Raw genomic sequence first — 72,089 nt, 5'->3', positions numbered from 1 at the left:
CGCTTGGGGGGAAAGGCTTTTGTACGAATTTTTTGGAATCTAAGCCCTTCAATATCAGTGGTGGCCCCGGATCTGATCAACCCTAGAGTTATACGTTTCCATCTTTTTGTCGTTTGCTTTGATCCTCCTTTCTCCTGATTCTATTCATTTGGCCAGTTCTTCGAACATCTTAGCAATTTCGGGATTAGTCCCGGACTCTTGCTCATTTTACCTTACTATAGCTGGTTCCGTTATGTGGGTGAATTCTCGGGGTGGGGGCTCCGGCCTGCTCGGTATCTGGGTTTGACTCTGCAACTGAGCTATTGCTGCCTGTTGAGCTTGCAACATTTCGAAAATCATACGCAAGCTGATGTCGTTTTCCTCGACGTTATGGGTGTCTCGAGCCGCAGATCGGGTGCAACCATGAATGCTATTTTCAGGTTCAAAATGTAGGTTTGCCTCAATGGCTACATGCGAATTAACGTCTAATGGCACTTCGACTCTGTCACGCCCCAAAACTGAAGAGACGTGGCCGGCACCCGGTACCATACTCGACCCGAGCGTACCACTCTGTAACTATGAACTCTAGAGGGGTAACCCTCAACCTAGGTCGATGAGGCCATATTCTGAATCATCTGAAAATATCGTCTCTCTCATCTGAGGGGTAAACATACCCAAAAACTCATATATATTTAAATATATATATCTATATATAAATGTGCAGGCTGACGAGGCCGCCATGAATATCTACTGATATACAAACTATACAGGACTTGTCTACAAGCCTCTAGAGATAGTTGAACTGTATCATGGTCGGGACAGGGCCTCGACCTACCCATCAAACCTGTATATATAAAACAGACTCCAAGGTCTAGACCTGGTAACTCCGAAAGACGTGGAGCTTACCGATCAGGCTGAACTCGGGAAACACCTACTGAGGAGGTCTACCCGTCTGTCTGTCTGAACCTGCACGCATGAAATGCAGCGTCCCCAGCAAAGGGACGTTAGTACAAATAATGTACTGAGTATGCAAGGCAACAGAATAATTGAAAGCTAAAACTGAACTGATGCTATAATAACTGAATGTAACTGGGAGTCAAAAATAATATGAAGATATGCTTACCTGTTGATACTGGCTCAACTCTCTCCATATAGTATGTAAAATAGTTGTCCGGTCCTATAAGGCACGGTATGTGTAACTGCCCTGCCGTAGTAGGCTCGCTCATAGGTGCTCGTCCATACTAGGCTCTGTATCTCGGCCATTCTGGGCTCGCTCATAGGCGCTCGGCCACAGTAGGCTCTGTATATAACTTACCATCTGATCAAAGGTTGCCCAATAGGGGTCTGCCCACCGATTATAGCTCGATGGTGGTAAAAATACTGTAACACTGTATATATATACACTTTATGCTCTATTGGCTGAAATAAGCCAATACTAAACTGAATATGAAGTCTCGATAAGGGAGAATACTATAACTTCTGAGACTAGGATAATGTGAATAAATTCAGGAATACAAACTTCTCTTTATGCTTCATCATCAAACTCATGTAGTTACAAGATCATGCCAAAATGAAGAAAGGTTTAGCCTTAAAATACCTTATCACAATTTTTTCAATCACCAAGTTGAACTCACCTCTTCGCACCTTAATCTACAAGAATGATAATAATACTATCGTTAAGTTACGAAAGGTACAACTATCGCACAACGAACAACAAACTTATTTTGTATTAAAACGGGCAGCATCTCCCCTATAATCCTTACTTCCTCCAAATTCAAGATAACACCAACAATACAAGAACAGAACAATAACAACATATATATACCATTTTTTAGCCCTATATACGCCATCAAATACTACAAAATAGCCCAACACACCCCAATCTCTTCATACACAAAACGACCACCGTAGTAGTGTCAAACGACTCGGAAATGTTATGACGAACGACCAGCCAACCACCCTACATTTATATGGTGTTTCTACACCCCCTTCCTCCTCCAAAACTCCAAAAAACAGTAGTAAAACACGCAGCCCAACAGCAACACAAAATAGTCCATAAAACAGTCCGCTACAAGTGAATAACTCGAACTCACGGCTTCCGATCACCGTCCCGTGAGTTCTTACAAGTATAGAACGACTTACCATGAATTTACAGCAGAAGAAAATGGATGAAAGAGATCAGTAAACTCACCTTATTTGTTGGATAACTCAGCTCCTATCTTGGTTCTTCAAACTCTAGGTTTTACCTCCAATTAGAACTTGAAAGGGAGAGAAAATCAATTAGGGTTTGTGGGAAATATTTGGGAGGATTCTTTGCAGAGCTTATGTCTGGTTATTATGCTCTATTTTAAGTCTAATATATGAAGAAAATAGGCCTTTAGAAGGCCTCTTTGGACGACCTGAAATGGCCTATTTTTGGGCTCTCATTTAAGCAAGTAGGTGGCACACCTACTTGTCACCTAGCAGCTTGCGCAATATCGTAACAATGACCATATCTCTTTACTTCGATGTCGTATTGACAAACGGTTTAATGCGTTGGAAAATAGACTCATAGATCGTTAATTTGATTGGTAGAACACCCCATAACTCTAAGTATATTGGGAGAAAATTGCAGTTACATTGGACCCAAAGTTTCAGTAAAACTTATGAATGTAACTTGTGATGACTTTCATCGACTTTTGTTCCACAACTCGCTTGACTTCAAAACATAACACACGGATGTCATACGACTAATATAAATCATAACATAATCTCCTTATCATGTTAAGCACCCTAGTCTCACCCCAAAGGTACATGTTATAACATTCCCAACTTGTCGACTTTCGACGAAACATTATTTTCTTCAATTGCTTTAGCTTCTGAACCGTCCAACCCTCTTTGTACTTGTTGTTCATGATCTTAAATATTTGTAACCTCAGAGGTAACATGATTATCTTACTTTATATACTTTTAAAATATGATTTCATTTCTGAGCTTACATCAATTGACTTACGACGTACTCGTACGTATGAAAATATGGGTTGTAACATCATTCCCCCCTTTGGAACATTCGTCCTCGAATGTTGACTGGTGCACTTATCAGTCTCATAACCTATAGCTCTCATAAATACTTTATTGCTGGCCTTTCCATCTAGGCAACATTTCTATGAATAAATCCATAGGCCAGGGCATTCCCCACTTTAGGCCTCTTTCTGACACCACGACTTTTGGTCTGAATCCTTCCAACCTCGTAATTATTGCGATATTCTGTCATGCAGCCTGTACGACTTTGTCCTTGTATGTGCGCCTATGCGACTCTTCTGTTCCTTTTCCTCCAGCTTTTAGCCAATCTCTAGGCCTCACTTTGGGAACATATATAGAACTATGACAAGTTGTTCCTCCCGGTATATATAGGTGTAGTTAAGTTCTTTGCTCGGTACTTTGTCAAACTTACGACTATTGCGATATCTTGTTCGTAGCCTTATAAATATATCCTTATGGCTTTACTACATCTAGGTAGGTTATACTACACCATCACACTTACTTCATTTTATTATTGTCGAGGTTTGCTACCCAACTCCAGGTTACCCTCTCGCTGCTTATCCTATATGTATAAATCTAAGTCCTTTAGTTCTTCCTCATTACTGTTCATCTTAAGAATGATGGCCTAATATCATCTCATACTTTGGAACTTTTATCTGCCTATTGTTGATTCATCTTAATGTTGATCTATAATCTACCACTGATAAATTGAAACCTCTTAGGTAATACATTGTCCTTAGGGATCACGTCTCATCAGAGAACATCTGAAGTTATTTGCTCGATCCACCTAGGGGCGATACTATACTTCAATAACCGTATTTCATCGCATCCCAACGTGATTCATCTTATGAGGGGTATTCTAATCTCATGCAATTCATGAAATCCCTTCTTTTTGAATCATTAACCAATCAATGGCCTTAACGTTATCCTCTTATCTATCACAATTATACCCTTATTCTACTACCAGGGCAACATTTCATCTCTTCAAATTGCTTATAGTCTTAGACTCCTCTAAGTTCATTCAGGCTATATTGAGTTTGTTTTTTATAACTTACGGAAACCATCAGCTCTCTTATTTTGATGGGCTTAATTCTGAGGCCTTACCTATTCTTGTCAGCTTCTCAATTACCTCTGCTTATCCTTACTCATGTCCGCCTAAAACCCTGTTGCTCTACCATACTTTATCTTGTGACCTACACATATTTATTTATAGTACTCACAACCTTCCTTTAACTTTCTAGCATCATACATTTCATTATGTTATTCTGGAACTTCAAGCGAGACATCAAACCGTCTCTAACTCTTCTTTAATCTCTTAACCAGACCTCTCGGTACTTGGAAACTATAGGCTAGAAGATATGCCACTGACAACACCACTATCATTTGTGGATACTGAATCACGGTGCTTTTAGCCCTCTATCTGATGTATGGACTATTCACAACCTCCTACACTTGTGCATCTCGTACTGTCTTAACCTTTACCTTACTTAGCTTTTAATCTCGCATTGTATCTTCTGTCTCTTTCATAACCTCTCTTCCACATAGGTAGAATTCACATCCACAACTTGAAGCTCTACTATAAATTTGCAGCTCTAGTGCGTACACAATCTGGTGGGAGCTTCATACTTACTCCTTATGAGACTAGTACTTTTTTTTTTAATCTGGCTTTATAGATACGACATCGAATTTCCTATGCTGGGTTTCACTTCGTTTATCTTGCATAATCTACTGATTTATCTGAACCTCTTGTCTAGCCATGACTAGGCTCTTCCTGAATTCCTGAATGAACTACTAACTACTCGTCAGTCCATGCTCATATTTACCTTCTGGGTAACCACTCTTGGGTTATGTCTTCTACCTTAACTTAACTTTTGCACTGGCTCCTAATGCATCAAGTGTTCATTCGCTCTTATTTATCAATAACATCTAGTGTGGGAACCCTTACTGCCTCCCCTCGGTGTCGTGCTTGCATAATGTTCTGGACTCGTATCATGTCTGTAGGATCTGAATAAATGCAATATCATTCCTTTCACCATTTACTGCATTCTTCCTTTACTATTCCATAGTTACCTAAACCACTTAACTCTGACTTAATACCATATTACACCATCTTCCCCCCTTTAGGGGAGTATTAACATGTAATGCTATGAAAACTTACTTATAAATATTTTACCTCTTCATCTTCGACATATTTTCACGTCTTTATTGACTCTTACTTGCCTTGCAGTAACTCTTATGTAACAAGGATAATTAAATATCTTACACACGACGGTATAAGATACCTAGTGTAACTGGAACACTTAGTCCCTTAAGATTAACTTTGCTCAAAGTTCTTGCTTTAGAGAAGCGTCTTCCTGAGTGACCTTTAAAGGTTATTCTCCTGTTGTCTATTGTATCATTGCCGGAATGCGATCTTTGAAATTCACTTGATGTCGACTATCATCACCTCATTCGATCCCTAATTGATATTCAGTTTATCTTGTTCACTAGCCCATGCTAATTTCTATTACTCCGGGGGTCTAAATTGTTTTGTCTTGGTAATCACGTTGGACGCACCAACTCATTTCTCGAAATTAGAATATGACTTTTGGCCTATACTCTTTTTTTTTCACTTGACTATAGACTCTATCATCATATCATATTTTGATTTACCATTATCACCCATTTATCACATCTTACTCATAATACTTCATTTCTCTCTTCTTATTCTCTTGCTAATACTTCTGTTTATCGCATTATTCTGAAAACTTCAACAAAACATTGTTTCACTTTTAGCTCCCCTGGCTCAATCCACCATTTCGGGTTACTCTAACCCAAGCTGGATCTTGATATCCCATCCTTCTCTTAAACTATATATGTTAGCTCCCATAGGGCATAACCGAGATGTGTGTGGCCAATTGTACATACCTCTATTTTTGTTGAAGGTAACTTAGAATTCTTTTATTTCTTTGCCTGACGTGGAAATTCGGACAGTCTTAATTAACTAGCTACCTCGTACCCTTCTTCACCATGCTTCTGTTACATGTTGAAACATATAGTTTTACCTTATGATACTCCCATGGCCTGCTATTCACGGGGTATATTAGATATTCCTGTCTTAGGGTAAATGGGAAATTCGCACATATGGTAAGAACAATCTAATAGGGTCTCAAACAGGGCCACGTAGTCAAGAATTCTCTCTCTACTAATGCGTTTACCTGTTGTTGTATTAGACCTTTAGCTAGCTATAATTATTCTAATTGAAAGCATCGCTATATCATTAGCAAACATAAGCTTTGGCTCGAACTCTTATGACTCAGCTCTATAACACGATTTGGATTTGAATGAAGGGTAACAGACTCCTAAATGCCTTGTAGCCTCCTACTTATAAGTGTGGTGCACAACACACCGATAAACAAGACTCTACTAGACACGGCTTGTAGACTCCCTAGGATAGAACTGCTCTGATACCAAGTTTGTCATGCCCCAAACCTGAAGAGACGTGGCTAGCACCCGGTACCATACTCGACCCGAGCGTACCACTCTGTAACTATGAACTCTAGAGGGGTAACCCTCAACCTAGGTCGATGAGGCCATATTCTGAATCATCTGAAAATATCGTCTCTCTCATCTGAGGGGTAAACATACCCAAAAACTCATATATATTTAAATATATATATATATATATATATCTATATATAAATGTGCAGGCTGACGAGGCCGCCATGAATATCTACTGATATACAAACTATACAGGACTTGTCTACAAGCCTCTAGAGATAGTTGAACTGTATCATAGTCGGGACAGGGCCTCGACCTACCCATCAAACCTGTATATATAAAACAGACTCCAAGGTCTAGACCTGGTAACTCCGAAAGATGTGGAGCTTACCGATCAGGCTGAACTCGGGAAACACCTACTGAGGAGGTCTACCCGTCTGTCTGTCTGAACCTGCACGCATGAAATGCAGCGTCCCCAGCAAAGGGACGTCAGTACAAATAATGTACTGAGTATGCAAGGCAACAGAATAATTGAAAGCTAAAACTGAATTGATGATATAATAACTGAATGTAACTGGGAGTCAAAAATAATATGAAGATATGCTTACCTGTTGATACTGGCTCAACTCTCTCCATATAGTATGTAAAATAGTTGTCCGACCCTATAAGGCTCGGTATGTGTAACTGCCCTGCCGTAGTAGGCTCGCTCATAGGTGCTCGGCCATACTAGGCTCTGTATCTCGGCCATTCTGGGCTCGCTCATAGGCGCTCGGCCACAGTAGGCTCTGTATATAACTTACCATCTGATCAGAGGTTGCCCAATAGGGGCCTGCCCACCGATTATAGCTCGATGGTGGTAAAAATACTGTAACACTGTATATATATATATACACTTTATGCTCTATTGGCTGAAATAAGCCAATACTAAACTGAATATGAAGTCTCGATAAGGGAGAATATTATAACTTCTGAGAGTAGGATAATGTGAATAAATTCAGGAATACAAACTTCTCTTTATGCTTCGTCATCAAACTCATGTAGTTACGAGATCATGCCAAAATGAAGAAAGGTTTAGCCTTAATATACCTTATCACAATTTTTCCAATCACCAAGTTGAACTCACCTCTTTGCACCTTAATCTACAAGAATGATAATAATACTATCGTTAAGTTACGAAAGGTACAACTATCGCACAACGAACGACAAATTTATTTTGTATTAAAACGGGCAGCATCTCCCCTATAATCCTTACTTCCTCCAAATTCAAGATAACACCAACAATACAAGAACAGAACAATAACAACATATATTTATATACCATTTTTTAGCCCTATATACGCCATCAAATACTACAAAATAGCCCAACACACCCCAATCTCTTCATACACAAAACGACCACCGTAGTAGTGTCAAACGACTCGGAAATGTTATGACGAACGACCAGCCAACCACCCTACATTTATATGGTGTTTCTACACCCCCTTCCTCCTCCAAAACTCCACAAAACAGTAGTAAAACACGCAGCCCAACAGCAACACAAAATAGTCCATAAAACAGTCCGCTACAAGTGAATAACTCGAACTCACGGCTTCCGATCACCGTCCCGTGAGTTCTTACAAGTATAGAACGACTTACCATGAATTTACAGCAGAAAAAAATGGATGAAAGAGATCAGTAAACTCACCTTATTTGTTGGATAACTCAGCTCCTATCTTGGTTCTTCAAACTCTAGGTTTTACCTCCAATTAGAACTTGAAAGGGAGAGAAAATCAATTAGGGTTTGTGGGAAATATTTGGGAGGATTCTTTGCAGAGCTTATGTCTAGTTATTATGCTCTATTTTAAGTCTAATATATGAAGAAAATAGGCCTTTAAAAGGCCTCTTTGGACGACCTGAAATGGCCCATTTTTGGGCTCTCATTTAAGCAAGTAGGTGGCACACCTACTTGTCACCTATCAGCTTGCGCAATATCGTAACAATGACCATATCTCTTTACTTCGATGTCGTATTGACAAACGGTTTAATGCGTTGGAAAATAGACTTATAGATCTTTAATTTGATGGGTAGAACACCCCATAACTCTAAGTATATTGGGAGAAAATTGCAGTTACATTGGACCCAAAGTTTCAGTAAAACTTATGAATGTAACTTGTGATGACTTTCATCGACTTTTGTTCCACAACTCGCTTGACTTCAAAACATAACACACGGATGTCATACGACTAATATAAATCATAACATAATCTCCTTATCATGTTAAGCACCCTAGTCTCACCCCAAAGGTACATGTTATAACATTCCCAACTTGTCGACTTTCGACGAAACATTATTTTCTTCAATTGCTTTAGCTTCTGAACCGTCCAACCCTCTTTGTACTTGTTGTTCATGATCTTAAATATTTGTAACCTCAGAGGTAACATGATTATCTTACTTTATATACTTTTAAAATATGATTTCATTTCTGAGCTTACATCAATTGACTTACGACGTACTCGTACGTACGAAAACATGGGTTGTAACAAAAGTCGAGCTCCAACGGCGTCGACAATCGACCTTTTGGTACTGGGTGACAAGTTGTTGTTCTCACCTTGGAGACCAGCTTCGTTGTTTATAGGTAAGGCCATTTAATTGATAGCTCGTAGTTGCTAATCCGAAATCAAAGACACTTCCGAAAACAAGCGTAAAATGGAGTGTTTTGCAGATTAGTATCAAATAACCATTGTTATCTTTAGCCCCACGGTGGGTGCCAATTGTTTACCCGAAAATCGGATAGAGTTGATTTTGTATGTAGTTCTAAGGGTATGTAATGTAATTTGACACAAATCGTAAAGTGAAATGAAAATATCCAATCTAGACCATAAAGGGTAAAAGATAAACACAGTTGAAAGGTGGATAATGAATGAGCAAATAAGATGAAATGATGAAGCTCAAAAGATTACTCTTTCAATATGAGAAACAATATTTTTGTTACAATGTCTTGATGGCCCTTACAGAAACAATAATCATCCCTTTTATAGTGGAGGGATCCTACTTTAGATATAACTAAAAATATATAGTGAAAAACCCATGATAAATCAGTTTTTTCTTAATTCTCGCCGAGATTCTCTCCCCTAGTGCGGTTGCAACGACTCTTGTCTATGGGCTCGATATTGACTCGAGCTCGATATCGACTCGGGTTCTCTATCTTGATTCGAGCTCGATTCTGACTCGGAGCCCGGTATCGATTCATGGTCGGTGTTGGTCGATCTCTGACTCTTAAGCTTGATAACTTCGTTTCGTATCACAGTTCGATTTGGATTCGAGCTCGACTTTGATCAGTCCCTGGAACAATAAAGCTTGGTTACCTGACTTCGGACCTTAACCTGATATTATAAAGACGCTCTTCGATCCGTTGTATTACCATCTCGACTAGTGCGTACGAAGGACTAACTGGTTTTGGCCGTATACAGGGCGGATTACTCAATTTTCTCATCGGGTAAACCGTTAACCCGTTAAGAATTTTTATATTTACACATTTACCCCTATGTACATAAAGTACTATTGAAACCCTACATAGCTAAATCACTAATTTTTATTTTCTAATTCTCAATTGTCTGCAGCCACCAGAGGCAGAGAAGTCGTTAGTCTCATCTCTCTCTTGAACTGAGAAGTCAAAAAATCAAAATTTGAATGATTAATACGTGTATGTCTGTATAAGTAGTCTTGATGGTATTAAAAATTTGGTTAATACGTGTATGATAGTATGAGTAGTCTTGAAGAATTTTCAATTCAAAAATACTGATCTTAGATGGTATTAACTGTTTGGTATTGATTGAATGGTTGTTCAAAAATTTCTATTTGGTTTAGCCGATAAGCTGTCTGATAACTGTCCGATAATTGTTAATCCGATACCAATCCGCTCGTTGTCCTATTGGATGACTAGCAGATTACTACATTTATTATCCGATAACCGTTAAGCCGAACCGTTAAGCGTAATTATTCGCCCGATAAACACCCCTATTACTGGTTGGACAAGCCTTTTTTTTTGTAGGTATATATAATATCCTTTTGCTTTTAGCAATTTTATTGCATATTTAGTAGGGCCAAATGCAAATTCCATGCACGTCGTCAAATCACTTTTATATTGAAGCATGAAGGGAAAAAGTAAAATGAACGACTTCCCATTATGGCATTCCACGGCCCATTTAATTTTCATCGAATGACTAGACAAGTTATGAGTTTTCATCCTCAAAAGTCATAACGTTAAAGGATATAGTATTTCCACACTCAAATTATTTGAATGGTATTCAAATTTTCACAACAACAATTTGTGCCTGCTACAAGTATTGTTACAATTATCTAAGCTAATAATAATACTAATTCCTTTTAGCATAGTAGAGCTTTGGTAGTTGGGACAGCAAAAAAGTATGAAGACTGAGAAAGGGGTCAGATTTGGCATCAATGCAATAAAATGGCAAAAAGAAAAATGGGTAACAGATCTGGTGCAGTGATTGTGGAGATGTTTTTGAATGAGGAAATGAGTGATGACTGATGAGTCCTGAAATAAAGAAACAACTTTATAGCATTTCACTATCACATTTAATCCAATCATTACTAGGTCATTCATGTATATTCAAATTAAGGGGAAAAATGCAGATTTAGTCCAAAACTTTTGCCAAAATTTCGATTTGGTCCTCAACGTTCGATCTCTTGCTAGCGCATCCTTGAACATTAAGATTATTTCCCAGGAAGGTACTAGTTTCATCAATTGTAAAACTACCAAATTTATGTGACTATTACACACCAAAAATGAATAGTTTAGTTTTTGATAATTAGAAAAAGAAACACTATGGTAACAAGCTCAGAACTACGTTTCTACTGTCATAATTAATTAGCCCATAACCACCTCCTATTGTGTGTTTGTTTGGTACGTAAAAAAATATTTTTTTCAGAGATAATGTCTTAAAAAGAATTATAAAAATGTTAACTATGGTATTACATTGAAAAATTGATGAAATTTTTGAGTGCGAAAGATTAATAAATACTGTTTAAGTGCTGTTGCAGCTTGCAATATGGAATAAGAGTTGACATATTTGTAAAGAATTTTTTCCCGCCCATATATAGAAAATACTTTCATTGAAAATTAATTTTTTATGATCAAAGACTGAGAATATGAGTTCATCTAAAAAAATGTCCCCTTTTTGTACCAAACACAATTAGCTTTTTGTAGTGGCAATAGGGCACTTGTACTAAATAATCACTAATAAGCGCTGAGCTATTAAACAATTCTCTATACTTACGTGATAAGGTATTAGATGTGTTTGATGACAATTTTTTTTTAAAAAATCAGTAAATATACTCTCGCGCAAACTAGAATATTTACCATTTTAAATAACCTGAACTTGACAATGATCAATCATTATATGTCATATACAAATAAAGACATGTATATACTAATTTATGAAAGTAAAAGACATCATAATTTTATATTAAGTGACGACACTGATACGGTAAAAGACATCTACTTTTGACAAATTTATTTTTCTATTTTCAGACTATCTTAGTCGTGAAGCTTTAAAATATCGATATAATGAAATAAGGGGTCATTTGATATACGAAATTAGTGAGCTGATTATATTGACTTGGACTTATCTTTGTGTTTGGTTCATTTTTTAGTAATTCTTGTAAACAAGAATGTTCTATTACCTGTAGTTTACAAACACGATTTTAGTACGTTTTCTTTTCTTCTACTTTTCCAAAGGTAGACGTCTTCACATGCAATTTTCTTTCAAGAAAGTGCCAACCGCATTAGACTCGTAGTTGATTTTGACCAAACTAAACTGGAAGTATGACTTGCCAAACTAAATTAGAAATAAGACTAGTCCAATCTGACAAGAGGACAAAGCAACTACAACCTCCGCAATTGAATTACATATCTCTAGTGATTCTTTTTGATCAGTATGTTTTAAAAATATTATATCACTTTTTATATTTAAATCTTTTATATTTTAAACTTTTCATTTTATCTGTGATAATATGCTTTTATATCATAAAAATATCAAAATGTGTTTAGACTCACAGATTTTAAGGTTAGGATGCATCAAAAATCTTTCTTATTATTTTTAACTCTGCTGCTCTGTCAAATATTATTGTATGAAATGAAAAGAACTGGAGGAAGTAGTAATATTTATCTAGTATTTGCAATCTTCACCGACACTTGTCATTTCTTCTGTATTTCACCCCCTGTCCCGATTTACACCACTTACGTGTTGCGTTTCGTCCAATCACTAACCCATTATTATGAGAGAAATGTCCTTTTGTTAGTAAGCTACTTTATCTTTATCTGGAGTAGGTTAAAAATTCAGATAACATGCTAAGTGACATTTTATCACCTAAAATAAGCATTATTAATCTCGCTAAATTGTTGAAAAGGAAAAGCAACAGCAAATACTTTCCTCTTTATTTCCTTCTTATATTATCTTGCTGGTGCCTATAAACAGACGAAATCACTGCTGGCAAAGATTCCATCTTTGTCCCTCAAATTAAGGGGGGTGGGGGGTGGGGTGGGTGTGACTGGGTGGGTGGGTGGATGCTTCTTGCTCTTTCTCTTTACCGTCCATTCGTTGATCCATCCTTCTCTGTTTCTCCCACTCTATCCTTCACCATGCCTTCTCTTTCTTTATTTCCTAAAATAAATCCCCCCTTTTTTTATTCCATGGGCAATAATCACTAAATCCCAATTTTATTATTTGAAATTATGGGGTGCGCAACCTCAAAGCATGATGACTTACCGGCGGTGGCACTCTGCCGTGAACGTTGCGCCTTTCTAGACGAAGCTATTCACCACCGTTACGCTTTTGCTGAAGCCCATGTAGCTTATCTTCACTCTTTAAAAGCCGTCGGCGTTTCTCTTCACCGGTTCTTCCAACATGATCTCGATCTTTCTACTGCGTCTTCCTCCGATAGTCCTCTTTCTCCTGTTCTCAATCTCCCTTCTCACCGCAAAGCTGGAGTAGACCTTCCAGAACCTTCTTCTTCTTCTTCCCCACCAGCAAAAAAGGCAATTCACAAACATCACGATTCTCACTCTAGTTCCGGTTCACATCTTCATTTCCATTCTGAGTCTGGTTCGGAAGATGATGACTCCGGTTCAGAGTCTTTGCATCACCGCCATACGGAAACCCCTACTCACGTTAATAATCAGTTCGCTTATGCTGATCACGAAACCCTAGGGGGGTTCGGAGCACCGTATCAAGTCGGAGCGGGTGGCGGGTCCGGAGCACCGTATCAAGTCGGAGCGGGTGGCGGGTTCGGAGCACCGTATCAAGTCGGAGCTGGTGGCGGGTTCGGAGCACCATATCAGGTTGGTGCAGGTGGTGGGTATGGTGCACCGTATCAAGTTGGAGGGGGTGGTGGGGTGTATATGCATATGAATTTCATGTGATGCATAGCGACGCCATCGGTGACCTATCAACAACGGCCGATGAGTTCCGAGACTGTTCGTATGGATGAAGGCTCCTCTTCCTATTACCCTTATCCTTATCCGAATAGCAACAACCCTAATTCTAACTACAATTACCCGGAGTATCCCAATTACGGTGACAGTTTTTTTCCCTCGTCGATGCAAAGGCCGTACGGTGTTTCATCTCCGCCGCTGGGGCCGTCTAGAGCTGGGCCTTCGACTTCGAAACCGCCACCGCCTCCGCCATCTCCACCGAGGAGTTCACCTTGGGATTTTCTGAACCCTTTCGAGACTTTTGAGAATAATAATTACCCTACACCTTATACGCCAAGCCGAGACTCGAGAGAGGTGAGGGAAGAAGAGGGTATTCCTGATTTGGAAGACGAGATTTTTGAGCATGAAGTTGTTAAGGAAGTTCATGGACATCAGAAGTTTGTCGACGGCGATGGAGGAGGTGGCGGAGAGAACTATTCAAAGGCAGTGGCAGAGGAGGAAGGGGAGAAGCAAACTGATACAGAGTCGTTATACCGTGGGAGGCCAAGTGGGTCAGTTGAGAATGAGCAGGAGGTGGAGTATGAGGTGCACGTTGTGGATAAGAAAGTGGTAGATGAGGACAGAAGTAAGTCAGGGGGACATGGTGGAAATGTTAGAGCTCGTGCATTTAAGGACGATTCTGATGTTGTGAAAGAGATACAAGTTAAATTTGAGCGAGCTTCTGAATCTGGGAATGAGCTTGCCAAGATACTCGAGGCTGGAAAGCTTCCCCACAATCGTAAGCATGCCTCCTATCAAGGTACTTCAGTGTGATCTTAAGTTTTGGTTATTATGCCTTCCACGTATCGAGGTATTCAATTGTGATGTCACGTTATGATTTTTAGACATGTTAGCACTTTTACCGTAGGTCCTATGCTTTATAGTAGGGGGGTTTAGCCTTAAAACATATATATTTACAAAATATAGAGAACTTATAGTGTGTATTTGCATATAATATTGGCTTGAGATGAGTTTAATTAGGAGTAGCATGATCGGTGAGGATAGTGAGGATTCATATAACTGATCCCAACTTGTGTGGGATTGAGGCATAGTTGTTTTTTTATCAAGTTACAATTTTTTATCCTATTCTCCGCAAAAGAGTTTGTCATTATGCTCTTGAGCCTTGCAGATGATAATATTGGATTGTTTATGAATAAAAGCTAAGTCTTGCTATGTCAAAGTGTACTGGACATGGTAGTAAGTTGATTTGGTTGATGTTTGAGGTTGTTTCAGTTGATTTTAACTTATATTTCATGGGAATTTGTGGAGACAGTTTCTTCCAAGATGTTGCATGCAATTACTCCTTCGTTATCTGTAGTCTCGTCACAAACTTCTACTTCAAAGAGTGCTGAGATTCAGATCGCTGATCCTGCTGCTTCAGATGTGGAAGGAGATGTTACTTCAAGGTACAGGAACCTTTCTTCAACGTTAAATAAGCTGCACCTCTGGGAGAAGAAGCTGTATCAGGAGGTTAAGGTATTGTTTTCTTTTGTAGGTTCACTCTATTTCTTTTCATTGTTTGCTTTATGATGCTTTGGACGACATCTTCTTTTGGAGGGCAGAGTTTACCGGTCTGTTTTGCTTGCTCTCTGAATAGCTCAATTAATTAGAGGATTTAAAATCGTTTCTTCCCCATCTGTGATTATTGTCTCTTTCTGTGTTTTGGTGTGTCTTGCAAGTGGTAATTAAGTGGATACTTGGGATGTGGTACATTAGAATCTTTGTGGACAATCTCAAAATACCTTTGAAAATCCAGATTCCAGAGATATGCTAATGCCATACATCTGTACTTGTTATCACTACTGTTGTTTGCTAATGTTTAATCTTCATCTGTAGTCATGTTGGTCTCACTTTAAGAGAAGTTGCGAACTTCAGTTATGGTTGTTACTATACGTTCTTCTGTGTCTAGTGTTGCTTGTATTTCCTCTTTCTGGGTGATTTGATTCTCTTACAGATTTTGTAGCATGCACCTGCTATTCCCCCGGTTTGTGATGGATAACGTTCCTTGTCATTTTTGGCCGGCCTTAAAGAGTCCTTTGAGTATTTTTTTTTCCTTCTGTTGCAATTGGAATTTATAAATTGCTCCCCTTCGATCGCACCCTCTACCACAAGACAAAGGTCGCTGTAGTGCTACGTGTAATTCATATTGCGTTAAACATATGCACAACTATAGTGCTAGGTGTAATTCATATTGCCTTAAACATATACTGTATACTGACAGTGTGTACTTACCTTGCTTATTCTGGTGCAGTCCGAGGAGAAGATAAGGGTACTTCATGAAAGAAAATCTGAAAAGCTAAAGCGATTAGATCAAAAGGGTGCTGAGGCTCACAAGGTTGACATGACAAGGCAATTGGTTAGAAGTCTTTCCACAAAAATTAGAATCGCGATTCAGGTTGTTGACAAGATCTCTGAGAAGATAAACAAGATTAGGGATGAAGAGTTATGGCCGCAACTGAATGAATTTATTCAGGGGTACGTCTTTTTTCCAAGTCTTCCGGGTAAAACGGATACCTTTTGTTTAATGAGATTTTAAAGAATTCTCTATCTGGTTTGCCTATCATTAGATTGTGTAAATGCACTACATGGAAGAGAAGAATTGTTTCTGATTTGTACTGCTAGGTTTTTGTAATGACATCATTGTATGCCTCCAAGCTACTGCATCATCTAAAGTTTGTATATTGATCTCCATGAATGATTTCAAAAAATTGATTTGGATCCAAATGCGAGGTTCTTGTTTCCAGTATCCTCCCGTAAAGATGAAAGCTTTTAAAGAATTACTTGTGATGAGTTTGTCAAGTACTTCTATTAAGCGTGCTACAAGCATATGGTAACTGCCTAAAACTGCTCTTTGTGCAATTCAAATTGGCTTGTTTATTCCTAGCTTTGAGGGGGTAGACAATGATTTTGTACATTTGAGAAATATCTTCTTAATCCTAGTTTCTTTGGGTGCACCCCATGAGTTTCAACTGGTATTGAAGATTTCTTTCATAGAGAATCATGTCTTTTTGTAGGTTTACTTTTCGAAATACCACTTGTATAAGGGAGGTTTTTGGTGTTCCCAGCTTTATGTAAGTATTATAGCGCACTTCATTCAAAAATATAAATAAAAGAATTGGCTTGTTTATTAGGATGTGGCAGCAATGACCGACATATTCAGCCTTCAAATGCCATTATAGATTGTCTTTATTAGAAAGTTAAGGGTGAATGTAAATGTTTAGCTGCTTGTGATACTCCTAAAGGGGATTCTTGCTTTCGCTAAAACTGGATCCAACTTCTGGAGTTGCAAATGCATCAATCAGACACAGCTGCGCGATTAACTTTTGGGGATTTATCTTGATATAGTGCCTATTTCTAGTACTGTCGGACCAGTCTCAGATTTTTCCGCTGAACTTTTATCTCATTCTAGGACAATTAGTTATCTAATGTAAGTTTCTCGTGTGGATTCTCTATGTAGGTTAAGTAAAATGTGGAAAGGCATGCTTGAGTGTCATCGTAGCCAATGCCAGGCTATTGGAGAAGCCAAACGATTAGATGCCATTGCATCTCACAAACACTTCAGTGATGCACATCTCGAAGCCACTCTGGAGCTTGAACAGGAGCTTTTGCACTGGACTTTGAGATTCTCTTGCTGGGTGAATGCACAGAAAGGTTATGTGAGAGCTCTAAACTCTTGGCTCATGAAATGTCTTCTGTATGTGCCTGAAGAAACACCCGATGGAAGAGTTCCCTTCTCTCCCGGAAGGATTGGTGCTCCCCCAATTTTTGTCATTTGTAATCAGTGGTCACAAACCATTGAAGGAGTTTCTGAGAAAGAGGTCATTGACTGTATGCGAGATTTTGCAACTAATGTCCTTCAGCTCTGGGAGCGAGATAAACTGGAAGTGCGGCAAAGGATGATGGTGAACAAGGACATGGAGAGAAAAGTGAAGAACCTGGAGAGAGAGGACCAGAAGATACAAAAGGAGATTCATGCACTGGGCAAAAGAATAGTACTCGTTTCTGGGGATGAAAGTGGTCTCTCACTAAATAGGCATGTCGTGTACCAGAGTGAAACAAGCAAAAATAGTAGTCTTCAGCTTGGTCTGAGACATATTTTGGAGGCCATGGAAAGGTTTACTGCCAAATCCTTGAAGGTTTACGAGGAGCTTCTGCAACGGATTGAAGAGGATAATCTGGCTTGAATAGCATGAAAAATTGTTGTTGCATTACCTTGAAAAGGTTATACCTTCTTGGTGCCTGTTATTATGCTAATATTAGAGGTTATTCAATTTCCAGGCTGGGGAACAATGTGAGATGGAGCAACAGAGACCTTGTTGGCTTTCTCTGCTCTCGCTGTAGCGTAATCACAGCTCAATCAGTTTCAGCTGGGAAGAGAGATTTATGGCAGCTGTAATGCTGATGATGTGCCTTCGACGTTATTGCAATGGAAACTTTTTGCTGATATTCAGGACAGATATTCTTGAATCTCCTGTTTTAGAAGTCTCCTTGGATCTTGAATATTACAATAACTGATGCAGTATAAAGTATGCTGTTTTTCAGTGGTTGGGCTCCGCGTCAGACTAGCTATGAACCTGAAAGGAGGAGGGGGTTAAATCCCTAGGATAGGCACCAATGTTCAAGTCACTAATCCTGAGCTACTGCAGGCGTAAATTATGAAACATCATGCTTCTGTTAAATGCGAGTATTTGTTAGCGTTGGCATGGTGGTAGTTTGCCCCATTGGCACCACTTAGGCTTCAAGTGCGTCCTATGTGGTGGCCAGACCGGTTCCCGGGGCAGCTTAGGTGGCACCGACTAAATTGAGCCAGGCTGGAGACTTTGTGCTCTGTCCTCCTGGAGCAGCTGTTGATTGGTATTGAGAAACTGATTGTTGGAGATATCTGAGTGATGACAGGTCGTGTTCGGATAGGTGCTTCATTCTTGTGATAGTAACACGAATAAGCAAGTAGATGTGGCATCTAAACTGCAAGCGGAGGCCGTCTGCCTCAATGAAAAGAAGATTGAGACGTTTGTCCGGAAATATGAAACTCAGGAGTTTGGGATATAGTTTGTTCAGGCTGCCTTAAGAGGGAGGTTGAGGAGTTGTTCATTCTGAGGCTTACCGTACTTTGGACATTTCAATTGGATCAAGACTACTGGTTGAAAAGATGCTGTTCGGGTATGCAAGTCATTTGGACTGCTGGTTGCCTGGCACCGGACATTGCCTGAGAATAGAGGCATAATATTCATAAGTTAGTTGTATTCAGATTGTTGTATAGGGGCCATGTTCTTTAAATTCTGATAATAATCTATATCTTGAATTAGGTATGTATAGGGCTGTATAGATAACCCAGATTTATTATATTTCAACTTAAGCTAACTCAGAACCTGCTAACCGTAAGTCGTTTTGGTTGTCCATAACGCAAAGGTTTTCTGGATTTGAGGTGAGGTGTGTTGAATACATCGTTATACCAGAGTTAATAAAATGTTCGTATTTCTGAATATGATAAGATCTGCTGTTTTCCGAAATTTGGTACCACATTTATAAAAAAAATAAAAGTGAGATTGCAGATTAAAAGGTAAAGGGGTACATCACGATTAAGGGATTAGAAAGGCTAACGGAAAAAGTTGCACAGAGAATATATGCCTTCCAGTCAACTTACAACATAGGACCAGTAACAATATAACATTTTGTCATGTTCAAATTTGTTGAGTTTGGTCATCGAGTCATGATTGCCGATTCTATCTTAAAGTCATTGAGACACTCTATCCTTCTCACAAATAACGTCACAGATTAGTTAAGTGCGCAAATCAATTTTTCTTTTGAATTGAACAATCCAACATCTTTTTGGGCCCTCCTCCTTACAACCAACCATAATGTGAGAAAAGTTTCTGAAGCCTCAAACATAACGTTCTGCAGATGTTGCCACATTTCTAACTCTAATAAGACTTCTTATTAGGATCCTTCAAAGAAATGGAAAAAAAAATTGCAGGATGTACAATTGCATCATACAGCAGTAGCAAAACAAGCTAGATTTTTTTAATCCGAGGATCATTGGTCCCACTAATTCGAACTCACACTGGTTAGGGGGTAAAGTGCTCCCTACCATTCTACATTCTCAAGGTTTGAATTCAAGATCCCAAACCATTCACGTTTTCATCATCAGGCAAGTGAAAGCCTTTCTGTTTAAATTGATCTCATGTGTTCCCTTTTTCATCAAACAATTTGGAAAAATATACGGATCTTTGGTGATAGTCTTCTCAGAGGGAATTGGAATCTTGACAACTCTAATAAGTATCATTAAATGTCGCCCTCATGTCCACGTGTGGCACTAGGTGCATCATTGTTTACAACGAGTGATTCAGAAGTAAATTTTCATTCCATAATTTGGTTAATTCGTCGATCCTCTCCGGCAGGCAATTGGACTACATTGACAACGTTGATTCTGTAATATCATATTTAAGACCTGCGTATGTCATTTAATTAGTGGACATGTTGAAAATTCAACAAGGGACTAATTTTAGTATTATTCCGTTGATGGACTCAAAGCATGATTGCAAAAGTTTTGATTTCTGAATTACTGTATATGCACTATGGGCAAGCACGCACAACTGAATTCCAAGGCTATGTGTTTGTTTTTTCGTACTTGTCCCAGGTTGCCTTGTCTGCTTTTGTTCGAAAGAACGGATAGTTGTATCTTTGTTTCCTGTATATATAGAGAAGAAAGTAGTACGTTGTTATCCCAGGTCGCAACTTTCAAGGAGGTATCATGTGTCTCTTAATACTTGTATTCTGAAACTCAGAACATTTACTTATTCCATAATGCATTCAAATTTGATTCCACATTTAAAATTGCAGATCATCCATGTGCAGCAAAAGAGTGAGTAATTGCATTAAGATAGGCTTTTCTTTATTTGAAGAGGCAGGGTCTTAATTGCAATCACGATACATGTAGTCACCTAAGCTGAAGGTAGGAGACAGAGCACAAACATAGCCGTTCCTTTTTTGAATACAGAGTTGTTAATATTCCTTTTGTCTCCAACACGACGATAATATAGTTACCTAACATGTTTACATGCACTCAAATTGCTTAACCCAATCGTGGGGGGAATCATTTTTATAAATAAAAAGAAGAATATGTGGTGTATGTTATGGTGGGAGGAGGCATGGCACAGACATCGCCTAGAATAACTAGTTGGCTTGTTAGATCTTAGATCAAAAGTCAAGTCCTTTTTCTAGCCCCCTAGTTCTATATATATGAAGCAAGGGCCAGAAGAAGGAGCAGAATTTAGAATTGCACCTTCCAATAGTCTTAATTCTCAACTTCAACAAGAAAAAAAAAACGAATGGCTCCCTCGCCTTTGAGATCAAAAATCTCCCTAAAGCATGCTCGTTCTAGTAGTTTTCCCTCCACATCTCACCCTATCGTGTCTCAATTCGATGAGAACTTGTGTAGAGTGAAATCATCTTCAGAGGCTACCTCTTCTTGTCTTTCATCTTTCGCCTGCTGACTAGGTGATCTTGAAAACTTATTTGATTACGCGGAAGATTTGCTTCAACTACCACACTTTCAACAATACATTAATTCACTGGACGCCAATGTATTATTAGAGGGGTACCTCAAGATATTAGACGTTTGTGCCACCATTAAAGATCTCTTATCAAATGAAAGGCAAAATAAACAAGAACTTCTTTCAGCTCTTCGTAGGAGACGGAATATGGATGAAATTTCTGGCTATCTAACCTCTAGAAGGAAGTCCAAAAAGATGATCCAAAAGATCCTTAAAAGTTTGAAGAGTATGATGAATGAAAATACCTGCGCATTAAAAAAGCCTGAACCATTGGCTGTTGTTGGAGAATTGCAGGAGGTCCAGTCAGTCACTCTAGAATTGTTTAAGAGTCCAGAACCTAAATGTGGTTCTTTTTGCCGAGTAGGACGGAAATAAGTGTAAAAACAAAGAGTGACTTATTTATGTATAACGCTCTTTTAAAGAGCGCTATACATTAACAGACGTTTTGGACGTTAAGGTATAGCGCTCTTTAAAAAAGCGCTATACATATAACGCCTTTAATAACAACACTATATGTATAGCACTTTTAACTGACATAACAATAATTCAAATGGGTATAGCGCCCTTTAAAAGAGCGCTATACCTAAAAATATTCACCCCCCGAGCTAGACATTGCCTTATTTAAAGGCGTTAGGATTTTACAAAAATCCATTAAAAAATATTCGTAACTCCTATTAAAAATTTTCTTCTTGTTAAATTCTCAAGCATTTTTTCATAATGTCTGAAGAGCGAAAAGTAAGGGTTTCATTATATTGGGGGATGAGGTTGTGGTAGCGAATAACACTGTGAGCTATAGTTTATCTCAACAGTGTCATGTTAAGTTGCCACTTACAATGGAGTACGATACATTGGTATCGTTGTTATGTAAAAAAATGAGTGTGAGAAAACGTTCGGTGAACCTTAAAGTAACCGGAAGATATATGTATTCCGTCATTCCGCAAGGGTTACTTGTTACACTGAGTTTAACATCGACAATGATGAAACTTTGAGGGATTTTTTGAGGACTCCGGATGAATACCGGGAATTGCTTGTGATAAAACTGTTGGAAATGTACGTCAAGGTCGAAGACGCTCGCAATAATGAGGTTGAGCATAGCAGGGATAACCCTCAGTCGTCGGGTGGTTATTCTGGAGCAGTTTTTGCCGGACAGGTTTTGGCTGAAAGAGTTTGGCCTGATTTAAACTTATCACCACGGGAGAATGAGGAGCGAGGAAATAATTTCTCTCCTGCTTTACATAATCCACAAGACGAGTGGTAAACTTTAATTTTTCTTAGTGTTACGATGTATATTTTTGTTGTATTGAATTTGTATTAACACTCATATATTCCAAAGGGGGTACCGGCCAGATATGACTTTTACAAGTTATGAACTCACGCCCAGTTGGAATATGCGTAATTCTGGTGTGTTGGATCATGGTGGTCCATCCCGGAGTCATCGCCAACAGGATAATGTCCATCAAGGAATGTCAACATATTACGACTTGTAAAGCGAAGTAATACAGCTATATGGAAAGTATTTATTAATTTGAGTAGCTTATTATTTTGTTGTTTGTGCAGTGAAAACGAGCAAGTTGAATCACCTGTCCTGATTCAATTGCCCGAAGATGACATATTAAATCGGGATCTGGCAGATGCACAGAGTGAGGAAGAGAACAGTGATTATGACAACAATGCCGATGATTCCGGAGATGACACACCCTTCCCTCGTGAGGATGGTGATGAGGAGGAAGAGAATGAAGGACCTGATTTGACGAGGGAGTATGCTCCACCCCCGTTAGACCAAGAGTGTACGAGTCCCAAGTGCCGTTTCATTCAAGGAAGATTCCCTACCTTGATCATTTGCCAAGTATGATGGATGTGGATGCTCTCACAAAGGATTTTGATGAAATTGGGATAGCAATGTGGGATGATTCTAGACCAACGGTGTTAGCAAAGGGCATGCTTTTTCCTGATAAAGCGCGCCTAAGCAGAGCGGCGAAAATATACAGCGTAAAAGAGTGTCGTGAGATGACGGTATGGAACTCAAGTCTGGATGTATACAAGGTTGTTTGCCGCAGATGGTTTACGGGTTGTCATTGGATGCTGCGTGCAAGCAAGAAGAACACATGTCTGTGGAAAGTGGGTAAATATATTCCCACCCACAGATGTGAAATTGACACATTCAATGGGAATCACTACAACTTGGATATTGACTTGATTTTTCTTGTCCTTATTCCACACCTTGAAGCATCCATAAGTTATAAAATCAAAGAGTGCATTACATTAGTCCACCAGGAATATGGCCATACCATTACCAAAAGAAAGGCATTTCTCGGGCGCAAACGTGCGTTTGAAATTGTTTATGGTAGCTGGGATACTTCATTTGCAGCTCTACCTAGGTATATGGCCGCACTGCAACACTTGAACCCCGAGACTATTGTTGAATGGAAGCTTGAGCGGAGTCCGGGAAGACCAAAATATATATTCAATTACGTGTTTTGGGCATTTAAACCAGCAATTAATGGTTATTCGCATTGTCGGCTGGTAATATCCATAGATGGCACTCATGTCTATGGAAAGTATGATATCAAGCTATTGATCGCCGTTGCAGTAGATGCTAATGGACAAATATTTCCTCTAGCTTTTGCTATTTGTTCCAATGAAAGCCAAGAGACATGGATGTTGTTTCTTAACCATTTGAAAGAGCACGGTGTCAAACAACGTTCCGGTATTTGTCTAATATTTGATCGGCATGGTGGTATCTTAAGTTCTGTAGAGAATTTTTCTGCATGGCAAGAACCTTATGCCTACCACAGTTACCGTGTGAGACACCTGAAGGCCAATTTCCAGAAGGCACATCCCAACAAGGATCTGCATGATTTGATGTGGATGGCAGCAATAGAACACTAAGAGCATAAATTCCGGAGGCACATGGAATCTATCAGGAAGGAAGACGATAGAGCCTATCGTTGGTTGAATCGACATGAGCTTGACAAGTGGAATTTGCATGCGGATGGTGGAAGAAGATGGGGAATTCTGACTATAAATGTGTCAGAGTCTTTCAACGGGTTATTGAAGTCGGCAAGAGGATTTCCTGTTACTGCCATGGTGCACATGTCGTTCAAGCAGATGGCGGAGAGGTTTGTTGAAAGGGCTGCATTTGCAACGTCATTGATGGAAAGAGGTGTTGAATTTATGCTACTGCCGATGAAGAGATTTGAGAAATACAGGCGACGAGCACATTGGCATTCATTTTTACAGTATGATTACGACAGAAATATTTTTGAAGTTCGCACTGCTATCCATCAAAACTGGGGGAATAATGTACATACCATAAATGAATCTACAAGGTTATGCTCTTGTGGGAAATGGTCCATCTACCACATGCCGTGCTCACATGCCATCAGGTGCTTTCAACATGTTGGTTTAGGGCCAACCAACTACGTTGATAAATAATATAGTGTTGCTGCATACTTAAACACATATAGTGGGCAGTTGCAGCCAGTGGGTGCTGAGCATTATTGGCCGCCGGAACCATTTAAAATAGTGTGTAACAAGGAGTTTTTGCGTCGAATACAGGTGCGGAAGAGAACGCATATACAGAACTAAATGGATGTTAGCAATACCGTTTATGCGCGCAAATATGGTATATTCTCGCAAACAGGACATGACTGTTGAAAATGTCCTTTGGCTAGTTTGGGTGGCAGTGGTAATCCAGCTCCTGGTAGGAGTTCTTCTAATGTGCCCAACTATCAAGGATACACGTAGTAACTGGGTTTCGTAATGTAGTTGTAATAAGTGTATATACTTGTTTATGTTGCAAGATGTATCAAATAAAATTATGTTTCCATTATTGGTAAATCTTATTGATAATGGTCCATTTTTCAGTTGAGTAAATTAATGAATTTCTCCCCCCCGTTCATGTAATCAAAAATAGTATTGGATTAAAAAATGATTTTTTTTTAGTAGACCTTCGAATTTCACGCTAAAATTGTTATTAGAAAACTACACTGTCAGAGGAGAAAGATTTTTGATAAATATGTGAATATATATAGCGCGGTTAAATACTATGTTATGTGTTAGCATAGCGCGGTTAAATACTACGTTATGTGTGTTGTCTTGTAGAACTGAAAAGCTGCCCGCCTGCGAAAAGGCTGTTTTGTATCCGAAAGAATCTTTAACACGCGAAGCATAGCGCGGTTAAATACTACATTATGTGTGTTGTCTTGTCGAACTGAAAAGTTGTCCGCCTGCGAAAAAACTATTTTGTATCCGAAAGAATCTTTAACACGCGAAGCATTGCGCGGTTAAATACTACGTTATGTGTTAGCATAACGCGGTTAAATACTACGTTATGTGTGTTGTCTTGCCTATAAATAGCGGGCGCATTCTAGTTATTTTCTGCGCTTAACAATAAGCAATAGCAAAACTCTCCATAAAAGAAGGGTTTTTATTTTCGCTTTAACAAATGTCTGAATGCCTTTATTTACCAAAGTGCCAGTGAGGCAAAAAATGTATGATGGCGGATTGTTGGGATGATGGTGAAGTTGGGCGCCGATACTGGATGTGTGTGAACAAGTTTTATAGGATTCCCGATGAACCTTTTTGCAATTTTGAGGTATGGATTGATGAACCCTGTAAGCAGGAATGCTACAAATAAACTTTTCAGTATATTCATGATTTGAACAAAAGATACGAACGTGATGAGGTTATGTATACACGAGAAATTGCGGCGTTGAAGGAGAAACTTAAAGAGGTGGAAGAAGAAAAAAATAAGTTATTGGATCAATTTGAGTGGTTGAAGAAAAAAATAGTTGACTAAACAAATCAATGTATGTGTTGAGTGTTGTATTTTATATTTATGCTTTCCATGCCATGTATTTCGTTATGTGAGCCGAATTTAAATTATGTTAAGTTGTTGTGTTTGTATATGTATTGCAGTATTAAAATAACGAAGAACCCGGAAAATATATACATAATGCGCATATAACGAAAACAATAAAAAATGTTGCTATTATTTACATCAAATACAAAAAAAAGAAAGAAAATCAATGTGTTCCACAGCCTGTGTGCTTCAATGCAGCCGCTGGCCTGAGGTGCATCCCATCTCGCCCGGTTATGCTATCAGGATCATCCTCATCACGTCACCTCTATATAGCAGGATGCGCTGCAACATGATCATCAGTAGTGCGGGCAGGATCGGTAGAAGGGGCCGTCGGTCCAGTAGTAACCTACAGAAGAATAAGTCAGCTCAGTATAGGAAAATATATATTAAGTCACAACAATTTAAATTGTCTTACCACGATCTCGTCGGGCTCCTGAATATAATCATCCGTCGCAGCCAGGTCAGCATCGCACAAAGCGGCCTCCATGACGGGCGAGGATGAAGCCTTAATAAGAAAGTTAATAAAGTTATTTATGGAAAATAAATGAGAAAAGAAAAAATAAATTTAAAGTAAATACTAATAAAAACATACCTGCACCTGTGAAAGCTCCCCAGCACCCCTCGATGATGAGCCATAACACAGCCGACGCCCACTATCCATATCTCGGGTCGGCCGATCCTCAGCAGCGGTCGATGGGCCTGGGAAGTATGTATCCCAATCCTCTCCGGTAATGTCCGTACCCGTGGTTAATAATGGACCTGATGGGGTCACCTGCGAAATCCCTGGAGTGAGCTGCAGCCCAAGGATGTATGATGGCATGCTGCTGGGATACTCGTCCGGCTCGTGAAGGTCACCCGGCAGATCAACATAAACATCATCAACAAGGGCCTCAACGTCCCCTTGCTGGGGACCACCTCCTCGCCGCCCACCACGACCCTGTGGGGCAGCCCTGCCTCGTGGGGCACCCCTACCTCGCTGGTACTGCTCTGGCGCCACATAAGCAGGGTCGTGTCCTAAGCGCTGATCCTCTCGGGCTCACTGCAGTGTCCGGGCAGCCACCTCTGCAACCTACCGGCCATAATCGTGCAAAGCGGTCGCTCCCTCGCCGGCATGGTGCTGCATCTGCAATCCCATTCAGTAGACTATATATAGGCCAATAGCCTGCACAATGTATAAAATATAAACTACAGAACACTATGTTACAGTTATATAAGTAATAATACCAGAAAACATACCAGGGCCTCGTGCCGCCGACCGTATGGAATGTACCTACCGCCAGTTCGATGAATGGTATTCCTGATGAAAAGTCAGGTAACGCGGCGGTACCAGGGCATATACTCATGAATAGTATCCGTCCGACTCTGTGAGGGGGGGGGGCTGAATCAGGTCAGCTTACCGGTACCAAGTATCGACCTGCGCCTCTAGCCATGCCACATATGTGTCGTCCACCCTGGAACGATCATCCCGCTGATAATGTGTGGGCTCCTATATAGGCCCTCTCGGTACAAGCTGCGAACGGCCAAAATGGCAAAGTACTCACTCCGTGGCATGATGCTCCACAATATCGAGGCACATCAGCGGGACGGAAGTGCTCCAAATCAGTCGGCCAACCGAGCAATAATCGGGCAGGCCACCTATCAAGTCGTCATTGTATGGCGTCCAGATGAACTATCAAATAACAACAGAAAATGTGAGTATGCGCAACACATGTGAAGCTATACCAAGTAAACTTAGGTATACATTTAACTATATGCCCTCTAGCATATCCAACAAATCCCTACAAAGGGGGAGATTATGCCGAGCCTCGTAGATATGTACGTATCCCCGCCGGTTCTCCCACCTCCTAGCTAGAGGGAGAAACGGAGGTGGTACATCTGGAGGTAATAGTGGTAGAGGTGGCTGCAACTGCAGGAACCGCTCCCAGGCCCAAACCTAACATACAAAGTTGACGTAAAATTTAAGATAAATTTTTACTAGATATTTTATAATGAATAGAGTATTCGAATATGTTGTCACCTGTAGCAGCGGCAAAAATCCACATACGTCATGTTGGGTGCCCATGCTCGCCCGGAACATCTGCCTGAACAAGTAGGCGAGAACAGTAGCACCCCAGCTGTACTGGGGTAAATCATCTAGCCGTTGAAGAAGATGAAGAAATCTCAAGCTGACTAGGTTCCCCGAAGTGTTCGGGAACAAGACCCCTCCAAACATAAGAAGCAACAACAACCTCGTATACCGGTAAATATCCAGATCATCTGTTTCGCCAGTGATGTCGGGGTGCAATATCTCCAAATGCTATCGAATAGCTGTCAAACTCATGCGACTGACCCCTGAGTGTGCTGTCTCATCCTGTGGCCTAAAACCAGTGAGCTGCTACAGCATGTCCAAATACTGCCCACGCGTCATCTCTCTCATGGCCTGAGGCAGTGCAACGGGCAGTCCATCAACGGTCAGCCCATATAAAACCTCCACGTCCTGCAGCGTGATGGTGGCCTTGCCAATGGGCAGGTGGAATGTGTGCGTCTCCGATCGCCACCGCTCTATCAGGGCCATGACCAGAGACCAGTCGAGCTGCAGCCGCCCGATCTCCAAAATCCTGTAGAAGCCTGTAACCCGCAGGCGCTAGACTACACGGGGATGAAGATCTCTGTCCTTCATAAAATCCCGCATGTCGTCCACTCTCCTGACGCGGAGAGTCTGGGCCAGTAACTCTCCTTTCCACACGTGGGCGGACCTATGATCGCCCCGTAACACTAATAGCTCATCGCAGAAAGGTCCAGGATGCATAGGCGGCACGTCCATATCGTCTACTGTAAATTAAACAGCATTAATTGTATGTTTGTTCTGAAAATTAAATAATTAATTTTTATAGTTATACAATATTTAATTGGATAGAGTATAGATCTATGGGTTCCAGACTCGATATTTGAGGCCCAGTAGCACCAAGCTATCCTGAATTCTTGTATGTGTCAATTTTATTATTTTACATGTTAGTTTCAAAATTTTGTATGTTTGTTATGTAAATTAAATAATTAATTTTTATAATTATACAATATTTAATTGGACAGAGTATTAACATATGGGTTCCAGGCTCGATATTTGAGGCCCAGTAGCACCAAGCTATCCTGAATTCTTGTATGTGTCAATTTTATTATTTTACATATTAGTTTCATAATTTTGTATGTTTTTTTTGTAAATTAAATAATTATTTTTTATAATTATACAATATTTAATTGGACAAAGTATTCACATATGGGTTCCAGACTTGATATTTGAGGCCCAGTAGCACCAAGCTATCCTGAATTTTTATGTTGTCAATTTTATTATTTTACATGTTAGTTTCATAATTTTATATGTTTGTTTGTAAATTAAATAATTAATTTTTGTATATTGAATAGAGTTTGTGTTTGATCTATCAGTATAAGATATACCTAAATAACAGGGATACTATGCTAAAAGACTCTATATTTTCCTAAGCTAAAAGAGCACTATATTACTAGTCTTTAAACAAATAAATAATCTAAACTAGATAAAATCAACAAATACATTTTAATCACAAAACATTCACGAAAATACATATAAAACAGTAAAAGTAATTTATTAACATTTTTATTAACAAATAATAATGATTTCTCAATTTTTACATATTTTTTTAGAACACTAATATCTTAGTCCGGATAAAAATAGCATACCAATTTAAACGCAAAAAAAAATACAAAACAACATGGAATACATTCAAAACACCTAATATGCATTATTTATATAAGTTTCGACCTAAACTAAATCGGAATACCTCGATTTATGTTTTTCGAAAAGTTGAAGAATTGAATATTTGAGTCCGAAACAAGCAAACCACAACAATAGGAATGGATGACTAGGATATGGGACCAACAATCTTGTCTATTTATGGGACGGGTGGGGTCCGCTCGAATTTTTTATCGACAAAATGGGGGGGCTGAAGATTTTTGAAAATGGAGGGAGGGATTCGGGTTCTGCGTGGGGGAAAGGGAAGGGACGATACTTATGTGAGTATAGCGCGGTATATAAAAACGCTATACATATAACGTTGTTATTAAAGACGTTATATGTATAGCGCTTTTTTAAAGAGCGCCCAAAACGTCCGATAATGTATAGCGCTCGTCACTCTTTTTTTTTATACTTATTTCCGTTCTGCTTGGCATAAAGAATCACATTTAGGTTCTGGACTCATTGTTTTAGGCCTTTTTGACCTATATCAATGGAATCGGATCTCAATCAAGTAGTTGGTCATTGTTGTCCAAGATTATGCCCTCGAAAAACGAGGAATTAAAAGCCAATGACTTTGACAATGTTGATGCTGCTTTGTGCTCAATTCTCAGTCAAAATAAGACTGGCCAATACGAAGAATTGCAGAATCAGTTGCGAGAGATGGAGGCAACCATTGAGGTTCTTGAAGATGGGCTCGAATGCTTCTTCAGGCGTTTAATCAAAACTAGAGTATCTCTCCTCAATATTTTGAATCACTAGCTAGCCATGAATGGATGTTGCAGCCCAAAGGGCTATCCAAAATTTTTGTATTACTGTAACACTAGTACATTTTATATTATATTATACATCACATTGAATACAAGATCAACTTCATATTTTGCTGCTAAAAATATCTCCCTTTTTTGAGTTTACTTAACGTTTTGCTTTTACGTAGTGAAAACAAGATCAAGTTCAGTTTCTGGTACTGCAACAATCCTTCCCTTTGCTTGATTTAATATATTTAGATGTTATTTAACTGGAATCTAGAGTACTTGGTTAAAATTAAGAAATTTAATCTGCCTTGACTAGTTTTACCTTAGGCCTTCCAGCATAATTGTTTTGTGCATTAAAAATGGTAGACCAAGACTGTCATTTCATGTGTACTGAGTTGTCAAAATTCTTTCTGTTGCAAACTTTTCGACAGCATCAGCAATGTTCGGATGCCTTTCTGTGCAATTAGCAGTTTAAATTGATTTGTGCTTTTCTTTTTGATCAAAAACTTGGCGAAGATTAGTATTTGCAGGGAAAGTTGGCTATTAATTAAATGCCTTGCACTTCTGTGTTTTTTTTTTTTTTTTTTGAGTGTCTGACCAATGTATTGTAATAGAAGTAGACATGCACAAACATCGCCTAAGTGGTAGCTTGAAACAAATAAAAGCCACGTTACTCTTCATCCTGTTTTGGGTTGCTTCCACTGTTTGTATGAAATTTAATAAAGTGCACGAGTGCCATTTATGCCTGCAGTTGTCAAGATTCTTTTTGTCTCAAACTAGTATATGTTTGGCAAAAGAAATAGTAATAAGTGGTTAATTTTTTAAATTTTTTTAGTGTTACCACCATTTCTTATCTGTTTCTTCATAGTGCATCGTGTCCCCATAATTTGCTTGAAATTAAATGAAAAGCACGAGTGCCATTTATGGATACAGAGTTGTCAAGATTCATTTTGTCTGCTGACTGATAAATGGCAAGACTATAGTATATTGTAAATTACATGTAAACCAAGACTGTCATTTAATGTGTACAGAGTTGTCAATCTTTTGTGCGCGTTTGCATTGATATATAGCCAGGCATTTGGTTCCCAAGATCCATGAAAATTGGCATAGACTACTCAATCGTGCAATGATTTAAAAAATACTACTCATGTTTGTGCCAAACACTGCTGGTTTATTGGTAGCTTGATCCAAATCAGAGTCACGTTATACTTCACTCACCCGGCGGATAATTTGCATAAAATTGAACGCAGTGCACGAGTGCCATTTATGGATGCAGAGTTGGCAATATTCCTTGTGTCTCCAACAAGAAGATCACTAATAAAGATATAGTTCCCTAACAGGTTTACATGCACCCAACTTGTGTTAGATTTAGATCAAACTCAAGTCCTATTCTCTAGTCCCCCTACTTCTATATGAAACAAAAGCCAGAAGGAGCAGAAATCAGAATTGCACCTTCCAATAGTTTTCTCTACTTCAACAAGAAAAAAACAAATGGCTCCCTCACCTTTGAGATCGAAAACTATCCTAAAGCATGCACGTTCTAGCAGCTTTCCCTCCACATCTCACCCTATTGTGTCTCAATTCGATGAACACTTGTGTAGAGTGAATACATCTTTAGAGGCTACCTCTTCCTGCCTTTCTTCGTTCACCTGCAAACTAGGTGATCTTGGAAACTTATTTGATTACACAGAAGATTTGCTTCAACTACCACATATTCAACAAGCCATTTCACTGGACGGCGATGAATTATTAGAGGGGTACATCAAGGTATTAGACGTTTGTGCAACCATCAAAGATCTCTTGTCAAATGAAAAGCAAAACAAACAAGACCTTCTTTCTGCTCTTCGTAGAAGGCGGAACACGAATGACATTATTTCTAGCTACTTAACCTCTAGAAAGAAGTCGAAGAAGATGATCCAAAATTCACTCAAAGATTTGAAGGGTATGATGAAGAAAAATGTCCTCGCATCAGAAACATTGGCTGTTGTTAGCATGTTGAAGGAGGTCCAGTCAGTCACCTTAGGCCTATTTAAGTCCTTGTTGTTGCATGTCAATGGAACCGGATCTCAATCAAGTAGTTGGTCATTGTTGTCCAAGATTGTACGCTCTAAAAAAGAGGAAGTAGAAGCCAATGAATTTGACAATGTTGATGCTGCTTTGTGCTCTAAGAATATCGGTACATATGACGAATTGCAGAATCAGTTGCGAGAGATGGAGGCAACCATTGAGGTTCTTGAACAAGGGTTTGAATGCTTTTTCAGGCGCTTAATCAAAACCCGAGTGTCCCTCCTTAATATTTTGAGTCATTAGATAGTCAAGAATAGATGTTACAGCCCAAAGGGCTATACAAAAGTTTTGTACCACAGCACTACTTGTAAATTCATATACATAAAAATGAACACAAAAATTAACTTCACTTTTTGCTGCTACAAATATCTCACTTTATATTATGTCACATACTTCAGCTTTGCCACTACAATGATCTTCACTTTTTAAATTTATGTACTGAAAACAAGCTCAAGTTCAGTTTTTGCCTACTACAGAGATCCTTCCTTAGCTTGAACTAATCTTGGTCAAATTGTTAAAATGTTAAGTTGGTAAAGCTCTATAATAACTCTTTCAAGGTAAAAAGTAAAATGAATGCGTCTTTCCACAGGTCTTCCAAGATAACTGTGAACGTACAAGAGGGGTTGAATTGTTGACTATTTAAAAATTAGTCGACTAACACAAGTATTAGTTGACTGATCACAATACAGAATGAAAGTAAGCAGTAAAGAAGAGTAAATAACACGCAGCGATTTATACTGGTTCGGTACCGTTATGGTATTTACATCCAGTTTCCCTTGGGTCACAAGGGTTCCCTTAAGATCTTTGAAAATGTTATAACACAGATGGCTTTAACGCGTTCACCACTAACGAACAGTATCACACCTTGAGTTCTGAGTAATTGACACAACTCTCTTTTGTGTTCTAGATCTTTCTATCTTTTGAGACACTGATAACTAAAGATTACAGTGTTTGAACTAAGTAGTAGACGGACTTAGAATACAATGTATGTAGTTGTGCAAGTCTTCTTCTTGAAAGTATCAGCCTTCTTATAGGAGTGAAAAGAGCTGTTGAGTCTTCAATGAAATCAGGGGCACGTGATCTTTGCAAAAGGGTTTTGACCCAAGGGATACCTCTTCGAATCCTGCTCTTTGAAGAGTCCAGATTCGATTGTGACTTTCCTTGTCACATCTTGAATTAAGGAGCCATTTACGCCTAAAGTGAGCTTAATTCTGGACATAGAATAATTGCTGGCGAGCTTCTTGATTTGAGTATCCATGATTGGCAATTTGAGTTCCTTTGACTGAGGACGAATAAATTTGCTTCTCTTGATTGACCATTGATGTAGCAACAACATCTTCATTCGAATCCTGATTGATCATTATTTGCTATTTCGAATCCTGTAGCAATCGCATCTTGCTGAGCATCTCCATTCTTTCTTTTTTGTTAGTCTTGCAAATATAACATAAGATAATATTGTCATCATTGAAACTTAAACTTAAACCTATCAATCTCCCCCTTTTTAACGATGACAATCAAGACGGAGTAAACAGTAATTTAAGATACTTCCCTTTGAAGATGTTGCTCCCCCTGAGTTGTGTTGCTCCCCCTGAGATTATGCTGTTTTCATTTCCTCCTGAATAACTGTAATTGCAGGTCCTCCTGCTGGTGTTTACTCGCATTTTTTCTCCCCCTTTTACATCAATCAAAAAGGAAATAAAAGTACACAGAATAATATAGGATAAAATGTACATACTAATAAGGTGGTTAGAGCAGCAGAAGTAGTGCCTTCAGTAGAGGTTTAGTTAGTACAGACCCAAAAAATTGTCTAAGAGAAACCACCAACAAAAATAAGCATAAGCAAAAAAAATTGGTTGTCATAACATCATGATAAAATGCATTAACTTCTTCCCATGAAGTATTTGAGAGTGTTGATCACTTTGGTGCAGAAGGAGTCATAATAGTTTTCAACGTCCTTGACGAGTTTATCCATCTTTTCACTCATAGAATTGAAAGCCCCGGTTCCTTGTCTCCGTGTGGCTCCTATGTCCATCCTGAGCTTGGCCACATCTGTATCTATCTCCTTAGTGACATCCTTGATTTTATCTACCTGTTCTTTCATCTCAACAAGAAGCAGCTTGACTCCATCAAGGTAATGTTGAATTTGTTGAAGATTCTAAGAGGCAATTGAGTGAGAAGCTGGTTGATCATTTTGGACTTCAACTGGCACTGGAGCACTTTCAACCTTGGCTCGCCTAACCCATCCATCATCAACCAGAGTATACCACATCATTGAAAAAACTGTCTTATCATAAGTACTGGTGATGTTCTTGGGTGTAAAGGGTGCCAAGTCTACTTTCATGACTTCTAGAATATGAGAGATGAGAAGACCATAGGGCAGACATGCAACAGAGGAGGATATATCCCTGATACTCTCAAGCATATAATGACGAATCCACACAAATCAATCAAGATGTTTATTATTAACCAGACAAAGACATCTCTAGTAGACAAAGAGCTAAGGGACCCAGATTTGGAAAGGAGAGTAGTGGAAATCATGTGGGCCAAGACGCGATGTTCAAACTTAAGATTTTTGGGGCCAATGTCAGGGGGATTATCAGACTAAAAAGTTTTTGCTTCATCAAAAGACACTTCAAAGTTTTTGGGCCAAGAATTTTGGACAAACACATCATACCCACTAAACTTGGCGGAAAAGATCTTTTCAAATTGGTACGAGTCCAAAACAATTCTATTCCCGAAAACCATAGATTCCAAATCACCTTTATCATTCACGAAAAGATTTTCATAAAATATTCTAACAGGTTCTTCATACACAGAGTTTCCAATAGTGTCAAAGAGAGGGAAAAGGTGCTGAAAATCAATAATTGCAGTCACATCACAATGAAGACTTTTCATAAGAGAGAGACTTACAGAGCATCCATAAGCCATGAATTTTGACTTGTAGGACTCAAACCTTGCCTTTTCATTGGGGCCGTAGAAGATTAGCTTGTTCTCAGGACCAAATTTCAAGCGTTCCACTTTACCTTTCTTGCATGCATCCTTTTTGGGGGTTTGCTCCATGGGTCTCTTGCCGGCCTTTTTCTGGCTAATGGGTGGATTTTCAGATGATTTGCTGCTTTCATTGTCTGTTCTGAGAAAATCTGAGTCAATGGACGACTCCACATCCACAGGCTCTTTAGTGTTAAGAAGTTTTTGGAACCTTCGACTGCGTTTGGTTGCAGAGGAGGAATTTCTTTTGGCCATGGTGTGAAGGGTTGTTTGGTAGAGAATGAGAGGAGTATTGAGACGGAGTGTTTTTATTGAAGATTTTGAGAAGAGCGAAGAGACCCCTTGGTTAATGGAAAGGCCAAGTTCAGACAGAAGAGATGGTTCAGAAGTGACTGATCGACGGTATTTGCAATAATTACGCTTACTCAAAAAAGTAATTAGATCACATATAAGTAAGAAAATAAAATATTCTAGTAGAGGGTAAAATATTTTAAATACTCAAGGAAATATTTGATTTACAAATTTGGCACAATGCCAATCTTTTTTCGGAGAAGGCAGAATCTTTCTTCCAAAAGAGGTTTTGTAAAAATATCAGCAAGTTGAGAATCAGTACTAATAAACTCTAAAATAATGTCACCTTTTGCTGCATGATCACGAATAAAATGATGTTTAATTTCTATATGCTTTGCTCTAGAATGATGCATAGAATTCTTTGATAAACAGATATCACTAGTATTATCACAAAAGATAGGAGTGGATGTAAGAGATAAATTAAAATCAAGAAGTTGGTGCATAATCCATAGAACTTGTGTACAACAGCTTCCAACAGCTAGGTATTCTGCCTCAGTCGTTGATAGTGCAACACAATTTTGTTTCTTGTTGTGCTTATATACTAATGCATTTCCTAACAATTGACATATCCCACTGAAACTCTTCCTATCAGTCTTGTCTCCTGCAAAATCAGCATCTGAAAAGCCTCTTAGAGAGAAATTGTTAGAGTGATCATACCATAGTCCTAGTTCAGATGTACCAATTAAATATCTAATAATTCGTTTAACAATAGAGAGATGGGATTCTTTAGGAAACGGCTGAAATCTAGCACATTTGCATACACTGAATATGATATCTGGTTGACTGGCAATTAAATATAGTAGAGATCCAATCATCCTTCTATACATGGTTTCATCAACCAGTTTTCTATTGTTATCTTCATATAGCATGCTAGTTGGACTCATTGGAGTACCAATAGCCTTAGCATCTTCCATCCCACACTTTTTGATAAGCTCCTCGGTATACTTGGTTTGGCAGATGAAAATCCCTTTAGGGGACTGCTTGATTTGAAGCCCAAGGAAGAAGGTCAGTTCTCCTATCATGCTCATTTTAAATTCTCCTTTTCATGTAAAGAGCAAATTCTTCATAGAGAACAAAGTTAGGGCTACCAAAAATAATATCATCTACATAAATTTGAGTAATAAGATTACCTGAACTGGATTGCTTAATGAAAAGAGTTGTATCGATATTACCTCGTTTGAAACTTTAATTTAGAAGGAAAGAACTTAACCTTTCATACCATGCTCGAGGAGCTTGTTTGAGACTGTACAAGGCTTTAGTCAGCCTGTATACACAATTTGGAAAGGTGGCATTTGCAAAGCCAGGTGGTTGCTTCACATATACTTCTTCAGAGATATAACCATTTAGGAACGCACTTTTAACATCTATTTGAAATAATTTGAATCCTTTATGAGCAGCAAAGGCGAGTAGTATTCGAATGGATTCAAGTCTTGCCACAGGCGCAAAGGTTTCATCATAGTCGATTCCTTCCTATTGAGAATAACCTTGAGCTACTAGTCTTGCTTTATTTCGAACAACTTGACTTGATTCATTCAATTTGTTTCTGAAGACCCACTTAAATCCAACAACAGAAGAGTTTTGAGGCTTTGGAACTAATTCCCATACTTTATTTCTTTCAAACTGATCTAATTCTTCTTTCATAGCACTAATCCAATGAGAATCCTTTAGAGCTTCATCCACTTTCTTGGGCTCAATTTGAGAAATGAGAGCTACATGAGATTTGTTCTTTTAAGATTTCCTTGTAGTTATTCCCTCATGTGGATCTCCTATAATGAATTTGTGAGGATATCCCGATTCATTCTTCCATTCATTTGGAGTATTTACTGGAGTCACCCTTTCTTCGGCAGCCAACTGATCTGGCTGGGGTAGGTCAAGATCTTTTGGTGGTACTTTAGCTTATGGAGTCTGTTGATTAGCTGACTCATTTTGATGATCCTTACCTACAATAACTGACTTAGGAGCACAGGAAATTTCCTCATCTTCAGGAATATGTCCATTGCTTGGGCGAGGGTTAGTATCAACAAAAATAACATGAATAGATTTTTCAATACATAAGGTTCTCTTATTATAAACTCTGTAAGCTCTACTTGAAGGAGAGTAACCAAGAAATATACCTTCATCACTCTTTAGATCAAACTTACCAATATTATCCTTCCCATTGTTATGGATGAAGCATTTGCATCTAAAGGGGTGGAAATAGTTGATATTTGGTTTCTTACCATTCCACAGTTCATAAGGAGTCTTTTTGAGAATTGGTCGAATCAGACATCTGTTGATGATGTGACATGCTGTACTCACAGCCTCTGCCCAAAAATGATGAGGTAGAGAGTTTTCTACAATCATGGTTCTTGCCATATCCTGCAATGTTCTATTTTTACGCTCTACTACTCTATTTTGCTGTGGTGATCTTGGTGAAGAGAAGTTGTGAGAGATTCCTTGATCGTTGCAGAAATTTTCCAAAGCTCTTCTTTCAAACTCTCCTCCATGATCACTTCTGATAGTAGAGATGTAGTATCCCTTTTCTCGTTGAACCTTCTTACAGAAAACTTCAAAATTCTTTAGAGCATCATCTTTATGACTAAGAAACATAACTCAGGTAAATCTAGAGAAATCATCTACAATAACAAAAGCATATTTCTTACCTCCTATACTAGCAGTTCTAGTAGGATCAAATAAATCCATATGCAGCAATTGATGGGGTTTAGAGGTAGAAACAATGTTTTTGACTTTGAAAGATGAGCGAGTTTGTTTTCCTAGTTGACATGCATCACATATATGATCTTTCGAAAAATCTAGTTTTGGGAGTCCAATAACAAGATCATGTTTAGACAGTTTACGAATAGTATGCATGCTTGCATGGCCAAGTTTTCTATGCCAAACCCAGGGATATTCAATCATAGATATAAGACATATTTGATCCCCAAAGTTTTCTAAGTTCTTGATAGTGTAGACATTTCTGTCTCTATCTGAGAGAATGATATTACCTGATTCGTCTTCGATAAACCAGCCATGTTTCTTAAAACAAACCTCATAATCGTTGTTACATAGTTGACTGATGCTGAGAATATTATAGCTAAGTTCATCAACTAGGTAGGCTTCATCTATATCACATGTCGAGCTTAAAGGAACTTTTCCAACACCAATAACATTTCCTTTGGATTTGTCACCAAAAATAACTGTTCCTCCATCTAGCTTGGTGACTGATTTGAATAGTTGTTTGTCACCCGTCATATGTTCTTGAACATGCGCTGTCGATATACCATTTTCCTTTTCGATTCTTCTTGCAGTGTTCCTGCAAAACAAGATTACTCATTTTTAGGTACCCAAGCCTGCTTGGGTCCTGAATGGTTAGATATCTGAGTGTTAGTTTGATTTGAAGATTTTGGTCTCCAGACCCATCTCCTGTTGTTTTTGAACCTGCAATGATTTGCGGTGTAACCTCTTTTACCACAATAGGAGCAGGATGAGCTGTTAGAGTTACCAGTACTACTTTCAGCTCTAATTCTGTTCCTGCAATTGTTAGTACTATGGCCATTTTTACCACAAAAAGAACAAGCAATTTTTTTCTTGTGATGAGCAGTCTGATTTGACTTGACTGGACTGAGACTCGTGGTCTTTTGCAAGCCATTCAATCGAAGCTTGAGTTCATTTACTTCATCTTGAAGCATATCACGCTCAATTTCGCACACTTCTAGTTTCAAGGCCCAGTCTTTCTCCTCTCTCTCTTTTTCTCTCTTGGTTCTTCTGAGCTCATTTACTACTCTTTCTATGTCTGCAAGAACAATATTAACAAATTCTTGAATTTCATAACAATTAGGGCATAAAGGAGTATGTACCTCACTAGTTCCTTCATCTGACATTGAACGAGGTTCTCTTGAGTCGTCTTTCTCATCATTGTTGTCTGCCATTAGTCCAAGTTCTCCTGAATCTTCATTGTCACTTAGAGCCATGAAACATATGTTAGCAATTTCCTCGTGATCAGATTCTTCCTCATCACTTCATGCTCCGAAAGCTTCCTTCTTTTGCATGTTTCTGCTAAGCTTCTTCTTTAGTTCCGGACAGTCAGCTTGAATATGACAAAAATTTCCACATTCGTAACACATTCCATCATTTTTATCAGCTTCTTCTTCTTCTTCTTCTTCTTCTTCTTCTTCTTCTTCTTCTTCTTCTTCTTCTTCTTCTTCTTCTTCTGGTTCAGTCACAGTTGCCTTGAAAGCAGCAATTTTCTTCTTCTCTTGAATTTGTCTGTCAAGATGAGTTTTCTCAAAAGCAATTAGATCACCTCTGAGCTCATCATAGGAAATTTTGTCCAGATCTTGACATTCCAACGCAATGACCTTTGGCCGCCAAATTGTAGGTAAGATTCTGAGGATCTTTCTAACCTGTTCGCCACTTTTAATAGGTCTTCCAAATGATTTGAGGTCTCCAAGTATTTTGCTGAACCTGGAAAACATTTCTTCTATAGATTCACCATCCTTCATTTGAAATAACTCATAGACCCGAACCAAGAGGTTTATCCTAGTCTCTTTCACTTTGTTGGTTCCTTCGTAAGTGACTTCCAGTTTGTCCCATATTTCTTTTGCAGTTTCGCATCTTGATATCTTTTCATATTCTTCTCCACTGATAGCATTGTACAATAGATTTTTTGCTTTTGCATTAACAATGATGACAATAGCTTGTTCATCAGTGTAATCACCCAAGTCAAGAGGATCAGTAGATACGATGACTTGACCGTTTGCATCCTTCTTGGGAGGAATTGAAAGATTTCCCTTTTTGATCACACGCCATACTTTGATTTTATATGACATAGTATACGTTTCCATGCGAACTTTCCAGTGAGAAAAATATTAACCGTTGAAGTAAGGGGTCGAACCTGAGAGGTTCCTTCTTGAAAGAGAGCACCAACAACAGTATTGGATCCCATGATCTTTTCCTCACTAGCGATTAGGCAAGATTGTGAGCCTTGCTCTGATACCAATTAAACGTACAAGGGGGAGGGGTGAATTGTTGACTATTTAAAAATTAGTCGACTAACACAAGTATTAGTTAACTGATCACAATGCAGAATGAAAGTAAGCAGTAAATAAGAGTAAATAACACGCAGCGATTTATACTGGTTCGGTACCGTTGTGGTACTTACATCCAGTTTTCCTTGGGTCATAAGGGTTCCCTTAAGATCTTTGAAAATATTACAACACAGATAGTTTTAACGTGTTCACCACCAATGAACAGTATCACACCTTGAGTTCTGAGTAATTGGCACAACTCTCTTTTGTGTTCTAGATCTTTCTATCTTTTGAGACACTAATAACTAAAGATTACAGTGTTTGAACTAAGAAGTAGACAGACTTAGAATACAATGTATGTAGTTGCGCAAGTCTTCTTCTTGAAAGTATCAACCTTCTTATAGGAGAGAAAAGAGCCGTTGAGTCTTCAACGAAATCAGAGGCACGAGATCTTTGAAAAGGGTTTTGACCCAAGGGGTGCCTCTTCGAATCCTGCTCTTTGAAGAGTCCATATTCGATTGTGACTTTCCTTGTCACAGCTTGAATTAAGGAGCCATTTACGCCTAGAGTGAGCTTAATTCTGGACACAGAATAATTGCTGGCGAGCTTCTTGATTTGACTATCCATGATTGGCAATCTGAGTTCCTTTGATTGAGGACGAATAAATTTGCTTCTCTTGATTGGCCATTGATGTAGTAACAACATCTTCATTCGAATCCTGATTGATTATTATTTGCTATTTCGAATCCTGTAGCAATCACATCTTGCTGAGCATCTCTATTCTTTCCTTTTTGTTAGTCCTGCAAATATAACATAAGATAATATTGTCATCATTGAAACTTAAACTTAAACCTATCAAATTGCTCCTTGTTTGGCCATAGATTTTGGCTTCTTTTTTTCTAATTTTTTTGAAAACATTGTTTGTTTCAATTTTTTTCAAGTTCCCAAAAACTGATTTAGGGTATGATCACAAAACTTCAATTTTTTTTCAAATAAAATGCATGTCCAAACACAATTTCAACCTTCAAAAATTATTTTTCGACACAACTTTAAAAATTCTTTTTCATATTTCAACCAAATTTATATCCGAACGTTAGATTGTAAATTGAAAATTTACAAAAAGCTATCATTTGATTTGGCTGAGTTGTCAAGATTCTTTCTGTCCCAAACTTTTGCATTAACAATATAAAACTATGAATCCTTCGTGTTTATTTATTCAAAGACGTGGCAAGGTACGCGGATCTTGCCAACTCTTGGTAATAATCATAATGATGGTTGTCTCCCAAAATGGTGGTTACCCTTTATTAATACAGAGTACTAATAAAATGGTACTTGCAATTTGACAGAGTACTATCTTTTATTTTTCCAGGATATTATCTTATGGAAGCAAAATGAAAAGTTATACGTATATTTAAGGGCTCAACTTTCTGTTGTTTGATTTGAGCAGATAATCCCAAAATACACATAAAATTCTTATTTGATACTTCCCCCTAAGCTCTTGAAACATTCCAAAGGTTATAACGTTTGTAGTAGAAGTTCTTCCGTAGTCATGTTTTACCATTCTCATACCATTCCCCCCTCCCCCTCCCCCCTCCCCCTCCCCCTCCCCCTATATAGATCCCAATTTCTGCAATTTCTTTTTCTACGGATATAGAAAGGAAAAAGGAACCTATCAACATATCTTTTAGTGAACTACTAGAGATTTTTTTTCTGTTGCGGAAACCGAATATATAGAGAGTGATTAAATCACAACTACTATATCTAAAGGTAGCTAATAAATAGTAAATGAGACAATAATAAAAAGAACACCAGAAATTAATGAGGTTCGGCAAAATTTGATTTTTGCGCATTCCTCGGACACAATCAACTCAAACTTTATTTCACTCCAAAAATACAAGTGAAATACTACAAGAGAGAAAGAAGATTCAAATGCCTTAGGAGATAAGAAGGCAAGTTAGAGATGATTTCAAATGAACAAAACCCTTGCTATTTATAGAAGAGAAATTATCTTAATAATATCATGCATGACATCATATTAAGTGTGAACATGCAATGTAAATGCATGAAAAATGTATCTACCAATTTCTTTCTAAAAGGAGGCTTCAAATGTTCACACTAGTTCACATTAATCTTGTCAAAATTCAACAAATCTCCACCTTGGCAAGATTCCACTTTTACAATTTTCTTTTACTGATAAATTTTGATTGTGTCTTCAACTTCAATCTTCAAAGTTCAACAATGTTGATCAAGTTCAAACAATGTTGAAACTTGATCGCAGTCACTACTTTTGTTAGCATATCGGCAGGGTTGTCTGTAGTCCGAATTTTCTGCACCATGACTCCACCTTCTTCTATAATATCTCGTACAAAGTGATATCGAACATCAATGTGCTTCGTCCTTGCATGATAAACTTGGTTCTTTGCTAATTGGATAGCACTCTGACTATCACAAAATAGTGTGATGCTTTCTTGACCAATACCAAGATCTCTAAGCAACCCTTGAAGCCAAATTGTCTCCTTTACAGCCTCTGTAATTTCCATGTACTCTACTTCAGTAGTAGACAAAGCAACCGTTGACTGCAAAGTAGGCTTCCAACTAACTGGTGCATTTACAAAAATGAACAGTAGTTGATCTACGCTTGTCCAAATCACCCGCATAATCGGAGTCATAATATCCAACTAGATACTGACTATCTTCTTGCTCAAAAATCAATCAAACATCTACAGTATTACAAATATACCGTAGAATCCATTTCACAGCTTGTCAATGCTCCTTTCCTGGATCATGCATATACCTGCTTACAACTCCGATAGCATGTGAAATATCAGGTCTAGTGCAAACCATTTCATACATCAAGCTACCAACGGCATTCGCATATGGCACTCTTGACATATACTCTCGTTCAGCTACATTCATTGGCGACATAACAACACTAAGCTTAAAGTGAGGAGCAAGAGGAGTGCTAACCAACTTCGTATTCTCATTCATGCCAAATCGATCTATTACTTTATTCAAGTATTCTTTTTGCGATAGATAGAGTTTCTTTGAATGTCTATCTCTTTTTATCTCCATGCCAAGAATTTTCTTTGCCTTACCTAAATCCTTCATCTCAAACTCCTTTCTTAGTTGAATCTTCAACTTCTCAATTTTCTCTTAACTTTTGGAAGCTATCAACATATCATCAACGTATAGGAGAAGATATATGAAGGATCCATCTTCAAACCTGCGCAAATACACAAAATGATCGTATTTGCTTCTTCTGTACTTTTGCCGCAACATAAACTTGTCAAATCGTTTGTACCATTGTCTAGAAGATTGTTTCAATCCGTACAATAATTTTTCAAGTTTGCACACCATATTTTCCTTTTCAGCAACTTTGAATCATTCTGGCTGAGTCATATAGATTTTCTCTTCCAAATCTCCATGTAAAAATGCAGTTTTTAGATCTAACTGAACTAGTTCCAAATTCAACTGTGCTACCAAAGCCAACAAAACTCTAATGGAGGAGTGTTTCACGACTGGAGAAAATACCTCATTGTAATCAATTCCCTTCTTTTGAGCATACCCTTTGGCCACCAATCTTGCTTTGTAGCGAACATCTTCTTGGTTAGGAAATCCTTCTTTCTTTGCAAATACCTATTTACACCCAATTGCTTTCTTGCCCTTCGGGAGATTGGCTAATTTTCATGTGCAATTCTGATGAAGGGACTGCATTTCTTCATTCATGGCAATCCTCCACTTATCTTCTTCAGAACTTTGGACTGTGTCTTTATAAGTGATAGGAACACCATCAGCTACAATTGAGGTTGCACAAGCCACCGTCTCTATGAGACGAACATGTTTCTTTATTGTTCTTTTTGGCTTGCTGGTTGCTATTGATTCAAGTTGTTGTTGGGGTTCCTGAGTTGGAACCTCCCATTCCACTGACTCTTCTTCCAGGGAAAAATCTTCTATCGTTTCCTCATTTTCTCCCTGTGTTGGGAAAATTAATTTTCCCTCAAACTCCACCTGCTTTGAAGCACCATCAGTTTGTTTGACATCTTCAACTGTCACCTTATCTGTTATGGCAGATTCATCAAAGGTAACATCTCTGCTGAATATAATTTTTCTTGTATCTGGACACCATAATTGGTATCATTTGACTCCAGAAGTAATCCCCATAAATATAGCTTTCTTTGCTCTCGGATCCAATTTTGACTCTTTCACATGATAGTATGCAATTGAGCCAAACACATGTAAAAAATTATAATCTTCAGCAGGTTTTCCATACCATTTTTCAAATGGTGTCTTGCCACCAATAGCGGCAGATGGTAGACGATTAATGAGGTGGCATGCATATGCTATTGCCTCAGCCCAAAATTCTTTGCCCAAGCCAGCATTGAACAACATACACCGAACCTTCTCCAGCAAAGTCCGGTTCATGCGTTCTGCCACTCCATTCTGTTGTGGTGTATTTCTGACAGTGAAATGTCTCAAAATTCCATCATCTTCACAAATCTTATTGTAAAGATCCTTTTTGTATTCTCCACCGTTATCTGTGCGGAGATACTTTATCTTTCTGCCTGTTTGAATCTCTATCATCGCCTTCCATTTGAGAAGAATTCCTAGTACCTCATCTTTGGTTTTCATAGTATACACCCACACTCTTCGAGAAAAGTCATTAATAAAGGTTACAAAATAGTGTTTCCCACATAATGAAGGTGTTTTGGAAGCACCCCAAACATTAGAGTGAATATAATCCAAAATACCTTTAGTATTATGGATAGTTGTTCCAAATTTAACCCTTGTCTGTTTCCCCTTGACACAATGCTCACAAAACTCCAAATTGCAAGTCTTTACTTTTTTTAACAATCCTTGATCTGATAAATTTTTCAAGGATTTTCTTCCAGCATGTCCCAAGCGCATGTGCCATAGCTTGGTTGTTTTTGCCTCATTGTCATCACTGGATGTCACTGTTGCTGTCCCAATAACTGTACTACCGTGATAGTGGTACATGTTATTATTTTGCTGAATTCCCTTCATTACCACTAGTGCACTAGAGTATATTCTCATTACCCCATTTTCTGCAACGACTTTGAGCCCCTTTGACTCTAGGGCTCCTACAGAAATGAGATTTTTCTTCAATTTCGGTACGTATCAAACATCTGTTAATATTCTGATCAATCCATCATGGTTCCTTAATTGGATTGAACCAATACCATATGCGATAAGAGGATTGTTATTTGCGGTGTGAATAACTCCACATTCTCCTTCTTGAAAATCAACGAACTAGTCCTTGTTAGGACACATATGATAGCTACAAGCTGAATCCATCAGCCATATGTCAGATGGTTTGAATGGCTCAGTTGCAATTAGTGAGAAATCAGAGTCGTCACAATCAGCTACATTTGAATCCATGACAACCTTCCCATTGTTAGGTTTGGCCTTGTTTTTCAACTTTGGACAATCTTTCTTCAGTGCCCCTTTTCTCGGCAAAAAACGCATTCATTTTTGCTGGGTCTGGATCTTGACTTGGATTTTCCTTTCTTCGTTCTCATATGATTTTGAGAACGAACTCTCACGACCAGTGCTTCTCCTTCTCCACTCTTTTGTTTTTCTCTCTTTCTTTGTTCATAGTTGTACAAGGCAGAACAAACTTCCTTGAGAGACACTTCATCATTCCTATGAAGTAGAGAAGTTTCGAGGTGCTCGTACTCATCGGGAAGTGAACTTAATAACATTAAGGCCATATATCCATCACTAAAAGTCACGTCCATATTCTGCAAATCTGTCGCCAACTTATTAAAGCTGGTGATATGATCATTCATTGTAGTACCAGGAAAATATGTGAAGTGTAACAGTCTTTTTTCATGTAAAGTTTATTTTGACTATTTTTCTTCAAGAATTTATCCTCCAACGCATTCCATAATTTACTTGCAGAAGTTTCTTTTGTGTATGGATACTTCTGTTCTCTTGCGAGGTAAGATCGAATGGTACCACAAGCAACGCGGTTGATAATCTTCCAATCTCCTTCTCCGATATTGTCTGGTTTCTTTTCTTCTATGACAATATCTAGCCATTGTTGAAAACGGAAATCAAGAACCTCAGCTTGCCACATCCCGAAATGTCCTGACCCGTCAAAAATTTTAACTGCAAATTTTGCATTTGACATAATTCTTGTCATAAGCGAAGATGCCAACGACGTATTACTGACACCCAATGTGGACTCTTCATTTTTATTATCTCTCATTTTTGCTACAGATACTATTTATTTGCTGACAGTACAAAACACCAAAGTAATTCTTTTTTGATGTGGAAGTTCAGACTATGCTGCAATCACAGAGCATATTAAGATAGAACCTTGGCTCTGATACTAATTGTTGCGTAAGCCGAATATATAGAGAGTGATTAAATCACAACTATTATATTTAAAGGTAGCTAATAAATAGTAAATGAGATAATAAAAAAAATATCAAAAATTAACGAGGTTCGGCAAAATTTAATTTTTGCCTAGTCCTCGGACACAATCAACTCAAACTTTATTTTACTCCAAAAATACAAGTGAAATACTACAAGAGAGAAAGAAGATTCAAATGCCTTAGGAGATAAGAAGGCAAGTTAGAGATGATTTCAAATGAACAAAACCCTTGCTATTTATAGAAGAGAAATGACCTTAATAATGTCATGCATGACATCATATTAAGTGTGAACATGCAATGTAAATACATGAAAAATGCATCTACCAATTTTTTCCTATAAGGAGGCTTCAAATGTTCACACTAGTTCATATTAATCTTGTCAAAATTCTAACACTTTCAATAATTCCCTTTAAGAAAATTGTATTTGTGTATGCAATCAATTTGTTGGCTAGTGTATGTGATGGTGTCATGGAGGCATACCACAAATATCGCCTAGATAAGCGTTGAAATTAAAATGGCGAGCACGAGTGTCATTTATAGTTGTCAAGATTCTTTTTGTCCACAACGAGAAGAGAAGTTCACAAATAGTATCAGTATGGAAATTTTTTTTATTTAGATGAAACCATACCAAATTAATGCAACAATCTCCAACCTGACATATTTATGAACAACAATCTGCAACGCCAGTCTAGCCGGAACAGCTTCAGCAACAAAGGCATGATGCGCTACGACCCATTGGCTGATGTAAATTATATAATGATTTGGGAAAAGTGGTAAAGAAGAAGGTATGAGAGAGATCGTCTGAATTGGTAGTTATTGTGTGAATTTTTGATGTGTTCTTTCCGTGAGTGTCATAGGTCGGGGTGAAGTGGTGATGGAGTAATAGTGGTCAATCTATATGGCGCTTTTGAGAGGGAGAGAGAATCAATTATTATAATAGTAATGATCAATTTAGCGGGATGGGGATGACGGCAGAAAAAAGAAATTTGGACTATTTCGTAATATTCAAAGGCAAATTGGGGTCATTTTACATAGTTTAAGAACCAATTTGACCTGTTCTGCCTTTTATAAAAGACTAACATATTGGAAAACATTTGCTCTTAATTTTGATTAGACGTTTGTGCCACCATTAAAGATCTCTTATCGAATGAAAAGCAAAATAAACAAGACACTCTTTCAGCTCTTGGTAATATGGATGAAATTTCTGGCTATCTAACCTCTAGTAGGAAGTCCAAAAAGACGATTCAAAAGATACTTAAAAGTTTGAAGAGTATAATATAGGAAAAAACCTGCGCATTAAAAAAGCCTGAACCATTGGCTGTTGTTGGAGAATTGCAGGTTGTCCAGTCAGTCACTCTAGGATTATTTAAGGCCTTGTTGTCCTATATCAATGGAACCGGATCTCAATCAAGCAGTTGGTCATTGTTGTCCAAGATTAAGCCCTCAAAAGATAGGAAGTCGATGAATTTGACAATGTTGATGCTGCTTTGTGCTTACTTCTTAGTCAAAATAAGACTAGCCAATACGAAGAATTGCAGAATCAGCTCTGACATATAAGGCAACTATTGAGGTTCTTGATGATAGGTTCCGTATACGGTCAAAACCGAGTTTGCCCTTCGTATGACTAATCGAGATTGGAAAATGATAGACCAAGTTTCGGCCTCGTGTAGAATCGAGCCATAATGCGGAGTTGGGTCGCCGTGCTCGTGATCCAGAAACCGATCAAAATCGAGATCGGCCAAGATCGAGATCGAGCAAGATCGAGACCGGTCACGATCGAGATCGGCCAAGATCGAGATCGAACAAGTTAGGGACCGATCAAGATCGAGACCGGACTCAATTAAGGAGAGCTTATCGAGCAAAAAAAGCAGAAAATCGGAATATCCGCAATTGGGCGAGAATCTCGCCGGAAATCCCGGCGCATATCAAGGAAAGGCCAATTAATTAATCTATCATGGGATTCCTTCTGTATTTTAATTATATTCAAATAGGACTTCCCTACTATATAAAGGGTTGTCTAATCATTTGTAAGGGGGATTCATTCATACAAGAAAAAGCAATACACTGCCTTATTTCAGCTCTCAATACCTTGTTACTCTATTCATACATTAGCAGAATTTTTACTTGGTTGGAGAGTAATCTAACTCGAAAGCTAAAGCTAGAGCTAATTGATCCGTTTAGTTTGCATTTATTTCTTTTACAGTTAATTTTGATATTCATTTATATATTTTCTCAATTTGTACCAAGTTATACTACGTATCATTAGAACCGCGTACAAATTCAATTGTTATCCATTTTTCGGGTAAACAGTTTGGCTCCCACCGTGGAGCATAGGATAATAGTGGTTATTTGATACAAATCTCTATAAAACACACTATTTTACGTTTGTTCTTGGAAGTATCTTTGATTTCAGGCTAAAAATAAAGAATTCTCAATTAATACCCCTACATATCGACAACGAATCTGGCCATCAAGGGAAAAATAACAACGGAACGCCCATGGATGAAAGGCCCCCCGCTGACCCCATTGAAACTCGGGCCGTGGATCCGATTGATGTTAATTCTCATATGGCCATCGAAGCGAACCAACATTCCGATCCCGAAAACAGCATCCATGGTAGAACCCGATCTGCAGTTCGAAATACCTAAAATATTGGAGAAGACGGGATCAACCTGCGTATGATATTCAAAATGCTGCAAGCTCAATAGGTGGCGATAGCTCAGTTGCAGAACCAAACCCTGGCACCGAGCAGGGCTGAGCCCGGTCAACCCCAAGAAGTCACCCACAGAACGAGGCCAGTTGTGATAAGGTCAAATGAACAAGAATCGGGGACTAACCCCGAAATTATAAAGATGCTCGAGGAACTGACAAAACGGATAGAATCAGGGGTAAAGAGGATCGAGGCAAAAGACAAGAAAGTGGAAACTTATAACTCCATGGTTGATCAGATCCCGGGGCACAACCAATATTGAAGGGTTTAGATTCCAAAAGTTCGTACAAAAGCCTTTCCCCCCCGAGTGCAGCTCCCAAACCGATCCCCAAGAAGTTCTGCATGCCCGAGATTCCTAAGTATAATGGAACAACCGACCCCAACGAGCATGTTGATCTCGGCCAAACCCACACCACAATTAATAAGTGAGGCGGTCGATGCAATAATAAACCCAACGAAGGTCGGGATCGAATCCACAAGGAGTTAGAATATGGGATTAGGTGTATATCTAAGTTAAGTACAAGTTTTGGCTCAAATTACACTTCTACAAATTTGATTGGTGTTCTACTTCTACTTTCCTCTATTGTTTGCAAGTATAAAACTAAGGACAATATTTTTGGTTTTGAGTTTTTCAAATGATTAAAAGGGACTAGGGTCGTGACTTCTACCTAAGTGGTTATCTAATAGGTTGTAAACTCCAGGACAAATTTGATTAGTTGGGGTCGTGATGTAGCAATCACATCCGGGTACTCACTCTATACCTCTCGGTAGTTTGAGTGATTTTGCCCAATTTGGCTTTCTCAAGTCCAATTGGGTATTTGCACAATACAAGTGATATTAGCTCAAGTCGGGTATTACTATCTCTAGGTTTAACCCTTTAATTGGGGCTATCAATTTCTTGTTAGCCAAGTTTTCCTAGACTTAGTCTCTCTTTCTCAAGTAGAGGCTAAGTCAAATAGGCATGAATCAATGTTTGCAACCATTGATTCTAGGGTTCAATCATGAACAAGGCTAAATATCACTAACCCAATCAAAAATAAGCCCTAAATTAAACACCCATCAAATACACATACTAGGGTTGGGTCACAACCCTAGCTAAAGATTTAGCTACTCATAAAAAGTACAGAAATCAAAGAAGGAATTAAGATAGAATGCATATTAATTGATTAGGGAAAGAAAATCTAATGTATAGATGTTAATCTAGTACAAAAATCCTCAAAATAGCAAAGAAAATGGCTCAGGTGCTCTTCTCCAACGTCACTTAACCTAAAAATGATAAAAAGTTCTATTTATACTTAGCTGAAAATATATGATAAAATTGCCCCTGCGGAGGTTGTGCGGCCGCATAATTCTGGTGAGGTCCGCACATTGAGATTCTGCGGCCGCACAATTATTGTGCGGTCTGCATTCTTGGAATTTTGGGCTTGGGACTTCGGGGCTTCTGCGGTCCGCATAAAAACAAGTGCAGTCGTGCTTCTGATTATGCGACCGCATAAAAATGATACGGTCCGCACTCCCTTGATTTTGAACTTGAATCCAACTCTATGATTCTTCACTCTTGCGGACCGCATAATAGTGAGTGCTGCCGCACTTGATATTCTGCGACTGCACAATTTTGGTGCGGTCCGCACTCCTTCAGCTTGCCCAAATACCATTCTCTGAATCTCCTCTTTGCGGCCGCACTGCTAGCCTTTTTTTCCCTATTTTGGTTCTTGTTCACTTTTGACTCCTTTATGAGTTGATTTTGACTTCTTTGGCTCATATTCTAATATTTCTGCAAGTAAGCACATTTTGTTAGTTTCCGAGAATACCTTTATGTATTTTTGAGCTAAATCGCAAGTAAAAGAGATCAGATAATCGGTCAAAATCCCTACTTATCAACTCCCCCAAACTTAAGTTTTTGCTTGTCCTCAAGCAAATAAGGCAATTTCCACCTCCACTAAAAAAGAGATATTTCAGCTGGCTTAAGGTGAATCAATCACACATCAATTGGGACCAACAATTACCCACAACACATATGAATTATCAACAATGCAATGGTTTGACTTTTTGAGTACAATAGTTCTAATATGACACTAGAGCATCAAGAGTTGACTCTATTCATCAAGGAAGCTTGCTCTTTCACGTAGGTCATTGTGGATACCAAAATCCTCCTCCTCTACTCTCCATTAGAACATCTCACTTTAGAATGCAACACTCGATACAAGGATTGTCAAAATTTCGCTCATCTCTCTCAAAAGAATGTCACAAGTTCGACTCTAAGTACCATAAGTTTTCCCTCATGTAAATCACCACTAATGTAAGCTCACTCAACTTGAAATCATGTAGGGCTTTTGCGGGATATAATGAAGGCTTTTGGACCAAGGTAGGACTTGTTGGAATAGAATGGTTTCATCTTTCTTTAAGCACTCCATTTTCTCTTTTCGGCTCATACTTTCTCGACTCTTTGAGTCATTTTCTTCTTCCTCGGGGGATCTAGAGAGACGTAACGTCACTCTTTCTTGATCATGACATTCATTTTTCTCCTTTTCTATTTACTTCAGCCTTTTATCCCTACTTTCTTTTGAATTCCCTTCAACTCTTCATTTTATTCATTTTCTTTTTGGCATTTTTCTTTCTTTTTTTTCTTTGCCTTCCCTTTTCTTCATTTCTTTCTCTTCTTTGTACCTTTTATCACTTCAAATTCCTCGTCTCTCCCCCAAACTTATGTTTTTGCCCATTATTTCTCAAGAATGCTAAGAAAAGATCAGGTGCCAAGAGAGGGTCACTACAGAACGGATAAAGGCTTGTAGCGTGGTTATTGAAAGAAAAAGGCTTCGACTCAAAGGTGCTGACTAGGGTTATCACATTGGTAGGCTATGGAAGATTTCACTTTCAAATTGGATCAGGGAGAGCCTACAATCATTTCTCAAGCCAAGCTACACTTAGAATTTTGCCTAGAAAAATATTCGGGGTAAGTTCTAGACTATTGGCACGGGAACTTAGACTTGCAATCCAATACCTCACCTCTCACACTGCTGGATTGCTAAAGAGAACGGAGTCGAGGGCCCACAACAACCTTAGCTAGGATTGAGAATCACAAATGGCTCGACTGAACAACTCGATGACTGTTTGAGTCAACACAAGAGTCTAAAGGTCACAACTAGAGCTATTTTATGCCAACAACTTTGTTTTTAACCATACGGTCAGAGGTAAATGTGTTGGTACCAAGTGAAGCATTCTCGAGACACTTTTATTCATTACTACTATATTTTGTCGAAACATAAAAGAAAACGGAATCAATCCCTTAAGAAGGTTGTCACGCCATCCATCATTGGGAAGATCCACCCGGTTCACATATAATCCACCTTTGGAAAGAACCGTGGTATTAAGAAAACCAAAGGCTTATTGTTCACTCAAAACGCAAAAAGAAGCTAACAAATTAAAAAGAAGCTACTAAAGTAAATAAGAAGTTATACTACTAAGGAAAAGCAAACTAAAGAAGCTATGAAGTAAACTACGGGAAGCAAGATAAATAAATATACAAACCGAAAGCAAATGAATATATACATAAGGGGAATGAATATCTACATCAAATGGGGAGAATATATACATACCAAAGGGAAAATAAGAATGAAAGAAAAATAGTATCAGAGTTATTACATGACAACTGTCAAATGTTAATTAATTAAAATAGACCATCCCCCAAATAAAAAATAAGCATTTTTCCCCAATGATTAACAAAAATAAGAACAAGGAAGGGATAGAGAGTTAAGAGAACTCCCTATGTGGTCTCAGTCTGCATGGGTACCCAGCCATAATTGAGGCTACCAAGACTACACGGGGAAGTGGAAGATTGTTCTCGTTGAGGCATGGATCAATGCGGCTACATACAAATGTTTGCCACCCTTTTGCTTCAAAGTTTAGGGTGGCTCGGATTATTGGAACTCTTGCACTGAGCCACGGAGGTACTGACCCTCGAATAGCCAGAATCTCAGCTAGCCATGGGCGAGTTGTATCACCCATAGCCAGCTTCTCCTGGTATTGGACTGCCTCCACTTCCTCAAACTCCATATACCTGTTCAAGGAGTAGGCATCAAACTTGATTTTCAAATTTTGAATATTTGTCACCTTAGTACCCTTTTTTATATGAGCTACATTGGTATAGAATTCCTTGACCAAATACTCATTGGCATCCATAATGTTGTGGGTGAACAATTTCCAACCTTTTCGCTCCTGGAATTGTCAATTGGACATTGGGGTTATGCTTGTTTAGATCTTTCATCAAGAACTGCCGCTCAAGAGTGAGTGATCGTTGCGGCCACCGTTCCCTAAATTTAGCAAAGGCAGTAGCACTGACGAATCTGTCCTCCCATAGCTCTGGTCTCTTTGATCTCTCCAAACCTCCTACTGTAGTATCCCCCATCTCCTATCGTGTGGGACATAATCATCATCGTCCACATTAATTTGAGCAGCTGGAGCATGTGAGGAAGAGGGCTCAGTGGCTTGACTACCCTCTTCCGAACCATCAGAGGAACTGGAAGAAGAAGAAGACTCATCTACTAGGTGGAATCTACCAGGAAATTGTTGTGATTGGGCTTCCGATTGTGATTGCACGGAGTTACCCTCAGAATCTTCCCCAGATGGGACATACTCACTAGTTTCTGAGGGTTCGGGAGGTCTGTTTACTATAGCTTTCTTGCTTATAACCTTTTGAAGTGCTAGAGGTAGGTTGCTTTTACCTCGACCTCGGCCTCGGGAGGGTTCTTCCCTCCCTTGCGATGCATCTCCTCTACCACGTGAGCGAATCATTGTCTGCAATGTATAAGGATAAGAGTCAGTTAGATTTGTAAACCACAGGTGCATGCATAACAATTGCAGTAAAGCAGCCTCAGAAGGGGCAGTGCGGACTGCACAAAAGTGAGTGCGGCTGCAAACTGCCCAGTGCGGACTGCAAAAAAGTGAGTGCGGCCGCATAACCAAAAGGTTGGACCGTACAATTTTGAGTGCGGCCGCACAGCCCCAGGTTCAGACTATTGGGGTCTCTGATGTTTCATCAGTGCGGACCGCATAAAAATGAGTGCGGCCGCACAAGTTCACTGTGGACCGCACAATTTTGTGCGCGGCCGCACAAATCATGCACATTGAATCCCTAGTTCAGAGAATTGTGGACCGCACAAAAATGTGTGCGGCCGCAGAAGCTCAAGGTGCGGACCACACAAAAATGAGTACGGCCGCACAATTCGCACAATTTGAATTCAGGCGGTACTGACTTAGGGTTTATGGAATTTTATTCACAAATTAATCAAGTTTTTAGGAATTAAACATCATTAGTCACTTACCTATACCCCAATTAATGTTTAAAAAGGCTACCCACATGATTCTATGCACAAACAACTAACCGTTGACATATTTAGGCATGGAAATAACCCTAGTCAAAAGAGTAAAATTAAGGAAAAATCTAAAGAATAAATTAGCATACCAATAATGAAGATACAGGTGAGATTCAACACTGATGAAATGAGGAGAGATTGAAAACAATGAGGATATGCACTGTGCTAGCTTAGCTTCAGGTGTCAAAAGAGCGTAAAGTGTAAAGAGCTGAGGGAGAACCTATTTATACTTTTACCCGTCGGGCTCACAATTTTACCTAGAGTGCAGCCGCACAATTTTGAGTGCGGTCCGCACTCATTACCTGCCCTTGTGAAGAATTGCTGCGGACCGCACAAAAGTGAGTGCTGCCACAGAATTAGTGCAGACCGCACAAAAATGGGTGTGGCCGCATGTTGTTAAGGATTTTTGTCAGGCCAAACTTCAGAGACCATGTATTTTTCATCTCCCAGTGGTGCGACCACGCACAAAATTGTGCGGCCGTAGAGTGGAAGTGTGGTCCGCATAATTCTAGTGTGGTCCGCACTTTTGTGACACTTAGCCAAAATTTTCATGCTTAGTTCCTGCAATGCACACCCATTCTTGCATACACTTCAAAACTAGTTAGAACAAAACAAAGCCTATCTAATCTAAAGAAAAAAAACAAGAAAAAGAAAAAGACACATGGGTTGCCTCCCAGGAAGCGCCTGATTTAATGCCGCGGTACGACATATGTTACCATCAATCACTTGAAATGGAGCAACGCCACAACGTGGCCATCATCAACCTTGCCAAGATAATGTTTAACCCGGTCCCCGTTGACTCTAAACACCTCATCATTCTTATTTTTCAAATCTAGAGCACCAAAGGGTGTCACATGTACAACTTCAAATGAGCCACTCCACTTTGATTTCAGCTTTCCCGGAAATATCCGTAACCGAGAGTTGAACAAAAGCACAAGATCACCTTCTTTGAATTCTTTGTTCCGGATATACTTGTCGTGGAGGTACTTCATCTTGTCCTTATACAAGGACGAACTGGAGTATGCATGGAACCGAAACTCATCAAGTTCATTCAATTGCTCCACCCTAAGATTTGCAGCTACATCCCACTCAAGGTTAAGCTTCTTCGACGGCCACATAGCCTTATGCTCAAGTTCCACCGGAAGGTTACAAGCTTTCCCGAACACTAACCGATACGGAGACATACCAATTGGTGTTTTGTAAGCTGTTCTATAAGCCCAAAGAGCATCGTCAAGTTTCTTCGACCAATCTGTCCGGTTGGCATTCACAGTCTTTGACAGAATACTCTTGATCTCCCGGTTGGAGACTTCAACCTGTCCACTTGCTTGAGGATGATAGGGGGTCGACACTTTGTGAGTGACACCATACTTGGAGAGTAAAGTATCAAAAGCTTTGTTGCAAAAGTGTGATCCGCCATCACTAATGATGGCCCTTGGAGTACCAAACCTTGTGAATATGTTCTTCTTCAAGAAAGATACCACACACCGAGCTTCATTGTTGGGAAAAGCCACAGCTTCAACCCATTTGGACACGTAATCCACAGCTACCAATATATAGGTGTTCCCACATGAGCTCACAAACGGGCCCATAAAATCAATGCCCCAAACATCAAAAATATCAATCTCTAGGATGGTGGTAAGAGACATCTCATTTTTCTTGGAGATCCCACCGGCCCTTTGGCATTCATCACAAAGCTTAACGAGATCGCTAGCGTCCTTGTAAAGGGTAGACCAATAGAATCCACAGCTTAGCACCTTTGTAGCAGTTCTCGCTCCACCATGGTGACCACCATATAGCGAAGAGTGGCAAGCTTCAAGAATACCCAATTGTTCTTCTTCTGGTACACATCTTCGGAGAACACTATCAGTACAAATTTTGAAGAGATATGGCTCATCCCAATAGTACTCCAGGCAGTCCCGTTTGAGCTTCTTCCTTTGGTTTGAAGAGAACTCATTCAGAATAATGCCACTCACAAGATAGTTGGCCACTTCGTCAAACCATGGCATCCCAGTCATAGAAATGGAAAGGAGTTGTACATCAGAAATGAATCATTGATCTCAAGGCCATCATGTGGCTTCCCCTCCCCCTCTAATCGGGACAAGTGGTATGCCACTTGATTCTTACTACCCTTGCGGTCTTGAATCTATAGATCAAACTCTTACAATAGAAGCACCCACCGCATCAACCTTGCCTTATAGTCTTTCTTGCTCATCAAATAACGAAGTGCCGCATGGTCGGTGTGAACAATCACCTTTGTACCCATTAGGTACGGGCGGAACTTCTCCATAGCAAAGACAATGGCTAGGAGTTCTTTCTCGGTCACCGCATAATTGACTTGGTCCTCGTTCATGGTCTTGCTAGCATAGTAGACCAGATGAAAGATCTTGTTAATTCGTTGCCCCAATACCGCTCCAACCGTCACATCGCTTGTATCACACATGAGCTCAAATGGTAAGCTCCAATTTAGCGCGATGATAATAGGAGTGGTAGTCAACTTATACTTGAGTAGTTCAAATGCCTTCATACAATCTTCATTGAAAAGGAACTTGGCATCTTTCTCCAAGAGTTTGCACAAGGGGTTTACCACCTTAGAAAAGTCCTTGATGAATCGGCGATAAAACCCCGCATGACCTAGAAAGCTCCTCACTCCCTTTACAGAAGTAGGGGATGGAGTTTAGATGTCACTTCAATTTTTGCTTTATCAACCTCATTACTATTCTTGGAAATCTGGTGACCTTGGACAATGCCCTCCTCGACCATAAATGACACTTCTCCCAATTCAACACCAAGTTAGTTTCCTCACAATGTGCCAATACCTTATCCAAGTTATCCAAGCACTCTTCAAAAGAATTTCCCATGACAGAAAAATCATCCATGAAAACCTCAAGAAAGTCTTCCACGATATCGGTGAAGATGGCCATCATGCACCGTTGAAAAGTTGTCGGTGCATTGCATAACCCGAATGGCATCCGCGAGAATGCGAAAGTGCCATAGGGACAAGTGAAAGTGGTCTTCTCTTGGTCTTCAGGAGCAATAAGAATCTGGTTATACCCGGAATATCCATCAAGGAAGCAATAATAAGCATGTCCGACTAACTTATCCAACATTTGATCAAGAAATGGAAGCGGAAAATGGTCTTTCCGAGTAACTTTGTTGAGCTTCCTATAATCCATGCACACTCTCCACCCGGTGACAGTTCTTGTGAGGATCAATTCATTTTTGTCATTTGTTATCACAGTCATGCCCCTTTTCTTTGGGACACATTGTACCAGTGAGGTCCACGAACTATCGGAAATGGAGTAAACAACCCCGACATCCAACCACTTGATGATTTCTTTCTTTACTACCTTTTGCATGGCCTCATTCAATCATCTTTGATGTTCTACAGAGGGTTTGGCATCCTCCTCCAAAATGATTTTGTGCATGCAAAAGATGGGGCTTATACCTTGAACATCCGCCAATGTCCAACCTATTGCTTTCTTCCTCCTTTGGAGCACCGCAAGGGTGGAATCTACCTGCATGTTAAATAAGCACGAGGAAAGAATAATAGGTAAAGTGGAACAAGGGACTAGAAACTCATACCTAAGGTGTGAAGGCAAAGGCTTTAACTCCAAGGTGGGAGGCTCCTCGATTGAGGGCTTTATTGGTGGAGTCTTCCGGTTTTCGAGATCCAAGGAAAGTTTTTGGGCCTCATAAGTATATAATAACATTCCTTGCAAAGCATTGACACAATCTACAAAGCCTTCCTTCTCATCCTCATCATGATTCAACAACGCAGCTTCTAAGGTATCTTCAACATTTATCACAGCACTTGTGTCATCAACAATTACTTCGGTCACAAGATCCACGAACGAACGCACTTCGTTGCTATTTGGATGCCTCATTGATTTACAAACATGGAACACCACTTTTTCATCGCCCATCCGGATGATGAGCTCGCCAGCTTCCACATCAACTAAGGCCTTCCCTGTAGCAAGGAAAGGTCTCCCCAAAATGATTGGCACCTCATAGTCAACCTCACAGCCAAGTATCATAAAATTTGCGGGAACGATAAACTTGTCAACCCGAACTAACACATCGTCAATTATCCCCAATGGCTTTTTCATTGTCCGATACGCCATTTTCAACCTCAGGGATGTGGGTCTTGGATGCCCAATCCCCAATGTTTTGAACACAGAATAGGGCATCAAGTTAATGCTTGCCCCCAAGTCACATAAATCTTTGGCGAAATCGGCACTCCCAATGGTGCACGGGATTTTGAAAGCACCGGGGTCTTCCAACTTTAGAGCTATGGAGTGCACAATAGCACTCACTTTATATGTCATTTTGATCGTTTCACAGTACATTGATCTCTTCTTTGTTATCAAATCCTTCATGAACTTGGCATATCCCGACATTTGTTCTAAGGCTTCAACCAACGGCACATTTATGGACAAACTTTTCATCATATCAATGAATTTCTTGAATTGATTCTCATTGTTTTGCTTTGCAAGTCTTTGAGGGTATGGAGGAGGAGGCCTTGGCATTGGTGCCTTAGCCTTTGGCACTACCGGCTCCGGCATGTCAATCATGTGCTCCCTAGACGGGTTCACTTTTTCTTGCGTCTCCTCCACATTTTCATCAATATCAACCCTCGCTTATTCATTATCTTGAACATCATTGCTTGGATCATCATCATCTAGCACCAACACATAATCACCCATATGTCTTATTTGGTTTGAGGTATTAGCAACTCCACCTCTCCCACTTCTTGTTGTCACAACCATTGCATGCCCCGTATTCCCACCTTTCGGGTTCACCACCGTATCACTAGGTAGTTCTCCCTTTGGTATAGTATTTAAAGCTTGAGAAATTTGGCTAAGTTGAACCTCCAAGTTGTGGATAGAAGTGTTGTGGGAGGCTAATTGGGCATCAGAGTTGGCATTTTCCTCCATCATTTGCTTAAACATATTTTCAATCCGTTCCATTTCACTATTGGAAGAACTAGGACCTTGCGACGGATATGGAGGCGGGTTGTTTGGTGGTTGATATATCAGAGGACTCTGAAAGCCTGACCCCCGATTTCCTTGATTGCTATTGTTCCAACCCCCTTGATTATTGTTGCCTGCCCAATTGCTTTGATTGTTGCCACCCTAATTACCTTGGTTATTTCCTCCCCAATTGCCTTGATTACCCTGATTACCCCAATTGCTTTGACTATTGTTGTTGCCACCACTCCAATTTCCTTGGTGGCCTTGGTTGTTCCAATTTCCTTGGTTTCCTTGTGATCTCCATTGTTGTTGATTTGGAGCATTGCTTCTTTGACCTTGATAATTGTTGACATATTGAACCTCTTCATCTTGCTCATCATAAGAATCATCTTGATTATACCCACTATTACTTTGCTCAAATTATTCCGGATAGTTTTGTACTTGTTGACTCATTGTCGTCTCTTGTTTACCATCATGCTCATCCCTTCCATAGCATTCACTTGTTTCGGCCCTTGAACCTGTTGAAGCTGAGCCTTGGCCAATTGGTTCATGATGGCTATCAACTCCACAATAGCTTGCCCATGATCATGTAGCTCCTTGTATAGGTGAATAACATTTGGGTCACCCTGAGGAACATTGGCTCTACTTTGCCACGTCGAAGAGGTGTCCGCCATCTCATCCAAGATTTCACAAGATTCAGAATAAAGCGTGTTCATGAAGTTACCCCCAGCGAGTTGATTTACCACACACCGATTCGTTGTGTTGATCCCCCTGTAGAAGGTTTGTTGGATCATGGCCTCGGTCATAACATTGTTCGGGCATTCTTTGACCATGGTACAATATCTGTCCCAAATCTCGTGCAATGGATCATTGGGCTCTTGTTTGAAAGCTAGAATTTCATCCCTTAGTGTAGCCATGTGCCCCCGAGAGAAGAATTTGGCAATGAACTTCTCGGCCAACTCATCCTAAGTGTGGATGGAATAATTGGGCAATCTCTCTAACCAGTCCAAAGCCTTTCCCCGTTGAGAAAAGGGAAACAGCCTTAACCGCAGTGCATCCTCGGAGACATTTATTTGCTTGCTTTCCCAACAAGTATCGACAAAACCCTTGAGATGCTTGTAGGCATTTTGGTGTGGAGCTCCAGTGAAGAAACCCCACTGCTCAAGCAGTGTAAGCATCACGTTAGTAATTTGGAAGTTGCCTGCCCTAATTCGGGGCGGGACTATTGCACTTGCATAGTCCTCATTTGGCAACACCCGGTGCGCTGCTCTTGGTGGAGGTGGGGGAGGGTTTGGGACATTATCTTGAGGCGGTCGGCCTCGCATGTTTACTTGAGGCTTGGGATCAACCTCATCCACTTGATCATCATCTACCTCCACCCCCAATGGTACATTTCCGAGGGGCTCGTTGTTAAGGGCTATTTTGTACATAAAAGCAATTCACAAACAAATTAGTGACTCGGAAGGAAAGAAAGACAAAACACACAAATACTTAGATATATAGCAAAATCCATTTAACTCCCCGGCAACGGCGCCAAAAATTAATCTCAGCCAAAACCATACCACAATTAAGAAGTGAGGCGGTCAATGCAATAATAAACCCAACAAAGGTCGGGATCGAATCTACAGGGAGTTAAAATATGGGATTAGGTGTATATCTAAGTTAAGTGCAAGTTTTGTCTCAAATTACATTTCCACAAACTTGATTGGTGTTCTACTTCAAATTTACTCTATTGTTTGCAAGTATAAAACTAAGGACAATATTTTTGGTTTTGAGTTTTTCAAACGATTAAAAGGGACTAGGGTTGTAATGGGTTGTAAACTCCAGGGCAAATTTGATTAGTTGGGGTCGTGATGTAGCAATCACATTCGGATACTCACTCTATACCTCTCGGTAGTTTGAGTGATTTTGCCCAATTTGGCTTTCTCAAGTCCAATTGGATATTTGCACAAAACTATCGAGAGATCTAGAGTGAGTATCTGGATGTGATTCCTACATCACGACCCCAACTAATCAAATTTACCCTGGAGTTTACAACCCATTAGATAACTGATGAGTGGTGATTTTACCACTTATTTTAGTCTCTTTTCTTTAGATTTTGCTTCCTTTAATTATAATATGAGGTTATTTATGGTGTGTATTGCTAGATTTTTAGGTAACTGATGTCATGGAGAGAGTTGAATTCAACTAAAGTGGAATTGAGCAAAAAAAGAGTACAAAAGTGCAAAATCCTTCCGTGATTCCGCATATGCGGAACACTGTCCGCATATGCGACATCGCATCTGCGAGGTGGAAGGCCTTATCTGTGGAGTTAAACTTCATTCATTGGGACCGCATATGTGGAAAGAATTCGCGCTTGCGGAGTCGTTGGTGCGATTATTTGATCTGCGTCTGCGAAAAAGGGAATTCCACATAGGCTCGCATCTGCGATAAATTATCCACATCTGCGGAGATGCATTTGCGCCAAACTGTCCGCATCTGCGGAGTAGTGAATCTCCTGAGTGCACGCATCTGCGATTGAAGGTCCGCTTTTGCGGAGCCTCACCTATGAGGATTCTTCCGCAGGTGCGGTCAACGGGCTTCAGACCTGGGCAGACTTGGAAATTCACATCTCCTAAATTCCAAACCCACAAATACACGACCTAGTAGATCTTTGGCAGATCTTTGGCTTATTTTTCAATTCCTAGACTAGAAAAGACAAGGTTTGGAGCTAGGGTTCTTGCACACACACTTGGGGCTTGAATATTTGAAGCTTATAGTTGAGAATTGCTTACTCATTTATGCTCATTTCTTCATTTCTTTGCTTTGTATTGAATATTTAAGTGTGTAGTATTTTTTCCAACACTTGAATCTTATTTATGGGAATATTCATATTTAAAGTGTGGATTAAATATCTTGTTGTGCTTATGTATTGAACGATTAATATGAAGTGAGTTATTGCTTATTTAATTATTCTTGTTCTTTAATATTTCCAAAGGGATTAATTAACAAGAACTTGAGGCGTTAACCCTCACTTTATAGATTCTACCTAGAGATAGGAATAAACTACTTGTAGCCATATTCGGGTGTGCTTAATCTCTTAATTGTTTTAGGGATAATTCAATTAGGAAGTCTTGTTAGTTTTAGAGAAAAGCTAATATAGAATTATTATCTGAGGCTAATAAATAATAAACTTGCTCATATTTATAAAATTATAAAATATATTGGATCGTTACTTGAGTGTAATTCCCATTGTCCCCATAGTTGTAGCCATTGATCATTTTACTTGCTTTCTAGGTTAGTTTACATTTTCAAATTTAGCTATAATATTTTTTCAACAACCATTGTAAGTGTTTGGCATTGCATAATAAGTGATAATTCTCTTACATTCCTAATCGCCTATATATTGTTCTCTATGGGATTCGACCCCGACTCATAGTTGGGTAAATTATATTGCAAGCGACCGTGTCCATTTACTTTTTAGTAGTGAATTTGGACGTCATCAATAACCACCTAGGTAGAAGTCATGACCCTAGTCCCTTTTAATCATTTGAAAAACTCAAAACCAAAAATATTGTCCTTAGTTTTATACTTGCAAACAATAGAGTAAAGTAAAAGTAGAACACCAATCAAGTTTGTAGAAGTGTAATTTGAGCCAAAATTTGCACTTAACTTAGATATACACCTAATCCAATATTCTAACTCCCTGTGGATTCGATCCTGACCTTCGTTGGGTTTATAATTGCATCGACTGCCTCACTTCTTAATTGTGGTGTGGGTTTGGCCGAGATCAATTTTTGGCGCCGTTGCCGGGGATCGAGGTAAAAGCAACCTACCTCTAGCACTTCAAAAGGTTATAAGCAAGAGAGCTACAGTCAACAGACCTCCCGAACCCTCGGAAACCAGTGAGTATGTCCCATCTGGGGAAGCTTCTGAGGGTAACTCCGTGCAATCATAGTCGGAAGCCCAATCACAACAATTTCCTGGTAGATTCCACCTAGTAGATGAGTCGTCTTCTTCTGCCAGTTCCTCTGATGGTTCGGAAGAGGGTAGTCAAGCCTCTTAGCCCTCTTCCTCACATGCTCCAGCTGCTCAAATTAATATGGATGATGATGATGATGTCCCAGACGATGGGAGAGGGGGGGATACTATAATAGGAGGTTTGGAGAGATCAAAGAGACCAGAGTTATGGGAGGACAGATTCGTCAGTGCTGCTGCCTTTGCTAAATTTAAGGAATGGTGGCCGCAACGGTCACTCACTCTTAAGCGGCAGTTCTTCATGAAAGATCTAAACAAGCACAACCTCAATGTCCTCTGACAATTCCAGGAGCAAAAAGGTTAGAAATGGTTCACCCACAGCATTATGGATGCCAATGAGTATTTGGTCAAGGACTTATATACCAATGTAGCTCATATCAAAAAGGGTACCAAGGTGACAAAAGTTTGAAATTTGAAAATCAAGTTTGATGCCTGCTCCTTGAAAAAGTATATGGGGTTTGAGGAAGTGGAGGCAGTCCAATAGCTGGAGAAGCTGGCTATGGGTGACGCAGCTCGCCCATGGCTAGCTGAGATTCTGGCTATTCGAGGGTCAGCACCTCTGTGACTCACAGCAGGAGTTCCAATAATCCGAGCCACCCTAAACTTTGAAACAAAAGGGTGGCAAACATTTGTATGTAGCCGCATTGATCCATGCCTCAACTAGAACAATCTTCCACTTCCCCGTGCAGTCTTGGTAGCCTTAATTATGGCTGGGTACCCAATTAATGTGGGTTCTATCATGTCCACAAATATCACTCTGGTTGTCCAAAAAGATGAAAGGTCCTACCCGTACCCGAAATTCCTCACAGAGTACTTCAAGGACCAAGGGTGGAGCCAGGGCATTATGACACCGAGGTGAAGGCCAAGAAGCCTTTCTCTTGTTACCAACTTCAGGGAGCTGACAACCCGAAATTCAAGGGTAAAGCTACTACCTCCACTGGCCAGTCTGAGGAGCCAGCAGTAGTGGTTACTGATTCAGCTGTCGAGCCATCCACCGCAGCCGGTACTTTTACCGGGACAGCAGCCATGCCACCTTCATCTTCCGGACCACTTGCTTCTGCTAGACTATCATCGCCATTATCAATGCCAACTTCATCTATATATCCTTAGACTGCACTGCGAGTCTCCCAAACATTGGCGAGTCTCAACAACTGGATGCAGGCAACTACTACAAAGCTGACTGATATAGCCAGTGCTGTTGCAGCACAGTCCTTCAGCCCCAGCAGAGCCACAAGTACCTCCATCAGTGGAGGAAACATTAAAGAACATTCTGGAGAACCAGAAGGCCATTATTGATACTCTGGCGACGCATGGGAAGGTCATTAAGGATTTGGGCAAACAGGTCAAGAAGATGCGTAGATCCCAGGCATCAAAGAAGTCAGTAGAGAAGCTGAGCAAAGAGGTTGAAAAGATTGCATCTGCCGGAGATCTTCCATTGGACTTGCTTATGGAGCAGACAGTCCCAGCAGCACAGGTAGCAACTGGCCAGTCTGAGGAGCCAGTTGTGACTGCACACACTACTGAGGAGATGATACAGATGCTCAGCAGCATAGTTGTCCCTCGGCCAGGAGATGATGACATACAGTTAGAGGAGATAGAGGGTGCTGATGATCCCATGGAGACTGAGACCACATAGGGAGTTCTCTTAACTCTCTACCCCGTCCCTGTTCTTATTTTTGTTAAGCATTGGGGACAATGCTTATTTTTCATTTGGGGGGTGGTCTATTTTGATTAATTAACATTTGACATATGGCATGTAATAACTTTGATACTATTTTTCTTTCATTCTTATTTTCCCTTTGGTATATATATTCTCCCCATTTGATGTAGATATTCATTCCCCTTATGTATATATTCATTTGACTTCGGTTTGTATATTCATTTATCTCGCTTCCCGTAGTTTACTTCATAGCTTCTTTAGGTTGCTTTTCCTTAGTAGTATAACTTCTTATTTACTTTAGTAGCTTCTTTTTAATTTGTTAGCTTCTTTTTATGTTTTGAGTGAACAATAAGTCTTTGATTTTCTTAATGCCACGGTTCTTTCCAAAGGTGGATTTTGTGTGAACTGGGTGGCTCTTCCCAACGATGGATGGTGTGACAACCTTCTTAAGGGATTGAGTCCGTTTTCTTTTATGTTTCGACAAAACATAGTAGTAATGAATAAAAGTTTCTCGAGCATGCTTCACTTGGTACCAACACATTTACCACTGACCGTATGGTTAAAAACAAAGTTGTTGGCATAAAATAGCTCTAGTTGTGACCTTTAGACTCTTGTGTTGACTCAAGCAGTCATCGAGTGGTTCAGTCGAGCCATTTGTGATTCTCAATCCTAGCTAGGGTTGTTGTGGGCTCTCGACTCCGTTCTCATGTGAGAGGTGAGGTATTGAATTGCAAGTCCTAGTTCCCATGCCAATAATCTAGAACTTGCCCCGAATGTTTTTCTAGGCGAAACTTTAAGTGTAGCTTGGCTTGAGAAATGATTGTTGGCTCCCCTTGCTCCAATTTGAAATTGAAATCTTCCATAGCCTACCAATGTGATAACCCTAGTCAACCCCTTTGAGCCGAAACCTTTTTCTTTCAATAACCATGTTACAAGCCTTTATCCATTCTGTAGTGACTCTCTCTTGGCACCCTCTCTTGGGGTGGGCTACGATGGATACAGTGAAATCAATCCTTATTCCGCACTCCCTCTCACCGGCCTGAAACATATATAAATCATAAATTCTTCAGAGCGGGCCAGCAGGCCGGGCGTACGGTGACAGTCAAAGAAGTGCCTCAACACGCCGCAACCACTACTTTGACTCCTTTTATGCATTTATGAACTCCACGGAACTTTATCAATTCCAACGCAACTTTTCCTTTTGGAGCTGACGTAACAAACTACGTGAGCCTCCCAACGAAGCCAACATAAATCCGATCCGAATAAAAAAAATAAAAGAAAGTTTTATTATTGTGGTATACCAGCCACCTGTTCTGGAACTTCCAGTTCCAATCAAAGCATATAGATCCGTAAATAGATTTGTATGTATAGCCACTTTAGTCGTGCTTGTCCTTTCTCGAAAGTATCTTTTTCTGGGAACATGGTCAACCAGAAATTATTATGTTCGTGATTCTTCATCCATCGATGGAAAAAATGCTCCAGTTTTCCATTCTCATATGAGGCCGGAAAGTGGATTGGCAACAGGTCGGCACGAAGTGATTCATCATGCTCAAACATGAGCCGATCGCTCGTTAGGGACGGTTTATAGATCATCAAATTCCCACAAATGGAATGAAAAGTGGGTCCATGTAAATGATCAAGACCTCGCAAACAACAACGCTCCTTCCCCATATGGAGTTCGGAACCCAAAGGCAATCGTTGAGTGAACTGTATCTTTTTTGTGTTAGTTGACCTAAGCCGCACCCTTACTGCTGGGGTGGGGCTCGGCCTCCGAACCGTACGTGGGACGAGTTTTTGCCTCATACAGCTCGGGCCGAAGACCGGGGGAAGTTTAGAAGAGATGGGGAAACCTAGCAGCTGCCGGTCGGGGCGGGGATAAGCTTGCTTCTTCACAAGCCTATCTCCCCAAAAAAACCGACCCTGTAGCGCTAGCAAACCCAACGAAGGTCGGGATCGAATCCATAGGGAGTTAGAATATGGGATTAGGTGTATATCTAAGTTAAGTGCAAGTTTTGGCTCAAATTACACTTCCACAAACTTGATTGGTGTTCTGCTTCTACTTTACTCTATTGTTTGCAAGTATAAAATTAAGGACAATATTTTTGGTTTTGAGTTTTTCAAATGATTTAAAGGGACTAGGGTCGTGACTTCTACCTAGGTGGTTATCTAATGGGTTGTAAACTCCAGGGCAAATTTGATTAGTTAGGGTCGTGATGTAGCAATCATATTTGGGTACTCACTCTATACCTCTCGGTAGTTTGAGTGATTTTGCCCAATTTGGCTTCTCAAGTCCAATTGGATATTTGCACAATACAAATGATATTAGCTCAAGTCGGGTATTACTATCTCTAGGTTTAACCCTTTAATTGGGGCTATCAATTTCTTGAGTTCACCCCAATTTCTTGTTAGCCAAGTTTTCCTAGACTTAGTCTCTCTTTCTCAAGTAGAGGCTAAGTCAAATAGACATGAATCAATGTTTGTAACCATTGATTCTAGGGTTCAATCATGAACAAAGATAAATATCACTAACCCAATCAAAATTAAGCCCTAAATTAAACACCCATCAAATACCTACACTAGGGTTGGGTCACAACCATAGCTAAAGATTTAGCTACTCATGAAAAGTACAAAAATCAAAGAAGAAATTAAAATAGAATGCATATTAATTTATTAGGGAAAGAAAATCTAATGTATAGATGTTAATCTAGTACAAAAATCCTCAAAATAGCAAAGAAAACAGCTCAGGTGCTCTTCTCCAACATCACTTAACCTAAAAATAACAAAAAGTTCTATTTATACTAAGCTGAAAATATTTGACAAAATTGCCCATGCGGAGGTTATGCGGCCGCATAATTTTGGTGCGGTCCGAACATTGAGCTTCTGCGGTCGCACAATTATTGTGCGGTCCGCATTCTTGGAATTTTGGGCTTGGAACTTTGGGGCTTCTGCGGTCCGCATAAATATGAGTGTGGCCGCGCTCCTGATTGTGTGACCGCATAAAAATGATGCGGTCCGCATTCCTTGATTTTGAACTTGAATCTAACTCTATGATTCTTCACTCCTGCAGACCGCATAATAGTGAGTGCGGCCGCACAATTTTTGTGCGGTCCGCACTCTTTCAGCTTGCCCAAATACCATTCTCTGAATCTCCTCTCTGCGGCCGCACTACTGGCCTTTTTGCCCTGTTTTGGTTCTTGTTCACTTTTGACTCCTTTATGAGTTGATTTTGACTTATTTGGCTCATATCCCAATATTCCTTCAAGTAAGCACATTTTATTAGTTTCCGGAAATGCCTTTAAGCATTTTTGAGCTAAATCGCAAGTAAAAGAGAGCAGATAATCGGTCAAAATCCCTACTTATCACATGTCACCCCTTTACATGTGTGCCATCAAAGGGCATGATCTAGAAGACGACGAGATCGAATCCGTATTGCTAAAAAAAATCGGGAAAATCCTGTCAAAAGGAGCAATGATATGATATCATAATTTGCCACCTCACTCTATCGATTCTTTTGCCATGCTTGCATATTCTTTTGTAAAAGCGCACGCCGGAGCCATAAAGATCGAGACTAGGAAGTCGGACCTTTTCAAGGTAAGAAAAAAGAGAACGAGATACTAAGAGAGTTTGTATCTCGTTTCTAAGTGGAACGAATGGATCTACCACCGGTCACAGACGATTGGGCCGTTCAAGCTTTCACCCAAGGACTAAATGAATGAAGCTCAGTGGCTTCACAGCAGTTGAAGCACAACTTGATTGAGTACCCGGTTGTTACCTGGGCCGATATACATAATCGATATCAATCAAAGATTAGAGTCGAAGATGACCAGCTGGGGGCTCTTTCTAGATCCGTTGCCAAAAGAGACATCGATCGAGAATCGAGGTTGAACATGGATCGATACGAGCCGCATAATAGAGATCGAAGGGGAAACGGATATGGGCACAACTCCGTACGAGGTAGGCCAAGGCTCTCGAGGGCTGATGAGCAAGAATGGTTTTAACAGGCATACCGGACCTAAGGAAGCACCGGGATTGTCGGAGTATAACTTCAATGTTGATGCATCCGCCATCGTATCGGCTATCGGACTCATCAAAGATACTAAATGGCCTCGACCTCTACAGACCAATCCAGCCCAGAGAAATCCTAATCAAGTATGCAAGTATCATGGCACCCATGGCCACAGAACGGAAGATTGCAGATAGTTGAGAGAAGAAGTAGCCCGGTTATTAAATGAAGGGCACCTTCGGGAGTTTTTAAGTGATCGGGCCAAGAATCACTTCAAAAACAGAGAATTCAATAAACAAAATGAGCAAGAAGAACCGTAACACATTATTCACATGATTATCGGAGGGATCGATGTTCCCTAAGGACCAGTGTTTAAACGCACTAACGTATCGATCGTAAGGGAGAAGCGATCTCGGGCCCAGGATTATATACCGAAAGGAACCTTGTCCTTCAACGACGAAGATGCAGAAGGAATCATGTAGCCCCATAACGATGCACTGGTAATATCTGTACTCATGAATAAAAATCAAGTTAAGCGTGTGTTAATTGATTCAGGTAGTTCGGCCAACATCATTTGATTGAGGGTCGTAGAGCAACTCGGTCTACAGGACCAGGTTGTGCCCGCGGTCCTAGTACTAAACGGATTCAACATGGCATGTGAAACTACTAAGGGCGAGATAACTTTGCCAGTAAACGTGGCCGGGACCATCCAAGAAATGAAGTTTCATGTGATCGAGGGCAACATGAGGTATAACGCCCTATTCGGGAGACCATGAATCCACAACATTAGAGCAGTACCCTCGACCCTTCACCAGGTTCTAAAATTCCCAACACCAGAAGGAATCAAAACAATATACGGGGATCAACCCGCCGCAAAGGAAATGTTTGCCATTGGTGAAGTGATTCCGATGTCATCGCTCTCATCGACAAAGGGGTCGAATTTGAAGGAAAAATAAGAGACCAAATAGCAATCACAAACGCCGGCCTCGACCCAACTAGAGAAGCAGGAGGCTGAAGAAGATAATGATTATGGGGTCCCTCGATCCTTCATAGTCCCCGATGATTCTGACGCTACCAAATCAATGGTCGAAGAACTGGAGCAAATCACCCTAATCGAACATCTGCACGAACAAAAGGTATACATGGGCATGGGGTTAAATCCCGAGCTCAGGAAAAAGCTTATTCAATTTCTTATAACTAACATGGATTGTTTCGCTTGGTCCCATCTTGACATGACAGGGATCCCACCGGAAATCACCACCCATAGACTTAGCTTGGATCCGAAGTTCCATCCAGTGAAGCAAAAAAGAAGACCTCGGTCCGAGGTCAAACATGCTTTCATCAAGGACGATGTAACCAAGCTTCGTAAAATAGGGTCCATCCGAGAAGTAAAATACCCCGAATGGTTAGCAAACATAGTAGTAGTCCCTAAAAAAAAATTAAGAATGTGTGTAGATTAAAAGGATCTAAATAAAGCATGCCCCAGGGATTCTTTTCCTTTGCCTAATATCGATCGCATGATCGATGCCACGGCCGGTCACGAGATCCTCAATTTTCTCGATGCCTATTCTGGGTACAATCAAATACAAATGAGCCCGGATGATCAATAAAAGACCTTGTTCATCACTAAGTATGGTACCTACTGCTACAATGTAATGTCATTTGGATTAAAAAAT

At 39.6% G+C, this 72,089-nt stretch overlaps 2 protein-coding genes, 1 long non-coding RNA gene and 1 other non-coding gene across 4 annotated transcripts; 3 read left to right on the top strand and 1 right to left on the bottom strand.

Annotated features, from left to right (window-relative positions):
- Positions 1-12,852: 12,852 nt before the first annotated feature.
- Positions 12,853-19,442, top strand: LOC107813412 (uncharacterized). Its single transcript, XR_012702842.1, has 4 exons — positions 12,853-14,714; positions 15,228-15,430; positions 16,206-16,429; positions 17,412-19,442. It is a non-coding gene; the product is annotated as an uncharacterized LOC107813412 (transcript).
- A 2,079-nt stretch (positions 19,443-21,521) lies between these two features.
- Positions 21,522-30,878, top strand: LOC142173575 (uncharacterized). Its single transcript, XM_075239196.1, has 2 exons — positions 21,522-21,867; positions 30,591-30,878. The coding sequence occupies exons 1-2, from the start codon at positions 21,655-21,657 to the stop codon at positions 30,876-30,878; spliced, it is 501 nt and encodes a 166-aa protein (XP_075095297.1). The 5' UTR covers positions 21,522-21,654.
- A 1,079-nt stretch (positions 30,879-31,957) lies between these two features.
- Positions 31,958-33,287, top strand: LOC107796216 (uncharacterized). Its single transcript, XM_016618960.2, has one exon. The coding sequence runs from the start codon at positions 32,363-32,365 to the stop codon at positions 33,179-33,181; it is 819 nt and encodes a 272-aa protein (XP_016474446.1). The 5' UTR covers positions 31,958-32,362; the 3' UTR covers positions 33,182-33,287.
- Positions 33,288-41,585: 8,298 nt separating this feature from the next.
- On the bottom strand, positions 41,586-49,736 carry LOC142173258 (uncharacterized). The gene is made up of 2 exons (XR_012702841.1): positions 48,310-49,736; positions 41,586-42,083 (listed from the first exon to the last, which is right to left on the bottom strand). It is a non-coding gene; the product is annotated as an uncharacterized LOC142173258 (long non-coding RNA).
- Between the last annotated feature and the right edge of the window lie 22,353 nt (positions 49,737-72,089).

The sequence above is a fragment of the Nicotiana tabacum genome, chromosome 19, assembly GCF_000715075.1.
Source record: "Nicotiana tabacum cultivar K326 chromosome 19, ASM71507v2, whole genome shotgun sequence".
NCBI classification, from domain to species: domain Eukaryota; kingdom Viridiplantae; phylum Streptophyta; class Magnoliopsida; order Solanales; family Solanaceae; genus Nicotiana; species Nicotiana tabacum.
This window is presented reverse-complemented; position numbering and strand designations above follow the sequence as displayed.

Bases quoted from the DNA above. Each gene is read 5' to 3' on its own strand.
- LOC107796216 (XM_016618960.2), top strand. From the start codon at position 32,363: ATGGCTCCCTCACCTTTGAGATCGAAAACTATCCTAAAGCATGCACGT.
- LOC142173575 (XM_075239196.1), top strand. From the start codon at position 21,655: ATGGATGAAATTTCTGGCTATCTAACCTCTAGAAGGAAGTCCAAAAAG. The intron at 21,868-30,590 runs GTAGGACGGAAA...TCATTGTTTTAG, and splicing joins AATGTGGTTCTTTTTGCCGA to GCCTTTTTGACCTATATCAA.